At 49.8% G+C, this 70,850-nt stretch overlaps 2 protein-coding genes and 1 pseudogene across 3 annotated transcripts in view; all 3 read right to left on the reverse strand.

Annotated features, from left to right (window-relative positions):
• Positions 1 to 2,714: 2,714 nt before the first annotated feature.
• Dnmt1 (DNA methyltransferase 1) lies at positions 2,715 to 49,323 on the reverse strand. 2 transcript variants are annotated; one of them, NM_053354.3, is made up of 38 exons: positions 48,600 to 48,759; positions 38,438 to 38,474; positions 37,484 to 37,591; positions 37,152 to 37,362; positions 36,214 to 36,286; positions 33,567 to 33,642; positions 32,646 to 32,677; positions 32,209 to 32,296; positions 30,736 to 30,773; positions 28,343 to 28,427; positions 26,791 to 26,831; positions 25,597 to 25,675; positions 22,546 to 22,610; positions 22,252 to 22,297; positions 22,080 to 22,160; positions 21,896 to 22,005; positions 19,389 to 19,507; positions 19,088 to 19,180; positions 18,158 to 18,309; positions 17,679 to 17,866; positions 17,399 to 17,579; positions 15,523 to 15,620; positions 15,237 to 15,384; positions 14,550 to 14,665; positions 14,236 to 14,437; positions 14,023 to 14,159; positions 13,422 to 13,595; positions 11,631 to 11,852; positions 9,504 to 9,696; positions 8,390 to 8,474; positions 7,991 to 8,119; positions 7,572 to 7,854; positions 7,274 to 7,415; positions 5,784 to 5,950; positions 5,329 to 5,506; positions 4,444 to 4,920; positions 4,007 to 4,097; positions 2,715 to 3,726 (listed from the first exon to the last, which is right to left on the reverse strand). In NM_053354.3, exons 1-38 carry the CDS (start codon positions 48,677 to 48,679, stop codon positions 3,686 to 3,688), a joined length of 4,866 nt encoding a protein of 1,621 aa, NP_445806.3. In that variant the 5' UTR covers positions 48,680 to 48,759; the 3' UTR covers positions 2,715 to 3,685. The 2 variants fall into 2 exon arrangements, with proteins under 2 accessions (NP_445806.3, XP_063122293.1); XM_063266223.1 differs by having other exon boundaries at positions 3,386 to 4,097; positions 48,600 to 49,323.
• Positions 49,324 to 54,702: 5,379 nt separating this feature from the next.
• Sart1-ps1 (spliceosome associated factor 1, recruiter of U4/U6.U5 tri-snRNP, pseudogene 1) lies at positions 54,703 to 65,214 on the reverse strand (annotated as a pseudogene).
• Positions 65,215 to 65,369: 155 nt separating this feature from the next.
• Positions 65,370 to 70,850, reverse strand: part of S1pr2 (sphingosine-1-phosphate receptor 2) — a 10,893-nt gene continuing 5,412 nt past the window's right edge. Inside the window, exon 2 of the mRNA NM_017192.2 lies at positions 65,370 to 68,009. Coding sequence (NP_058888.1) covers positions 66,911 to 67,969 — 1,059 coding nt within the window. The 5' untranslated portion in view covers positions 67,970 to 68,009 and the 3' untranslated portion in view covers positions 65,370 to 66,910. The remainder of the gene's footprint in view (positions 68,010 to 70,850) is intronic.

The raw sequence follows: 70,850 nt of genomic DNA on the forward strand, positions 1-70,850 counted from the left end.
AAATATTGTGTGAGATTATGTGGGGATCAGAGAATAACTTCAGGTATTGGTTCTCGTCTCCCACCATTTGGGATCAAGGGATCTAAGTCACACCATTAGGCTCAGCTGCACTGTGTTAATCACAGAGCCATCTTCATGGTCCCTGTACCGTATCTGAACATCACGCCACCATTGATGCCTTTCCCTTCACTGTGGCTTAAACTCACCTTCATCTTGGCACCATGCATTACCCTCGAGGTAGCAGATTTGAGGCTTGAGTTTTTGCCTCCGTGCCTGGCTGCCTTTTGAACTCCTCTAGAGGCTGGGTGTGTATGTGTGGTGGGGGTGGAGAGGCATGGCTGTTACCTTGGTACTTGAGAAGTGGAGGCAAAAGGCCTAGGCTGGCCTCAGCTACATAAAGAGTCAGAGAATGGCCAGGGCTCTAGGAAACTCGATCTCAAAGACAGAATATAATTCTGCGGCATGCACAGGGATTTGATGGATCTCAGATCCTGTGGCATTCCACCCACTTCTAGGTATTTACCTTAAAGAGAAACAGCAGCTGCTGCAGACACTGTTTGGCCCAGCACTTTGCTGTATACTGGACGAATCCCTTGAAACAGACAGTATAGATGCAGCTGGGAACAGTGGTTCATACCTGCAACCTCAGCACTGGAAGAAAGTCTGAGACAGGAGGATCATTGCCAGTTTGAGGCCACCAGGCTGCTAGTTCCTGATCTGTAACCACACAGATGGCCTGGGCAGGAGTGGGTAGAAGTTCAAGGCCAGCCTGAGCTGTGAGACTATCTCAGAGTTGTTTGTTTTTAGAGATCAGACCTCCCTGAGTAGCCCTGGCTGTTCTAGAACTCAGTCTTCAGACAAGACTGACCTCAAACACAGAGATTCAGCTGCCCGAAAAGTTGAAAATGTTTGTTTTGCATCTGTGTGTGTATGACTGCAGTACCCACAGACGCCAGAAAGGGGTGCCAGATCCTGAGGACTAGAGTTGCAGGTGAGTCGTAAACCATTATGTGGGGTGCTGGGAACCAAACCCAGGTTCTTCATTCATAAGAGTAGCCATTACTCTTGATGGCTGAGCTGTCTCTCCCACTTCTGCTTCTATGCTTGGTCAACTCGACTAGTGGAAAATACAAGTTTCTTCACCGATAAGTTACACAGCCAGGCCCTGGTGGCACATACCTTTAGTCCCAGCACTTGGGAAGCAGGCAGATCACTGAGTTTCAGACCAGCCTGATCTGTACAGTGAGTTCCAGGCCAGACCCGGCTACATACACACACAGACACACACCCTCAAATGAATTTAAAAGCCTCAGGTGTAACAAAGGATACCTTTAGTCCTGTACTTGGAAGGCAGGGGCAGGCAGATCTTGTGTGGCCAACCTCTATCAACCTGAATTGTTGATATAGCAGCCAGGGTGTAGTGATTTGAATGAGAATGTGTAGGATGACGTCATTACACAACAAGGTGGGTCCAGGAAGAACGAAATGGGTTGTGTGCCAGGTATGGTAACTGCTGCCTAGGGGACTGTGTGGAGGGCGGCTAAACAGCCAGGAGAGGGTGGCTCGAGGACCGTGTGGTAGAGTAGCAGGAGTGAGCGGATCTGACTCGCGGAACTAATAAGATTAAAAAGGAACATTTTCTAACCGCAACAAGAATGGTCTCTTGTATTTGAATGTGGTCCTTACCTGGTGGAACTGTTTGGAAAGGATTAAAGGAGTGGCCTTATTGGAGGTGTCATGGGGGGTTGTGGGGTGCCTCCCACTTGTGGAGATCTCAGCTACTGCTCCAGCGTTGTGCTCAGACTGCTGCCCTGCCATGATTGTCAGACTCAACTCTGAAACTAAGCCCCCAAAATTGTTTTAAAGTTGCCTTGGTCATGGTGTCTTCACAGTAGTAGGGCGGACACCAGGGGACACAGTGAGACTAACTCAGTAGAGATAGCAAACCCCTACTCCTGGAGGAACAAGATGGCTTGGTGGTTGAGTGTCAGTTGTGTGAGCCCGGCAAACTCACACATAGGAGAAAGAACACACCTCAAAGTTGTCATGACTTCCACATGCGAGCTGTGTCATACGCCCACCTATCATCGTACTATAAAGTTTCAACGTGAAACTTTCAGAGCTGGGGGTTTGGATCAGCTGGTAGTGTGCTTGCCTGGCACTGGTTCCATCTGCAGCAGCCCAGAGGATAGGTGCGAGTGCAGGCAGGCAGATCAGAGCCAGGCAGATCAGAGCCAGACAGAGCTACATGTCTTTTTGTGGTGTGTGTGTGTGTGTGCGTGCGTGCGCACTCATGTGTGTGCTATGTGATGTCTTGTCTCAAAGCAAACTCAAACCATCTCGCACTTTATGATCAGGGTCTGACCTTCGACTTTCTGTTCCCTGAAAGAAAAGCCTGAACTTGAGCTCTGAAGAATGACCAGTGCTTCACCATTGCCTGTGTGCCCAACATCTGAGACAGGCCAGTGTGTGTGGAGGTGGAAGTTTGGCCTACATCCATCACAAGATGCCAGCATGGAGGCCACCCCTGCAACTTCACTCTTAGAGACTACGGCCTGATACCGCCTGGATGCCTGCTCCGCAGAGGCAAAGAGGCTTCCATTTACACAGAAGCACATCCTCCAAATGACCTGTGGGATGGTACAGTTGTAAATATAGGACTTGGGAAAGAGGAGGCAAGAAAAAGGAGTTCCAAGCTAGCCTGGGCAACAGAGGCCTTAAATTACTGCTCTAGTTTAGTACAGTGGCACTTGGAAGGACTGCCACAACTAGTGGTCCAGCCTGAGCTATACAGTGGATATAATGGTCAGACATGGTTACACAATATATCAAAAAGTTATGTGTGTTGAGTCAGATCCAAAGACCCAGGAGACTCTTGTAGGCTTGTGTCTTCTAAGTCTTTTTTTTTTTTTTTTTTAACAGAGCTGGGGACCGAACCCAGGGCCTTGCGCTTGCTAGGCAAGCGCTCTACCACTGAGCTAAATCCCCAACCCCAATGTCTTCTAAGTCTTAAACCAACTAGAGTTCTGCAGATAGGGCAGATAGACAGTACTGAGGGCGGTTTAGCCATGGTCTCTCTTCCTGCTCCATGATCCAGGTCTTACGACATCACGATCCCAGGACGGCTGCTTTGTTACCAGACACCACAAGAAAAGATCAACTCCAAGACAAAAAGGGCAAAGTGCCCATGAAGATTAGCCAAGAGGTTTTAAGGGGCTTTCTGGAAAGATCTACTAGAAAGTTCCGTTTGCTTTTCACTGGGCAGAAAGGAGTCACGGAAATGTAACCCACCGAGGTAGCTGCAGTGGAGGGTCCATGGACACGAGCCCCTTCCCCCATCCCCTGATAGTGGGGATGCTGCCAGAGACATCGATCACTAGCTGGGTGCTTTATAGAAGCGCTTTATTTTGAAGAAATATTACAACATATAAAACTACATCAAGTCTCACTTGCCACCCACACAGTGGCAGATCTGATAGAATACAGAATAAAAAAACAAAACAAAAAAACAAAAAAACAAAACCTTAAAATTCAGAATGCACAAAGTGCTACACGGCTTGGTCACAAAACAAACCTCCAACAGCTTAGTGTCAGCCATGGTCACAGACACTGAGCAGAACACTTCAAATGATGGGGCTCGACGGGTTAAAAAACATCAGTGCACGTGGGGCTCTGGGTGAGAGCACTAGTCCTCGGTAGTAGTCTCCTCCTTTCCTTTAACTGCAGCTGAGGAGAGAGGAAAAGGAAGTCGTCTGGGGAACACAGATGCTCAAGCTGCCTTGAGAACCCGTATGCGACTGGAAACATTCAGGGCTGAGACAGCTCCTCATTGTCCCTGCACCCAAGTGCTTGGGGCGGTCCTTGAGGCCAGTGCCTGCTGGCTTTGTCAGAATGCTCACACTGCCTTCAAAGGCCACTGTGCCATCTGCCCCGGCTCTACCACTCTCACCTTGTGTGTACACAGGCCCCAGTGACTGGAGTGGCCTTCCAGGAAGGTGGCACATACCTGAGGCACTCTCCTGAGCGCTGGCCAGCAGACAGAGCTTAATCTCCAGGCCGATGGCTTTGGCCAGTGGTGGTGGCACAGCGTTCCCCACCTGCAGGAAGGAAGGAGGTAACGTCAGCTTGACACCAGGCTCAGGGGCCTGACCATGACCTGAGTTTTGTGGACTTGGTCTACACTGAGATGTCCACACACCACAGGCACTGACAGTTTTTGCTTGCTCAGTCCGAGACAGGGTCTATGTAGTTCTTTAGACTGGGGTCAGAGATCCACGTACTTGCCTCCCCAGTGCTAGCATTAAAGCCTGGGAAGGGCATCTGTGCCATTGCATTGCTGCTGCTGACCCACAGTTACACACACAACCTGACTCACAAGCTGTGGCCCCCTACTCCCAATTCGAGGCTGAGGCTACTTGGTGACAAGCTCTGGGATGGACTGACCTGCCGGTGTCTGTCCAGGATGTTGCCGAATAACCGGTAGGTATCTGGAAAGCCTTGGGAGCGAGCACATTCCCGCACACTCACGACCCGGTGCTGCTCGGGATGGAGCACCCGGCCTTGCTTGCCCATGGGCTCAGGGTTGGTGACGGTGGTACTGAAGAAGCCATCCCACTCCAGACGCCCGTAGAGGCCAGCCCAGTGGTTGTGCCGGTTCCCAGTGTGCGGCAGGCACCAGGGGATGAGCGTGTTGAATTGTCTGGAAGCAGGGTCGCAGGTCTTGCCTTCCGCACAGGAGCAGACCCCACGCAGGGCCCCGGTGCTGCTGCAGCCGTTCTTCGTGTCGTGGAAAGTGTAGCGAAGTTTATTGGTTATGACGCCATCTCTCAGCCGCACTTGTATGTTGGGCAGGTCACGCCAATCCGATCCTGGGGACAGCGGGATGTGCCGCATACGGGCAGCCACCAGCGCGCTCATGTCCTAGAACACAGGGAATCCCAGCTGAAACCCAGTTCAGGGAGCACAAAAGGGGAGCCAGAGGCTCGGATTCCATCAGGATGAGACAACCACCCAACCCCAGCTGAGAGATGGCCGAGGACGCCTGGTGCATGTCCGGAGGGACATGTGAGGTGAGCGCATTGGACAAAGAGGTTCCGTGTGAAGTCAGCCGGGGAAGCACAAACACGAGGACTGATGTAGGAAAAGCCCATACAGAAACGCTGTTAAGAGGGCGCTGTGGGGACATTTGGATGTCAACCTGGACCATCTGAAAATGACACTGTGCGGGTAGGAGATCAGAGATGTTGAGCCTTGAGGCTACGGAGATGTAAGCGAGCCCAGGAGAGAAGCTGGGCCAGGCTCTCGCAAGACCGAAGGGAAGCTAGCTACCTTGCAGATATGGTCCCTGAGGATGGGCTGGTAGTGCGACCCTCGCAGCTGCCTCTGGAACCAGGACTGTGGCTCTCCATTGTAGGAGATCTCGGGGGCTGAGGCTCCATTCTGGATCTCAGGGAGGTCAGACATGGTATCTCGCACCGTGATGGTTCGGAAGGGACCCGAGCTTAGCCTGCAGCAGAAGGTGCTCTATTAGAGGTCAAGCGGGTGGTGGCCTCTGCTGGAACTCAGGATGTGAGGGGCAGCTGAGGTATGGGCCCCTCTCAAGTCTGCTGCCTGCACGTGAGGCAGGACCTAAGGTGGAGTGAGGCAAACCCAACCGGGCTTGAGATTCCAGCCAGAGTCCAACACAGATCTCCTCAGTAAGCCAGGGAACACGAGCAAAACATGGAGGGCTCGGCACTGTCACAGCCACTCTCCCACACGTGGGGGCCGAGCACAGCTCCTACCTTGTAATGTTGCTAACGAACTTCTTGTCGTCCACCACAACACTCAGCTGGCAGGCACGGGGGGCAAACACGTGTAGAGGTTCTGGGAACAGAGGCAGCTTCTCTCCAGGGGCTGCAGCCAAGATGATGGCCCTCCTTCGTGTCTGGGCCACACCATACTGTCCAGCCTGCAACAGGGGAAGAGAGATGGCATTAGGCAGTGTTTGCCCAGCTGGCTCTTCTCAGAGAGCCAGACTGGAAAGCAGCAACGCATATGCATACCTGCAACTCACCAAGTGGCATGGCGGCCACTGGCCAGCAGTAACAGTTTGCCCCAGTCAGCCAGGGCCATGCCATTTGCAAAACTCTCATTTTGGTTAAATGGGGACAACCCCCAAGATTACAGTAAGTTGAATTTATAGAAGCAAAGTCACTCGTCTGCATAGGCCCCTGCCATCCCGATTCTGTCAAGCTCAGTTAAGGCTGACCCCGGGGAATGCTAACCCATCACTATGTCTTCCGACTCTTCCCTGTCTCCTCACGGTAACTCCTGCATCTGTAAGTGGATGACAAGACCTCTGTGTGACCAGAAGGAAAGCTCCCATCCCGTGTTTGCTCTGGATAAATCCTATTCTGCTGGGCCGCTTCTCTTGTATTTTACTGACCTTACACCGGTCAATCCCAGCCCTCCCAGGGAACACTGCAAAGACGATTAAAAAGCACTGGGGAGGCCAAGAGCCCTCCCTCCACCCCTGACAGTCATGAAGATGATGAGCACAAGGCGGAGGCGAGGGTTGGGAACACCAAGCTCATCCCAGGTGGCCTCCCATGACTTGTTAGTTCAGCACCCACTGAACAGCTAATTTTGTTGTCCGATTGTGGAATCAAGGTCTCATTGTAGCCCAGGCTAGCCACAAACTTGCTATGTAGACAAAGAAGAAACCAAGTCCTGATCCTACCTACAATCCCCTCTTACTTGTGGGATGGTTAGTGTGCGTAACCACGTCTGTGTGGTGGCCAGAATGGAACCCAGGCTTCCTGATGGTGAAACGAGCTCTCTACCAACTGGGTCCCAGCTAACCACGATCACTCTGGGTGCTGGGGACAGGACCAAGGCAATGTACCACACTGAGCTGCGGCCTAGCTCTAAATCCTGAGATGCCGGCCTTCAATGCATGGAATCCCTCTTCTCCAGCCTCCCAGGACTAGAGAAGACTGGCTTTCTCTGTGTAGCTCTGGCCATCCTAGAGCTCTGTAGACCAGATGGCCTCAAACTCAGATGTGCCTACCTGTGCCCCTAGAGTTGGCATTAGAGGTGTGGGCCTCCATACCTGGCTAACCTATGCTTTTCCACCTGAGCTGAGCCACTATCTTCACAACCATACTGCTGGGCATGCAGACCTCCGCTACTCACAGCCCAACCGTCTCCTGGTTAGCGACGGGGAGCAGCAGCCCAGGGACTGAACTAGGGGAGGCCACTTCCGCCCCTCTGCCTGCTGTGAGGGGCCCACCTGGAGCACACCGAAGGTGCACTGGTAGCCCATGCGGACCAGGCAGCGCAGTGTGAGCTTCAGCACCATGGAGCGCCTGAAGGACACGAAGTTCCTGACATTCTCCAAGAGGAAGAACCGAGGCCGGTAGTAGTCACAGTAGCTGTAGGAGCAGGAGGGACATAATCACTGCAAACCCCTACAGGGAACTGGCAACAACAGGGTGGGGGATGCTCCCCCTGGGGGATACTCCCCCAAGCCTACATCCAGACTGGGAGTTACCCAACAGCAAGCTGACAGGGTGGTGGTCCATGCTTACCTGAGGAAGGAGACCACGAGGGAGTTTTTGAACTTGGAGTAAGTACGAGAGTTGAAACGGTTCATGCCACTGAAGCCCTGGCAGGGCGGCCCACCACACAGCATCTCCACATCGCCCTTCTGTGGCAGCCTCTGGCCCAGAGAGTTGGTCACCTCACCAGCCATGACCAGCTTGAGAAGCACGTTGCAGTCCTCTGTGAACACCGTGGTGCCAGGGTTGTTCAGCCGAAATGCCTGGGCTGCTGGTTCCCACATCTCGATGGCCCACAGCGTCTCCGAGATGCCTGGAAGGCACGAAGCCAGGTCTGTTTTAGATCTGTTTTAATTCTATTTGATCAGACGTGCATCATCCCACGTGACAGCGGACCTCATTAAAGCCTCCCTAAAGACAGGCCAGAGTCTGACCCAGTGTGTGCTTACCTGCTTGGTGGAATCCTTCTGTTAATCCTCCACAGCCAGAAAACACATCCAGGGTCCGCAGCTTAGGCAGTTTGATGGCTGCCTCGGGCTCTTTGGGCTCTGATACCTGAGGTTTTCCCTTCCCTTTCCCTGGAGGAGGAATAGTTATCAGCCATCCAAAGGGCCACCAGACTGCTCGCCTCAGGCCTTATTCAGAGATGAGACCTAGAGTGGCCTCTTGGGAGACCTTCCTGAATCAGCCCCCCAAGCACTGGCATCTAGGATCCCAGGATTTGGGAGGTGGAGGCAGGAATCTCTAGGCTCCAGTGCTGCCTGGCCAGCATGCGCCTTCTCACAGAACCGCACTGAGGAGGATGATGGGACAAGGACACCAAGGAGGACGACAGGACAAGCACACACCTTTCCCCTTTCCTTTGCCTTTGTTCCCAGGGCTGCGGGCATGGTTCGGAGGGTCTTCAAAGCTTTTAGTCTTTGAATTGTAGGCCTGCACAGGGAGAAGCCACGTTAGTACAGAAGAAACGCATGGATCCCCTCACAGTGGTTAAGAACTGACTGACAGTCTCTTAATCTCTGAGCAGAACCACGGCCAATTAATTAGCCACCAGTGGAATTTGATCTCACCATTGCAAACAAACCTACAGGCAGCTGGTAGAGGTGCTAAGGTGTAATACGAACTTGAGGGCAGAGAAGCCATCTACAAACTACGTGGGACTGAAGTGTACTCCAAGAAGGGGGACACTCAGCACATCAAAACCCTAGAAGCCTACAACAGTCTCAGATACATTTTAATGGTGGTAAGACAATACAATGTTTCTGCCCTAACACCTCACACAGTCAACAGTCAGCCTGCTAGCCATCAGCTCTCCTCATCAATGCCCCATCCTGCTTCCATAGCCAGAGTGATAGGCATCACGGCAGTTACACAGTGTGGAGGCCCAACCCAGGGCTCCATGTGTGCCAGGCAAGAACTCTACACATCCAGCCAGAGCCCCAGCTGCACTGTATTCAGTCTGAATTCCAGCACTTGGAGGAGGCAGGAGGTTTCCCATCAGTTCAAGGTCAGCCCAATCTGCATATCGAGTTCTAGGGCTACACAGTGAGACCCCAAGTCAAAGGAAACAGAACAGAAAGACAAACAGGACTGCAGAGAAGGAGCACTGACTTCTGAGGACCCAGGTTCAATTCCCAGCACCCATATGGTAGCTCACAACTGTCTGTAGCTCCAGTTTCAGGGGATCTGAGATATTCACACATACACACCCTACACACTCCCACCTCCAACCTCCACACAGGCAAAACGCCAATTCTCATCATGAAAATAAAAAATTTAAAAGTCACTAAGCCGAAACCAGAGGCCACACACGCATTAGTCGCTTCCTTAGCCCATCTTGTATCTCCTGTCCTGAGACACACTCAGGACCCAGCCTGTGTCTATCCCTGAGCCCTGCCCCACCCTGAGCCACTTTCTCGGGCACCCTGCTCTCGCACATTTGCCCCTGAAGCCTGGCTCCACCTCGAGAAAGTAGAAGCGGTCGGGGCCGCCCTGTGAGTAATCCTGGATGCTCTCAAGCAGGTCCTCTCCGTACTCCACGGTGCAGCGGCCTTGCACGTCGCTGAAGTCCACCACGGCTTCCTCATCGCTCCAGTAGAGCAGGTTGATGTCGGCGTGGTAGGTTGCCTGGATGGACTTGTGGGTGTTCTCAGGCCTGGGAGGAGGACGCCAAGGGTCAGGACGTTAACACAGATTTGTAATCACAGGCCAGAGCTCCCTCACTTGCAATGCCTAGATGGCACCTGGGTGCTGACAGGAACCTTATTAGTCTAAGCCTCACGCCGTAACTTAAAGGCATTTTATTTTTTGAGAGTGTCTCGCTCTGCTGCCCAGGCTGCCCTCCAGCTCGGTGCTCCTCACCGCCAACACCTCAAGGGCTAGGACTACACCCAGCCATCCCAGTCTACAGGTTACTTTAGGCAGCATTTAAAAAAGACTTATTCATTTTTGTTTAATGTGTATGGGTATTTGGCTCCATGTATGTCTGGCTATGGGAGTATACAGTGCCCATGGAAGCCAAAGATGGCATCCGGTCCTGTCAAACTTAACATGTCTGTAGCCACCATCTGGGTGCTGAAAACCATCAAATCTTAAGCTCCGAGCCACTTCCCCAGCCTCTGCGTAGCAGAAGTATACCTGTGCGCCTGTACGGGGTCAGCGGTAGCAGAAGTATACCTGTGTGCCTGTAAGGGGTCAGCTGTAGGACTTGAGTATTTTGGTTTGAGGAAGTTCAACCTATAAACTGCACCACAGAAAAGACAACACTGGGCTGGAGAGATGGCTCAGTGGTTAGAGCACTGACTGCTCTTCCTGAGGTCCTGAGTTCAATTCCCAGCAACCACATAGTGGCTCACAACCATCTGTAATGAGATCTGGTGCCCTCTTCTGGTGTGTCTGAAGACAGCTACAGTGTACTTACAAATAAATAAATAATTCTAAAAAAAAAAAAAAAAAAAAAAGAAAGAGAAGACAACATCCCAGTCCAGTCAGCTTGGTGACCACTACCCTTACTCGGCCCCAATGCCACAGCAGGAATGGATTCCAAATTAGGGACTGGTCTGCTCCCTGCTTTCATCTGCCATCACTGCTGGGTGCCCTGCCCGTCTGTGACCTTGCTGAGTATCACAAAGACCCCAGGAGAAGACTCAGGTGTACAGCAGGTTCCGGTATCCCGTCACCTGGGATGCCTGTCACCTGGGACGCCGAGACAGGGGTCTCAAGTTCAGCTGTGCTGGTGAAGCACCTACTGGTCCATCTGGGACAGTTTTCCTTCACAGTGGCCCCTCCTCACTTCCAGTTACAGGATTTTTATAAGAAAAAGACTGAGGGGGTTGGGGATTTAGCTCAGTGGTAGAGCGCTTGCCTAGGAAGCACAAGGCCCTGGGTTCGGTCACCAGCTCCGAAAAAAAAGAACCAAAAAAAAAAAAAAAAAAAAGAAAGAAAAAAAAAAGAAAAAAAGAAAAAGACTGAGAGCTGAGGCAGGAGGATCGATAGAGTCTCAAGGTAGGAGTGGACTACATAGAGAACCCGAACTCCAGAACGAAACCCAGTTTTGTTTTGTTTCAGAGACAGGGATTCTCTGTGTAGCTTTGATTGTCCTGAAACTCACTATGCAGACAAGGCTAGCCTCGAACCCTAGAGATCCATCTGCCTTTGTCAATCAGCTAAAACCCATTCTCAAAGAGGCCGAAAGCACACATACATGCACAGAGAGGTTTGGGGTGTGCACGTGTGTGAGTGTGCATGCGTGTGAGTGTGCGTGCATTTGCGAGTGTGTGCGTGCATGTTTTCTGAGTTAAGCCAAGGGCTGGAAAACAAACTCCAGAACCAGCAAGGACAGTGTGTGCAGAGCAGGACTGGGAGGGCAATGGGAGCAGAGAAAGGGACTGTAGTTTGGGAGGGAGAAGCCACATAAGTCAGGACACATTCCTTGATACCAGCTTTCGGTTTTTGTCAGACATCAGTTCCCCAGTGGCCCACAACTATGAAAGCCTGAGAGCTCCAAGTCTGCAGCACCCCTGTACCCGCAGGATAACCAGAAGCCACCTCCCACCCCCTAGAGCCACGCCCCCGCGGAGCCACGCCCACCTATAGAACTTGTAGAGCCTGATCTTGATGTCTGCCTCATTGACCTTGCCACCTTTCTTCTTGCCACAGTGGATCTCTTTTATCCGACCAATCCGATAGGGTTCAGGGGCGTCCAGGTTGCTTCCTTTGATGTAGTCGGAATACTTGCGGTAATGCTCGGGGTACAGGTTCTCATTCACAGGGTCCCTCTTAGAGCGTTTCATGGGGCTGGCCATTTTGATGCTGCAGAGGGGATAGGGAAGGGCGCAACTGAGCTGGGGCGAGAGTCTAGATGACTGGGAGCAAGTCGATTCCTCATCACAAGCTGGCACATCCAAGCACCGTTAAGGAAAAGGGACTCAAAAATCTCATGGAAAGTTTAAAATGCCACCCAATTCCCAGCGCTCAGGTGGGTGTGGACATTTTCACGTGGAATCCCAGGATTTGGGAGGCTGATGGAGGATCAGGAGTTCCAGGCTATCTTGGGATACCGGAGTTTTAGGCCCACCTGGACCTGCCCCCCAGCCATGTGGCATCTTGAACTTATTGGTATGGGACAAGATCCTGTCGGCAAACACAAATTGCAACGTCACAGGATGGGGGCTTCACTAAGAACAGCAGCTTCTGTGAGGGCACCATCCCCCCCAGGTGTCAGCAAAGTCAGTGTGCGCGCGTGTGTGCACTTGTATGCGTGTGCGTGTGTGTGCATGTGCAGCCTGCATGCTGTGCCTCTACTTGGTACATGACACCCCAGGGAGACCCGTGTAGAGGGCAACAAAGACAAGCACCGCTGACCGGTAAAACACAGCACCATTACACAGAGGCGCCCACCCAACTTCTCAGTTCCATGGGTCAAAACAGGAAGCTGAATTTGAGGATTGAGGCCCCCTTTCCCTAGTGCCCAGTGGGACCTTCAATCTAAGATACTGAGGTATGGTTTGCTACACACGAACTGCGATTCCAACTTGCTCTAGTGCAGAGGACACAGTGGACAGAAGGTGAAGGTGATGATGTCCCAATATCTGAGGAAATCCTGTTCACAGTAAAAGATCTCGTTCTCCAGACCACGGGTAAAGCACTGCACTTTCAACAGGTTCAGACCTTCGAGTTCTGGGAGGCGAGACCCCAATGAGCTTCAGGAAAAAGACTGCAGGGAGGAAACCTAGTCCGAGGCCTCACGGGTTCTGCGAGGCAGAGCTGAGGCAGGAGCAGACTGTCCAGCATCGCGGGTCTCACCCAGCCTCACGACATCACAGCTCAGATGCTGAAAGGCTCCCAAGGCAGTGTGAGGAAGGCCAGGTCCCCAGGGCTGCACTATTAGCAAGTGGTAGAGCGTTTACAAGGGAGGAATGTCCCTGGAGGGACGCCCTCAAGGGACAGAGGCGACAGAACCTCTCTCCCTCGCTTCCTAGTCCGATGACATGAGCTGTTACCACCAGGCCTAGGGTGATCTGCCCAGCCTTGTACGGGACCTTCCAAAATGAGCTGGAATATGGCTTCCAGTACTACAAAAGTCAGCTACATCAGGCATTTTGTTATGGTAATAAAGCTAACAGTTCTGAAGTTGAAATGTAGTCATTAGGAGGTTGGGGATTTAGCTCAGTGGTAGAGCGCTTGCCTAGGAAGCACAAGGCCCTGGGTTCGGTCCCCAGCTCCGGAAAAAAAAAAAAAAAAAAAGAAATGTAGTCATTAGGCTATCTGCGTCTCACTAGAAACCAGAGTGATGGTCTAACACTGGCTTAAGGGATCAGCTGAGGATATTGCAAAGCCAGCTGACTGGTGTGGAACTGGTGTGGAACGTGGGTCACTCACTTGAAAGTAAAGGCCTCAGGAGGCAGGTACACACTGTCACCCAGTCGGTAGACAACACCGTTCTTGGTGATAGAACTGCAGTAGACCCGGCCGTCCACCTCCTCAAGTTGTTCCAGGACTTTGGGCATTTCTTTTTGTCTCAGCTCAGCCAGCCGGATACAAGATAGGCAGAACCTGCAGAAGCCAAAGCCGGAGGAGAAACTCAAGGTTCTGAGGTGGCAACTACTGAGATCCAAGAACATATCTGCAGGTGTCTGGAGAAGTGTCCCCTTTTTTAGGTCCACATTTTGAAGACAGTTCTTGGGGACCACGGCTCAAAGGCAGAAATGAGCACTAGAAACAAGCCAGAGGCTGTGAACAGCAGCAGCAGTGTGCTTGGCCAGCACGCCCCAGGCCCAGGGTTACAACCCAGCACGCAATGAGTATGTTTAAAAGAAGGCCACACCTTGCTCAAGGTAATCTCCAAGTGGTCAACATATTTAAACATTTCCAAAACGTTAGGCCTCTTTGGTGAGCAAAACGCAATTGGGAAGTAAACCTTTCTTGATGCCCAAGAGCAGGGCGGGGCACAGGGAGGGCTTACACTGGCTCCCACACTCACTTGTGCTTATTGTCCTCCGTCGGCTGGGTCTTGGGTGGGGACTCAAACCTTGCGTAGTCCTGGCTGTACCAGAACTGGTAGAAGTAGGTCTTCCCATCCTCAGCCCCCGGCAACATGGCCTCAGGGTCCATGCCTCCCTATGGAAACAGACTTGTGTCGATCCGGGCTCTAACAGTGGGGCAGACAGAGTATGGGTCGAGAGAAGCCACTCACCTCCATGGCCCAGTTTGGGGAAGGCCCTCTGTAGATGACCTTGACCTTGCTGTGGATGTAGGAAAGTTGCATGTTTTCACACTCGCCTACAAGGAACAGCTCCAGAGGGTCAGAGGTGGCTCCGAGGACCGTGTCTGTCCCCGCGCAGAACCAGTGTGCATGGAACATCTGCCCGTTCTTGTCTTCCCACAGTGCTGTGACCCTGTAGCATAAGACGAGACAGGGAACAGACATCTCACGTAACCAGCACAACTTGGGTCTCATTCCGACACAGCTGGACATGAGGTGTTCAAGAGGAAGGTGGGCGCACACACCTGGCTAGATACAGTGGTTTGGAGGGATCATCCGGAATGACCGAGACGCAGTCGCCCACCTCCAGAGTCTCTTCGTCGATGCTCACCTTCCAATAGTAAGTTCTGTTCTCTTCGATCTGAAAGCAAGCAATGGAGCTCAGGTGACGGCCACATCCGATGGTCTCACTGGATTTAACCTGGGTGGCAGCTAACTTCCTATGAAAATCGCTTGGGACTAAGTATGTGGGTCAGCAGTGCAAATCTTACTTAACAGATACAGACTCTGGGTGCCATCCCTAGCAACCCTTAAAAAAAAACAAAAACAAAAAAAACTCCCACAAACATGACTTTTGATCTATTAAGTCATGAAGGATGGGATGGCTCAGTGGGTAAAGCTTGGCTCCAAGACAGATGACCCAAGGTTGATATCTGGGATGGAAGATGGAGAACAGTGACTTATGCAATCTGTGCTGACACACTTGTGCTGCAGCATCCTCAAGTAAATGTAATAATGATGCCAGGTGTAACACACGCAGCTCAGGGTTTACCATGAGGAATGAGGTACAGCTCAGGTACAGAGCTCTAGCCCAGCATGCCTGGGGCCCTGTGCTTCCCTCCCAGCGTCAGGAACAAGGGAGGGGAAGGGGACAGCAGCCGCCAGGCTCCTGGCTGCAGGGCACACCGGTATACAAGAGGAAGGAGTCACACCTTCACAGGCTCCCCGAGCCAGGAGATGCGATCCTTATTCTGTTTCTTCTTCTTCCCTTGGTGCAACTTTTTGGGTGACGGCAACTCTGGTATATCATCATCAGCTTCTTCGTCTTCATCTGCCTCCTTTACGGCCAAGTTAGGACACCTGCAGAACACACACTGCAGTCAACCCAGCGAAAAGCCAAGTCAGCTCCATACCACGTCCCTGCAGGACGCTACATGGCACACTTGCCTTAGCCACCCTGGCCCCTCTGTTATCTGAGCAGAGCATAGCACAGCCTACCTCCTCTTGAGGCAAGCCTGTTTACTCCGTCCGGTGCCACCAAACTTAACCATGTCTTTGCACGCCTTGCACTTCCCACACTCAGGCTGTTGACAGACCTGAAAATACCAAGAGTCGACCAATCAGCAGATTCTCAACTGGCAGCTTTCATTTTGTTTGGCTTTATTTGTTTTTGTTTTTGAGAAGAGTTCTTTACACAAAGCTCTGGCTGTCCTGGAACTCACTACGTAGACCAGGCTGGCCTTGAACTCAGATACTCCTGCTTCTGCAGCCGAATGCTTGAATTAAAGGTTTGTGCTACTATATCCAGGCCCAGGAACGTTTACTTATAACTTTCAAAGATATGCATGTTCAGGGCCAGTGGGGAAAGGCACTTGGTGCCGAGCCTTACAACCCAAGTTCAATACCCAAGACCCACAGAAAGGTGGGAAACCAACTCCGGGGTTTCTTCTGACCTTCATATGCACACTGTGGCCCCATGGAGACACTCTAATAAAAAATTATAATAAATAAATAATATATAATAAAAAAGTGTGAAACATACTGCATTTGTGCTGAACAGCTTTTTTTTTCCTTTTTTTTTTTTTTTTTTTTTCGGAGCTGGGGACCGAACCCAGGGCCTTGTGCTTGCTAGGCAAGCGCTCTACCACTGAGCTAAATCCCCAACCCCGCTGAACAGCTTCTTACCCTCCCCCCTGAGTGATACAGCATGGCAGCCACATGTGGCCTGAATCTGTGTCAGGTATCAAGTCAGCCAGCTGTTCACATACACATATGGCCTGAACCAGTACCAGTCAGTGGGGACAACCCCTAACAGACCGAGAGAACAAGGTAAACAAGGTAACCAAACAGGGCCACCAAGCACCCAGCTCCATTTAAACCACCACTGCCACCACAAAAACAAAAACAAAACAAAACAAAAAAGCTTTAAACAAATAATCAGATACAAGGACATTGAGAAAAGTCAAGGAATGGCAAGGACAGGGCATCATGAGAGAAAAGAACTTGCTACTGTGGGGTGTGGAATCCATCCAGGCTCCGTTGTACCCAGGGAAAGTCAGGACAGTACATTGTAAAAGATGACTTTCTCTGAAGAAAAAACCCCAGCAGCCCCCTGGATGCTAAGAGCAGCACATGTAGGAAGGCGTCTCCTCTCCCATTCGAAGGCCCAGGATACCCAAGTCCCTGTACAGTCTGAGACAAGATGAGCTGTAAGCAGCTGTCAGAACATGCTGACATCAGAGGTGCATGGCAGTGCACACCTGAGTGCCCAGTGCACACAAGGTAGGTAACACCAGCAGTTTCAGGTCAGCCTTGTACACATAGGTGCCTCAGAACATATGTGCATGTCTTAGGCTATGGTTCGGGATAAATTCATTCTCTAATTTTTCAAACATGACAGCCCAGGCTGACCTCAAACTCACTAGAACACTGAGAATGACCTTGAAATCCCGATCCTCCTGTCTCCACTTCTGAAGTGCCAGGATCACAGGCCTGTGCCTCCAGGTGTAGCTTAACCACATCTGAAGTTTGGGTTTGCTTGTTTAGTGTGATGTAGGTGGATTCCAGGCTACGTCTACAAAAAGGATTCACAATTCACAAGAGCCAGGCATGGTGGCACAGGTCTGGAAACCCAGCTCTTAGAAGTCACAGTGAGGCTTCCGTAGCCACAAGTCTAAGCTGAGAGAAAAGTGCTCATTCGGTTCTTCTCAGGGAACCCAGCTTCTGTAGTCACAGCGTCATCCAGACCAAAAGCCCCAGACACCGACTTCAACCCTCCCTCCATCTGCCTGTCTGGCCCTCAAGGCAGGCAGCTACCCCAGGGCATGAGCTGCTCTTCTTCACATCTAAGAGCAGCCAAGGACGGCCCACTCACCTCACAGACACCACACCGGCGGCGCTTCATGGTGTTCTCTTTGTCCTCCTTGTCATCCTTCTCGATCTGCTCCGAGAAGAAAGTGTCGAAGATCTGATAGACCAGCTTGGTGGTGGTGGCTTTTGTGGGCCCCTTGCGCTTCACTTTGGCAGAATTGATGACCGTGCGCCTTGTTGCTCGCCTGAGGGAGAGGACCACCATTTCAGGGACCCAGGCGCAGGGGACTGCCTCCTCTGGTCTCAAGCTCAAGCCTCCCACCCGAGTCTTGATACATCCTTACCTCTGTCCCAGCGAGACACCAGCCAAATGGATCAGGGACCTCATACAGGGAGACAAGAAGATGGGCGTCTCATCATCGTCCTTAGCGTCGTCGTAACTTTCTACCTGGCTCACCACAAACTGGGCATGGCGTAGGAGGGAGTCCTCGGTGAACCGGTTCACATTGATGGCAGAAGGAGGAACAGTGGTCTGTAGGGGAAGAAAAGATCATGTTTCTAGTATTTCGCGTCCTTGTAACACTAGGGGATGGAGAGCCTAGTACAGCATGCAGGCTAGGCAAGCAATGTACGACTGTACCATTAAGCCACAATGTGCCTCAGCCCCTCACTGAGGAACTCTAGGCAGGGGCTCTACAACCGAGCCACGCCCCCAAGCCTGCTTCATTCATCCGTCAATCAAAACCCTTCTAGTGGTAACAGAAGACTGTGCAGATTTTTATGTGGATCCAAACCTACCAGAGAAGGCAAAGTTCTCACCCACCTCGATCTTATTGATCAAGTCTTCATAGACAGCGTCAGGATTGCTCTGCAAGAACTCGACCACAATCTTGCTGATGTAAATTTTCTCCTGCATCAGCCCAAATATTGGTGCATACTCTGGGCTGGGCTCCATCAGAAAGTATTCAGCAAATGCTGGGAAGAAAACATATGACCTGGGTTTTTTAGAGAATATGGATGATCAGTCCAGTTAGGATGGTTAGCATTTTACCTGTTTATATAGACAGCTGCTTGGTTTAAATAATGGGGTCTTGCCATGTTGCCTAGGCTAGCCCTAAACTCCTCCGCCTCCTGAGTATCTAGGACAACAGGTATCAGCTTTGTCCAGCAGGTAAAACATTAAAAACAGCTGTTTCAGGGCCAATGAGATGGCTCACCAGACAAGGGTGCCAGTTTGCAAGTTTGACAACCTGAGTTTGATCCTAGGGACTCACAAGGTAGAGGAAGATCAACTACAAGTTGTCCTATATGACCCACATGCATGCTATGGTGCACATAGTAAGTGTAGAAAAAAATTTAAGGCCATCTCAAAACTGATGGCCTCCAAGATGAACACAGGGCAAGCATGAATCTACCAAGTTTCCAGAACAGAACAGTCTACAATTTATCCTACAACCAAAAAAAAAAAAAAACCAAAAAAACAAAGCAAACAAAAAACCCACAACCAAACCCCAAAAGCCCAACTTCTCCATTAGCTAGTACCACTCGGGCCAGAAAAGGGAACTTAGCTAGAGCTGGGACCCATTCAAGTTGTAAGCATTTGACTATTGTACAACCAGAGGATCCACTTCCAGGCCGGTTACGATGAACGCCAGTCACCAGATCCCGCCAATGCTAATGACCCCTCTGCACAAAGCCCATTGAGCCCAGGCAGCCAGGAGGCTCCAGGACACCTGTGACTGCAGACACTCACCGGTAGAAAAGCCAATGAGCGCCTTCTCGCCACCGTCAAAGCCACTGATCCACCACTGATTGATTGGCCCCAGGTTCTTGCCATTAACACCACCTGTGGGAAAGTCTTTCTATAAGAAACAGACTAAACATGGCGACTTGTACCTCCCATCCCTGCCAGGAAGACCCAGCCGGCATGCTGCCTCTCCAAGATCTTTCTGCAGAACTTTGAGCTCTCCCTTGAAGCAGTACCTCCCATGGGATATCTTGCCTCCAAATTTGCTTGCTTCTTGAAACAACCCTTGTTTGAACATTTCACCTACCTTCCACAGACGGATTTTCTTCATGAATTGCTTTGGCAACACCAGAAAAGTAGAGTTCAACGTTCTTCTCAATGAGACCAGTGTCGACAGGACACAAGTGACCGCGACTGCAATACACACTGAACAGACAACAGACATCACTTTACCACCCAACCCAACACTGAGGGCCATGTTGGTCTTTGCCAACACTGGTCTTCACCCAATGGTGACTCTCACTCCCCTCTCCTGTACTACAAGCACACACGGTAACGTCAGAGGGTTCCTTTGAAGCTGCAGCTGTAAGCGGTTAGCTGTGAGCTGCCCTATGTAGGGATCAGAAACTGGAGTTTACTCTCCAGACTAAAGAACACCGTAGTACCAGGCCTGTCACTCAGCCAATGCAGAGTCCCTTATGTCTCCCAGCTTCCAGCACAAAGGTTGCAAGCCCTCAGCATCTTCCCGCACCAGGGAGGTGGCCATAAAACTCAACTGAGGGAGAAAGCCTGGGCTCAGCTGTGAGGGTGCCACAGTGAGACTCACAGCTATCTACAGGGCAGGCTTCAAATGGCCCCTTGGAGGTTCTCCTGCCTGTGAGGGCCTAGCCCTCTAGATCACTGGCAGACAGAATCCTCTATGGGAACCAATCTCCTGCGGCAGAGAGAGAACAGTCACCATCCAACTGGTAGGGAGGACAGTCACAGCCACACTGGGGGATCTTGACTCAAATGGCTCTAGGTACTTCAGCCCATGATGTGTTCAACATCAGAGCACCCAGGAGTTTAATGCCTACTGCGATGCCAATGGGTGCTCCTTCCACCACATATAGCCCAGGACTTGTGTCCAGCCTGGTCACATCCTAGCCCTGATTCTCCACTAGCCACTATGGCCTCTACGTTTACTGCCTGCTCAGTTCAGGCCCAGGTGAACCTTCAGGCAAACTAAGCACACCCAAGGCGGCTGCCTCCTCCTCCTCCACGTCAGGCCTCCATTCTGACTGCAACTCTGCTTTTGCCATTTCTGTCTCTCCATTTCCCACTCCTTGATCCCCTCCCCCTGCGGCCCAGCCTCTCCTCACTACTGAGCTGTTAGGCGGAGTATTGTTAACCAAAACCCCACAGGAGTATTGTTAACCAAAACCCCACAATCCCAATATCGAGCATGAAAAATACATAGCACACAAGCACACAAGAACTGCCATTCTGCTCCTTTCAAACAAATAAGAGATGCTGTCTGAGCCAGAGATGGCGGGCACGCCTGTAATGCCAGCACTTGAAAGGCAGAGGTAGGAGGACAACCAAAAATTCAAAGTCAGTCTGGCTTGGACGGCTGTGTCGGAAGCAGGAGACTCTGAACTTGGTGAGCATCATTTCAAGATGAGGGTCCCATCTTGTGATAATACACACAAACACTGCAGAATCACCCAAGTCCAAGTGCCTTGGGGTTGCAAGTATTAAATCATCTGTGAGCATTCACTCGCTGTTTCTCTGTGACAAGGCAAGGCTCTGAGGAGCTACGTCTGTGGAGCTGGCCCTCTGCACAGAGCTGTTCTTGTGTGAGCACAAGGATGAGCTTCAGAAAGGCACAGACTAAAGATTTAGCTTACAGACTGCACCAACCACAAAGCAGCCAACAAACCTGGGGGCGTGGCTTAGGATGAGCTCGCTTGCCTAGGGCCCAGAAGACCCTAGGTTCCCGATCCAGCAGTGAAAAAGCATCAGAACAATAACGAAGCTTTGTAGCCAGGCACAGTGCTGCAAACCTTTAATGCTAGTATGAGCTGAGGCAGGCAGATCCAAGTTGAGTCTAGCCTGATCGATTTAAAGAATTCTAGCCAAGGCTACATAGTCTGAATCGTCTGAATCCTGGTTTCAAACAGAAAAAGGGGAAAGGGGAGAAAGAGAAAAACTAAGCTCAGTGGTGGCGCACCTGGAATTCAACACTAGGGATGAAAGGAGTTCACAGACAACCGGATGACACAGTTAAAGACCCTGTCTCAAAAACCAAAAGCAGGTCTGGAGGTTCAATCCCACCTTCAACCCCAGCACTCGGGAGGCAGAGACAGGCAGATCTCTGGGAGTTCAAAGCCAGCCTGGTCTACAAAATGAGTTTCTGGACAGCCAGGCTACACAGAGAAATGCTATCTGGAAAAACAAAACAAAAAAAGAACCAAAACAAAATCGGGCTGGAAATGTGGCTGAGCTGGTGAAGTGCTTGCCTAGCATAAGTGAGCTCCGGCTCCCCGGAACTGCACAGAAGAATCAGGAGACCAAGATCATCCCCGACTACCTATCAAGTTGGGAGGCGGGGCTGGGCTGCATAAGTGAAACCCTATCTCAAAAACAAAACCAGAAAACCCAAACAGCAGTAACAAAACGGACTCTTGTGGCTCATGTCTACCCAACCTTAACGAGCCTTTTGGCTATTTAAAGGACGAGCATCACGAGAAGGCCTGTGGTTAGGACCAAGGATTATACCTGGATGCCCCGAATATAGGCACCAGGACATCACCACAGGCAGCTGGTGATTACCTGAAGAAAGTGAACTTATGCATGGGAGAGGAATCATAGGTCTCAAACCAAGACGAGTTGGAGTCAAAGACGGACAGTGCCTCATTGGTCAGCATCTGGGGTTCATCCACCTGAAGGACAGGGGACAGTGAGACAGGGGCACCAGGCGGCAGGGGATGAAGGGTAAGGGCAGAAAGGGACTCACAGCATCCACAGGGTGCTGCTGGTACTTCAGGTCAGGGTCATCTAGGTACTGGCCACACTCAGGGCACTGTGGCGGGTTGAGCTGTGGAAGGAACAGGTACAGCCTGAGAGCAGCCCCCACCATCAGTGAACTGCTGCCCAGCTGCTGGCCCAGTTCCTGCAGATACCCTTACCTTTGGGATTGCACTTGCTTTGCCCTGAGAGGCTTTTCTCTCCACTCTGGAAGGAAGCGCAAGGTTATTGGTCACTTCATCAACTTGAAATACACACCACAGTCTTGCACGATCTCCCTAACTTCCCCCCCAACCCCCCACTTGCACGTCAGTGAGGCCTGAGGGACCCTCTGCCAACGTGCCCAGCAGAAGCAGAGACTCCTGCTGGTCTGCAGTCCCACAAGAAACTCAAGACACCACGGCAGTTCACTAACAGCCATCTCTCGCCCCTCTCTCTGTGACTAAGATCATCACCTGCTCTGTACGGGAATGCTGAGTGGTTCCGGCTTTTTACGTGTCGTTTTTCGTCTCTTCTCCTCCTAAGCAAAGGGAGCAAGAGGAACAGAGGGTCAGGACATCTGTTTGGATAGCACTTTAGGGTTAAGAACTTACGTGATTGTCACACAACTCAGGAAGAACAGTCAGGTAATGAGACCCAAATTATGCCAAGGTCCAAATCCCATGAGAAGTCTGCCCTAACCCCACCACTCAGGAGTCTAGGACTGCGAATTGAAGTCAGCCTGGGATACTTGGTGAGGCCCTATTTCAAAGAAAGAAGCTGGGCAGTGGTGGCACATACCTTTAAATCCCAGCACTTGGGAGGCAGAGACAGAGACAGAGGATCGGAGTCTGAGATCAGCCTGGTTCATAGAGTGAGTTCCAGGATAGAGAAACCCTGTCTCAAAAAACAGTGAAAGAACAGGCAAGCTCCCCTAGCATGGACACATTAGGAGCCAGGGCACTTAGGGAGGTAAGCAAGGTTTGACAAGGTGAAGCAGAGAGGCCCTGGTCCAAAAGCTATACCCTTTGGTTTGGTTTGGTTGAAATACAGTTTTCTTTGTGCAGCTCTGTCTGCCCTGAACTCACTCTGTAGACCAGGCTGGCCTCAAATTCAGAGACTGGCCTGCCTCTGCCTCCCAAATACTGGGATTAAAGGTGTGCACAATGACAGCTAAGATAAACCCACTTTTGTGGGAAGGACATCAGAGCCCAGTGTCTTCCTGTGCTAGGCAAGGCTACAGGAGACATGGCAACATGGGTGTGGTCTGGGAGCCAGAGCAGCCTCTCCAGTAGCTACCTGTGGGGTTCTCCTAAATGAGGGCCTCTTGAAATCATTAAGTTCAAAAGAATACCCGATTTCCTGGAGATGCCCATCAGAGGCACCACCAGAGCAAGGTGATGCAGAGAAATCAGTTCAATTCAGAATTCCTTTCATATGTAAAGAAGTCAGGTGGCTTCTTTGAGAGTCTCAAATTACACAGAGCAGGCCAGATCAAGAGATCTGCCTGCCTCTTGCCCTTTGGATGTGGGACTGTAGCTGCTTTCCCCTCAACTTTTCCCCCTTTGCAATGCTGGGTCTGGAATCCAGAGCCCTTGCATAGGCCAGATGACCAGAGTGGCCTCACGAGCAGTAACTATCCAGAGGTTTGCTGACCCCAGACACCCACCATCTCAAGCAGCAAGAAATAAATAGGATTCAAACTTCAAACACAGGCTACACACAAGGACAGAGGTGTAGAATAAATCCCCACAAATAAGAGAAGGGCAGAAAGATCTTCTTGCACTTTGCAGCTTGAGTGACAACACTGTCCACATCCAGTGGGGCCTGAGGTAAACCCAGACTACAGGGGAAACCGAAAGCAAAGAATGAAAACTCGAAGTCAGAACGGATGCTGCAGCTTGGTAGCAGAGAACCGGCTCTCACCCCTGTACTTAAAGACAAAGGACACCAGGGGTAACGATGGAGGAGCCACTGTGCCCGAGCCTGGGCTAAACCCTCAGCACTGGCTCACCGCTTCCAGAATCCCGAGAGCACCAACAGCAAGAGATAAGCCAGAGAAGCAACAATGCAGCTGGAAAACCACAGGACGTTCCACAGAATGATGCTCCGGTCAGCTGTGGACCATAGGTATGACAGCGGTACAGATCTGGTCATCCAGCAACTTTGTTTCTGTCAACTATATATGCCACCATTTTTACTTGTCAGAGACAAAAAAAAAAAAAATCACCTAAAGACTAATTTCCTGGAACATTCCTGGAAGCAGCACATAATTGGACATCGTCTAGAGATCTTGAGTTCATGCTGTGAAATGCAGCAGACAGGAAGCCAGCTGACATGGGACACACCTGTGTGCAACACTGGAAATGCCAGGCGTGTTCAAAGGAGACCTTGTCTTAACACAAATCCTGAGACCAGGAGTGTGGGAGCGGACCTGATGTGCTGGTGTTTTATGCATGTATTTTCAGAGCAAGTTCTCACTTAAAGAGATTTTAAAATTACATTTGTCTATTGTGCGTGCACGGGTATATGTGTGGGTGTCCATATACTGTGGCATGCATGCAGCAACTGAAGGATGACTGCTGGAGTTTGAGGTCAACCAGGCCGTGTCTCTAAAGAATAAAATAGCAGTGAGGCTGAGGACTTGGCTCAGTAGTTAAAAACACTGACAGTTCTCTTGGAGGACCCAGGTTCAAGTCCTAGCACCTACAGCCAGTTCCAGGTGAACTGACACCCTCTTCTGGCCTCTGTGTGTACTACACAAATGTATGTAGGCAAGACACACACACACTCACACACACACACTCACACACACACACTCACACACACACACACTCACACACACACACTCACACACACACACACTCACACACACACACACTCACACACACACACACTCACACACACACACACTCACACACACACACACTCACACACACACACACTCACACACACACACACTCACACACACACACACTCACACACACACACACTCACACACACACACACTCACACACACACACACTCACACACACTCACACTCACACACACTCACACACACACACTCACACACACACACTCACACACACACACTCACACACACACACTCACACACACACTCACACACACACACTCACACACACACTCACACACACACTCACACACACACTCACACACACACTCACACACACACTCACACACACACTCACACACACACTCACACACACACTCACACACACACTCACACACACACTCACACACACACTCACACACACACTCACACACACACTCACACACACACTCACACACACACTCACACACACACTCACACACACACTCACACACACACTCACACACACACTCACACACACTCACACACACACTCACACACACACTCACACACACACTCACACACACTCACACACACACTCACACTCACACACACACTCACACACACACTCACACACACACTCACACACACACTCACACACACACTCACACAAGAAGTTAAGAGCCCAAGCGCTTACCCTTTCGTCCTCATCTTTGCCCTCGGGAGGCTCTGGAGTGATCTGCTCTACTTCTTCCTTGGGTCTCCGTTTGGTGGCTCTACAAACAAGGAAGACACCAGAAGTTAGCTCTGAAAACCAACTCCGGCATGCCCATTCCTGAGAATGGCACGGGCAGGTGAGACGGCCTGGAGCCTAGGGTGCCTCACAAGCGTGAGGACCAGAGTTTGACTAACAGAATCCACAAAGGCTGGCACAACGGGCACATTGCCACAATCCCAGTGCTGGAGAGGGGGACAGGAGGACCCACAGATCTGCCAGCTAATATAAGCACATCCATGAGCTTCAGGTTGAGTGAGAGCCTGTGCCAACCCCTGGACTACATACACACACATGCACTGTCATATTATGGTAGTTCACACTTTCGACTTTTAATATTTAGCAGGCAAAGCAGGATCATGAGTTCCAGGGTAGTCTGGGCAACACATTGGGACCTCTTGGTAGCGTTAGATTCTCAGTACTAACAAGAAAAAACACAAATCAAGAGGTTGGAGAAATGGCTCGGCCATTGAGTACCTGCTGTCCTTCTAAAGGACCCAAGTTCAGTTCCCAGCACCCATGACAAGTCAGCCCATGCTAGCCTGTGACTCCAGCTCCAAGAAATCCAACAACTCTTGGGGCCTGAGAGCATTTCATACGCATATCAAATCCATCATGTACATACAAATAAAAACTTTTTTTTTTAAATCCAGAGGTCTGAAGAATGGCTATAAGCACAGGCTGCTCTTCTGAGGGCATGAGTTCTATTCCCAACACCTGCATGGGATCTCATCTAACTCCAGCTGTGGAAGAGCGGAGGGCACTGCACATACACAGTGCATAGACATATGCGGCTATAGTGTCCATATACATAGACTTAAGTTCACAGTGGTGCATGCCTGTAATCAACACCTCAGGGAAAGTAGAGGCTATGGATCAGGAACTCAAGGTCAGCATGGGCTCCATGAAACAGTTCAACACTCTCACCCCTAAACCAATGATCATAAGGACTCTGAAGGCAGGATTCCTTCTGAAAGGCTTGCAGGTGGCCCGGGGAACCCTCGCAGGCTGAGCTAGGCCCAGCTGCTCTGGTCTCCTTGTCTACTCAAGTACTCTCCCTAGCAGAGCCTTTTGGAGTTAACAGGACAGCAAGGCACAAGCACTTTTGACACTTACAGATCTCTGGGCTGGCTTCTGGGCCTGGAACTTCTTTTGTCCTGAGAGCAAACAGTGGAGGAAACAGAAAATGACATCGTTATTCAGAGGCCAAGCAGGGTGAACTTAAGAAGAGCGCAGGCTCAACACCAGAAACCGCTTTCTCTCCTGGGCCAAAATGGTGAGACCAGAGGCTGCAGGATTGTACTTCCTACTTCTCACAGATCGACAGGCACTAAAGAACTTTCTAGTCACCATGGTCATGCTGTGTCCTAGCACTTGGAGGATGAAGCCTGAGACCTTGCCTTAAAGACAAAACCACAGCCGAGCACGGTGACAGCATCTTTAATTTCCCTTGGGAGTTGTGAGTGGGTCTATGCACATCAGTAACTTAAGTGTCAGTCTCAATCCTCCCATCCTACCACAAGGCAGCTGTGAGGCACTGAGGGCTCCACAGTGAGCATCTATTCCAAACCGAGAGCCAGCCAACAAGAAGACCCAGCATCTGCAAACAAGCCTGACAACTGCAGGGATCCACACGGTGGACAAGAACCACACACACCATGAAAATAAGATGGGACACAACCAAAAGCTCTCTGCCCTGAGGCAGGCAACACTGACCATGCCCAGTGCCCATGGCATCTGGGCAGACAAACATCACTGCACCTGGGCAATTATCAGGGCTTCTCCCATTGCATTCGTAGACAAGCAGCGAGAACACTCACAAGCCTGCTCACCTGGGCTCAAGCTCCACTCTACAAATCTCCATGGGGAGGAAACCAGGCGGGCATTTCTCAGGCATCTAAGGTGGACAACCCGAGACATGAGTATGTGGCCTCGCCTACTGCCCTGGGGATCTAGGGAGCAGGAACCCAGACTGAGCACTGTGGGTGCCTATCAGAGGCCTTGGCATCTAGGGCAATCAGTCTTCCATGTCCCTGAAGATTCAGCCAAGCGCAGATGCAAGAGGCTCAGAAAACTGTCCTGGGCCCACACAGACAGTCCTTTCCCATCTCCTAAGCAGCACTGTAACAGAGTAAGCAGCATTTACTGGGTGCTGGGTAACACGTGCACTGGAGGGGTTTACGGAGGGTGTGAGGACCCAGGCAAACACTGGGTTGTTTGATCTCAGCACACGTTACTGAGAACCCTTGCACCACCATCTAACTGCAGGCTTTAGCGCTGCAGGGAGGATTTCGGTTGTTCTGAAACAGTTTACAGCTCGGCTGATCCTCATGATTAGAATCCTAAAGAAATGAAGTCTTGATCCTGCCCTACCGTTGCTGAGATTACAGTGCTCCATTTTGCCTGCCTTGTTTAGGTTGTGAGGATACTCGATTGAGCAAGTAGAGGGGAGAAAGACAGTCAGGAACTGAACTTAGGACTTCAAGGAGCAGGCAGGCTTACTGAACTGACAGGCTCAGACGTGCAGTGGACAACACCCGAAGGAGACCAGGCAAACCTGCCCGGGTAGTGAGAAGTAGATTCTGCACCCAGACCCCTGCCCAGCACCATCTCTGCCAATCCAATGGCGCGCGCACACAGCGAGGCCCACTTAAGATAAAGACTTTGCCTTTTCATCGTCATCGTCCACATCCAAGTGAGTTCCTGGCCTTGCTTCTCTGTCTGGGTCCTCCCTTGATTTCCGCCTTGATGCTCTGCCACATAAAAAAAAGCAAAATAAAGATCTCACATGAACACAGTCAAATGAGGGCTTAAATGTTTCCTCTCAGTTCAAGACCTGCCACCTTTCCTACCCTTCACCTGCTCATCTTTTATGATTTTATATTATTTGTGAACCAGGGCTCAGGCCCAGTGGATCATGAGCTGATGACAAGTATTCAAGCAGGCCCCACCAGATGTCTGAACAGATAAAAGCCCGATCTCAGTTCCATCCCCACAATCCACAATGGGAGGAGTGAACTGAATCCTGGGAGCTCACCTCTAACCTCTGCAGGCAAGACGTAGCATGTATATATACTCAGATAAACACTCCTGTACGTCCATGCACACCCTGAGTCTATCAACCACACCGCCTGGCTCTTCAAGTGAATGATGAGCGGAGGTGCCAGGGGTTTAAGACAAACCACTAGCAGGTCTTCATTGGCAATCTCGAGCCTGGCAGGACTGTCTGCACCTGCCCTGTGAACGTTGCTGAGACGGAATGAGTGGAGCGAGGCCAGCGTCAGCAACACAGAAGGCTGGCCTCAATCAGGAGCCCAGTGGTCCTTACTGTTCTGCACCCACCCATGGGGGGGGGGACGTCATCTTGTACTAGGCTATCCTCTAGATTTGCACAAGTCGGTGGGTATTAATAGAAGCTTTAAAACAGACAAACCCCACTATCTCTGAGGCTGGGAAATAGCTCAGAAGAGGACGAGTTCAGACTGCCCAGCATCTACACAAACACTGGCTGGGAAGGCCTGCATGGCATCCGCCCGTGACTCCAGTGTTTAGGAGCATGTGAGCCCAGCCCTGTAGTGACCTCCTGCCTGAATGAGCATAAGCATGCCAGTAAGAAAGGCACCTATGTCAGGCTCTGGCTACTGTACACGCACATGTTAAGGCACACATCAAAAAGATGGGGTTGGGGATTTGGCTCAGTGGCAGAGCGCTTGCCTAGGAAGCGCAAGGCCCTGGGTTCGGTCCCCAGCTCCGAAAAAAAAGAACCAAAAAAAAAAAAAAAAAAAGAGGATCACCTACGTGGATGCGAGAGGACAGGCCTGAGATTCCTGTATTCCAGATGCTGAGGCAGGAGATCAAGTCTGGGGCCAGCCTGGATTATATAGGAGAGCCTATCTATTACCCCCCCCCCCCCCAAACGAGCCAGGCGGTGGTGGTGCACACCTTTATTCCCAGCACTCGGGAGGCAGAAGCAAGCAGATCTCTATTAAGTTCTACAGAGTTCTAGGACAGCCAGGGCTACACACAGAGTCTCGAAAACAAAACAAACAGAATCAAAATTAGTATTAAAAGCCAGCACTAGTTGCTTGTGACGTCCTACAGCCACAAGATGTGCTCAGATGGACTAAGTCACAGGACAATTAAGTCAGCCCACCATCTGCCAGGATCAGCTACCAGTTTGTGAGCCTCTGTGAGCTCAACGGTTGCTGGGCTTTGGAAGTGTCAGTTAACTTATACAACCACTCAGTCACATGATGGACAGCAGTGTGACCACTGAGGCAAGGTCCGAGTAAGGAGAAGGTCACAGGCTAGTAATGGTGTCAGCCTTTGCTAGGGTAGGCAGACTACCTTTTGTTATTGAAGCACGTCTCTAGTCCCGGCTGGCCTGAAACTTGGCTGACTCAGAACTTAGAGATACACCTCTGTCTCCTGAGTGCTAGGATTAAAGGAGTGCACCACAATGCTCATACTTCTTACTGATTTTTCTTCTCTTTTCTTTTTGAAACAGTGGCTCACTGTAGCTCAGGCTGGCCCTGAACTCATGGAAACCTTTCTACCTTAGCCTCCAATACAAGATGAGGTTACAGATGTGCCCCATCATGGCCAGCTCGGTTTGACTATAGTTTAACTATGAGTCACGTATGAAGTCAGGAGACCACCTTCATCATGTGGGCTCCAGGGCTTGAGCTCAAACTGTCAGACTTGTGCAGCAAGCCCTTTCACCCAGTGAGCCACTGCACTGGCCCTTGGTCTGCTTTTCAGCTATTAGTAGCTTATGCATATGGGTGCTTAGTCACCATGTATCTGCACGAGTGTGCCGAGGACTGACTGTCTGACCCCCTGGGATCTGGAGTTAACCCCCCCCCGGGATGTTCTAGAAAAGCAGCTAGTGTTCTTAACTGCTGAGCCATCTCTCCAGCCCGGCTTGGTCTGGGTTTTCTCAGTAGAACTTCCCAGACTACACACTACACACTAGTAACTCAGTCCCAGCCCCTTATTGACAGCAGTGATGTTGCAACCAGGCACCACCGTAAGGCACAGAGGCATGACAGCTGCACTTACAGCTCTCTGGTTTGACGTCGAGGTCTCCTGTCATCTTCCTAAGAGAGGAAAATAAGAGTTGATAAAGAAGCCAGTCTGGTCTACATATGGAGTCAGAGTCAGCCACATATGCATACATACCGAGACCCTTGGCACCACCACCAAAAAAAAGTTAATCCCCCAATTTGTCCTGAATTCCTGCTATGGAATTGACAGACCCACAGTAGCCCTACTAGATTCTAGTCAGTAAGACTGGTAAGGTGAATGCTATCACCGAAGGGTGCCTCTTTCTGGGGTCCAGGCCGCACTTGGTTTTGTCTTGCTCTGATTCTTGGGGCTGTCTTTCTCAACTCACACATAAGCCTACATTAAAATACCTTTATTCAATCCCAACTCTGCTTCCTTAAAAATATTTAGGAAGCCCAGCGTGGGTGGCACAGGCCTTTAACCCCAGCACTCAGGAGGCCAGCCTGGTCTGCAGAGCCAGTTCGAGGACAGCCAAGTTCTTTTCTACACAAAAGAAACCCCATCTCCAACAAAACAAAACTGTGTTTGGTGGAGTCAGCAGACAGCAGAGGCATCCTTAGGAGACAAACCCCGGGGGACAGGAAAACCGAAAGCAAACCCCTGGCTGCTGCAGTTCACACACAAAAGTAAGGTTTCAAGGGTTAGGCAAATAGCTCAGCAGGCACAAAGGCTGCCATACAGGCCTAATGACCCAAGCTGGAGTTTCCTGAACACAGGAAGCCAAACCCAGAGCCACTGACATGCTCTGTGGCTGAAGGCACTTGCCATCTAGACTGATGACCTGAGTTTCTGGGTCCCATGATAAAAAAGAACCCCTAAAAGTTGTATTTCACATCCGCATGTGTAGACCCTAACAGACGCAATAAATGTAGTAACCCAGGTTTTTGTTTGTTTGGGTTTCTTTGGGTGCCTTTTAAGATAAGTTTCATGTAGCCCAGGCTGGTCTTGAACTTGCCACGTAGAAAACAGGAGGACCTCTATTTCCCAAGTACTAGGACTAAGTGCCTAGAAATCTTTGTTGTTCCTGAAGACGATGAGCCCCAAGGCTACATATGCACGGCAGGCAAGTACTCCACAACCAAGCTACGCTCTTAAAGGGCAACAGTAGCTGTGCAGCTCAGAGCCTTCACATCCTGGCAGTGCTGGCTCAACGGAAAGAACAGACCTCATTCCAGTCAAGGGGGCAACATTAGGTAGGCTTTCTTTGAGGACACCGGGGATGGAATCCAGAGCGTCAAGCACGCTATACAAATACTCTGCCACTGAGCTCAGCCCAGCCTAGAAGGCAGCCCTGTGTCTGGATGTTGCTATGGTACCACCAGCACCGCCTCTATGCTCACGAAGGAGACCTCCATAGAGGCTTTCAGTCAAGAAGACTTCCTAAGTCGGCCCTGTGCTCTCCCCACCCCTACCTCACTCCCAGAACCAGAGTGCCATGCTCAAGGAAAGAGCAGGGGAGGGCTTTACCTGTTCACCTTGCTCTTCCTGACACAGCTGGGTTCCTGGCCTTACTCGTTCAGGTTTCTCCACAGACTCTCCGGCACGACTGGCACGACTGCCAGGCAAAGGAGAATGTTACACACAGCAAGACCTGGCAAGACCCAGGCAGCTCAGGTTCCAGGGGCTTCATGAATCCAACTTCCTACACCAGCAGCAACCCCAGAATTCTGACAGTCAAGTGTTCTCTTACCATCAAGTATTGAATTGAGAGGCCTTTCAACCCAGGTCTCTAATATACCAGGAGACCTCGCCTCCTTTTGTGAAGAGGGAGGGATTGAAACACTAATAATTTGGTTCCAAATTCAGCACCCTGACGGGTTTACACTTACTACAGAGCCCCTTTCGACATTTCAGAAAGTAATTTATGTAACAGACAAACCCAAGACGAGACTATGGATTCTTACCTCTCTGTGCCTGCGACTCTGCGTTTCTTATCCTGGGCAGAGGGAGGAAGACAAGAAGACAATGTTGGTTCGAAAGGAAGATCAACAACACATGCAAATTAAACACGTGGGGAGAGCTAGGCGTGCTAGCCCACACCTGCAACCTGGTATCAAGCAACCGAGGCAGGAGGACCACCATAAGACTGTGCCCGCCCTGAGCTACCGTTTCAGGGCAGCCTGGATTACACAGTGGCATCCTGTCTCAAAGAGGGGCAGGGTGTGTGGAGAGATGGCTCAGCCACTAGAGTGCATATCGCTCTCCTAGAGAGCCAGACTTCAGTTCCCAGTTCCATCTCATGTGGCTCCTCTAACTTCTCTGGCTCCAGGTACCAGGCACCACTGGCTTCCTTGGGCACCTGCACACATGCACGCACACCCACACACAAACCCCAAAACATACATAGAAATCCCAGCTGGTGATGGTGGTCCACACCTGTCATCCTAGAACTTGGGAAGTGGAGATAGAAGATCAAGACTTCAAGCCCAGGCTCAACTAACATGCCCCTGGGCTACACGATACTGTCTCAATGTATTTGTATATCTCAAACACTGGGGCCCAGTGTGAGTTCAATGGTACAGTGCTTACCTAGGATGGGTGAGGCCCTGGGTTTGATCCCAACATTAATAAAACAGAACTGCCTCCCTATGCCGTCAGACAAGAACTACACGTCAGCAGTCCCAGGACTCCAGCCTGCTGGGCTACCATTTTCAAACCCATCAGGTTCCACCACCATGTAACACATTTTAACAGGTCGCTCCTCCCCCTCCTGTAACCCACACTGAAATGCCCCTACTATAAGGAAACTTTAGATAGATGACCTTTGTTCACTCTGTCAGCAAATAAATCAAAGTAAGTGTCCGGAGTCGACAGGGCTGGCCCACCTGGTCTCTCTCCTCTGCAGCAGATTCATTTGCGTTTCCCTTTTCAGAGTCTTCCTTGGGTTTCCGTTTAGCGGGACTGTCACACAGTGAGGAGAATGTTAGTTCTGAGATTCCCCAGCGGTCCAATGGCCCTCAAACTTCCCTTCTCTCACAAAAGACATTTTTTTTTCTTTTTTTCAGAGCTGGGGACCGAACCCAGGGCCTTGCGTTTGCTAGGCAAGCGCTCTACCACTGAGCTAAATCCCCAACCCCCACAAAAGACATCTTAAAGGTCCAGGTATCCTCCCTACCAGGAGAGGCCAATCCATCCAGGACTGAAGGTTTTTTTTTTTTGTTTTGTTTTGTTTTTTAAAAAGAACTCTGTATATGAACTCACTGTAGCTGTCTTCAGACACCAGAAGAGGGCATTAGATCCCATTACAGATGGTTGTGAGCCACCATGTGGTGGCTGGGAATTGAACTCAGGACCTCTGAAGAGCAATCAGTGCTCTTAACCACTGAGCCATCTCTCCAGCCTGTTCATGAAGGGTTTTAATGGTTACTTGTATTATTTTAATGTATGTGTGCATGTGCTCTTGGGAAACCAGGAGAGTTAGGTCTCCTGGAGCTGGAGTTACAGGCAGTTGTTAGGGCAATGATCACACATCCATATATTTGTTTTTAAACAAAAAAATTTAGATTTAATTTCATGCTTATGAGTGCTTTGCTTATATGTGCGTCTATGCTCCACACTGTACAGTGCCTGTGGAAGTCAGAGGTGTAGGATCCCCTGGAACTAGAGTTATCAGTTGGTTGTGGAGCACTGGGCCCTGAACCCAGGTCCTCTGCAAGAGCAGCAAGTGCTCTTAAGCACTGCCACCTGGAACTGGATGAAGCTGGTGGGGGTTTGTGTGTGTGTGTGTGTGTGTGTGTGTGTGTGTGTGTGTGTGTGTGTGTGTGTGTGTGTGTGTGTGTGTGTGTGTGTTTGGGTTTTTTTGGAGACAGGGTTTCTCTGTGTAGAGACCTGGCTATCCTGGAACTCTTGTAAACCAGGTTAGCCTTAAACTCCAGAGATCCACCTGCCTCTGCCTCTGCATGCTGGGATCAAAGATGTGCACCACCATGGCCCACCACTTTATTGAGACAATTGTCTCTCACGGATCCTAGAGCTCACTGGCTTGGTCACACTACCTAGCCAGCCAGCGCCACCTGTGTCCACCTGATCCATGCTACGACTGCAAACAAGCACTGGAATTCCTGGCTTTTAACACGAGTGTTGGGGATCTGAACACAGGTTCTGTGCAAACACTCTGCCTACCAGGTCGCCTTCTTGTTTCCAGCTTTAAGCGTCTGAGGTTTTATTTTGTATGTAATCTATGAACTGTGTGTGTTTGGTGCCAGAAGAGGACATGGATCCCCGAGTTGCAGGTGGTTGTGAACCACCATGTAGGTTCTGGGAATTAAAACCAGGTCTTCTTTAAAAGAGCCGCCCAGCTTCATACTTTGAGGCTGACTCAAAGAGCAGTTACCTCTGTCAAAAAAATCTGTTATTTTTGTAAGAAGCCATTGCTGTCTAGATTCATGTCTTTGAATTTGCGAAGTGGCGATGTCTAATGCTTCAGAGAAACACTGTGTGCTGGAGAGATGGCTCACTGATGAAGAGCGCCCAGTGCTCTTGAAGACCTGAGTTCCACCTAGGCTGGGTGGGTGAGCACGTTGCACAAGTGTACACGGATGACATATACACACCATATGTATAGGAACATGTGTGTGCAGCTGGAGAGACGGCCTGGTGGTGCCTGAGAGCAATTGCTCCTCTTGCAGAGAACCTGGGTTCAGGGCCCACCATTGGTAACTTCAATTCCAAGGGACCCAACACCCTCTTCTAATTTCCACAGGCACTGCAAGATGTGGTGCATAGACACACAAGCAGGCAAAACCCTGCGCGCATGGAATTAAATCTTTTTTAAAAACCCAGCGTATGTTTTGCGTGTTGATGTTGCTGTGAAGCTGGTGGACACGGCTTTATGGAGCCAGGTCCCGCTACAAAGTAGTTGCTAAAGGCAGGAGAGTAGCATTACGCTTTATTTTTCCGAGTGGTGGTGAGGAGGAGGGTCTTTGGCCTGCATGTATGACCACATGCATGCAGTGCCTAAGGAGGCTGGAAGAGGGCAGCAGATCCCAGGACTGGAGTTACAGAGGGTCGCTACCTCCCATGTCAGGGGAGAGAATCAAACCTGGGTCCTCTGCCAGAGCAGCAGTGCTCTGAGTGCCGAGACATCTCTCCAACTCAGCATAAGGGTTCTTGAGGGCTGTATCCTATAGCTTTGTGTATATGTATGCTTTAAGTTTTTTCACAAGGTGAAAAAAGCTCACAAGTAATGTTTGTCAATGTCTAGTGAACAAAAACCTGCAAAATGAATGTCTGTGAGGCCGAAGTGTGGCAGAGTGGGAAATCCTCTGCCTAGAATCCCCAAGGGGGAAGGCAGGAGCATGGCTCAGTGGTAGAGCTCCTAACATGAACCTGACTTTGAGTTCTGTCCTCACTACTAAAACAGAGGCAAGAAAGATACATGAGTTACGGAAGGCAGGGAAGTTCACTTGGACTCACTGTTTCCCCACGGTTACTAGGCCCAGAAATGCTAGCCAGCCACTCGTTACTACTAACCCCTTGAAGTGAGACGTGATGGTGGTCTGCCTGGTGGTTCTCCTCGTAGCCACCGAACTAGATGAAGCTTCAACTGTGTAAAAACAAGAGAAAAGGACACGGCTTCAGGAACACTTCAAGTCACTTCAGGAACAAGTAACTGCAGGCGCTGTAAGAACGCACATTTCTTGGCTCTCAGTCTGGATTATGAACTGCGTACCTGCTTACACAGGGCAACAGATACCCTCTAGAACTCCCACTGCTTAGCGGCTGGCAATAGCATCATACAGCCCAGAATCCAAGGAACGGTTTACAGCGACCACGTACCATGTCTACACCATTATAAAACTCAAAACCCTAAACTGAAACCTCACGTAGGAACCATCTGTGGCAGTCTAATCGAGGTAGACGTGCACAGAAAAGAAGCCAGAGGCCCAGCACAGCTCTCTGGCAGAGCATCTGTGCACCTGGGCTCCATTCTCCAGCACCACTATTCCTCCCTTGAGAAACAAACAGCCAAGGCTTGGCTTGACAGATGATGTGCCCTTCCCTAGCATACGCAGGTCTCGGGTTACACCCCTAGCACTCCAGAGGCAGGGACAAATGGACAAGGAAAGGGAAGTTAAGAAACCAGAGAATAAGGGTGCAGGGAAGTGTCAGTGTGGGCTTAGTGCTCACAAGGCCTTAGGCTTCCTTCTCAGCACCAGAAACAACCAGAATACATGTGGTGCATGCCATGGTTCAAGAGGACTGTCTCTTCAAATGAACCACAGCCTCCAAGATGCAAACCAGTCTATTGAGAGCAATCAGACAGCACAGCCTATCATGCCAGCACTCGGGGCAGAAGCAGGACAGACTAAGGTAGGCTGAGCTATACGAACAGGTAGAGGTGTCCGTCTCAAGAACGGCCAGAAAACCCAAAACAACCAACCGTAAGTCACTAGGTCTCGCGTCCTTACTCATGGTCTCACTGTCCGACTTGCTCCTCCTGGGTCCCCGAGGCTTGGGCCTGGATCTTGGGGATCGGTTTGAGTCTGCCATTTCTGCTTTCCAGGTTGGCCGACTCCCGTTGGCAGGACAACCGTTGGCTTTCTGAGTGAGAGAGAGTGTTCCGTTCTCCAGGCACAAATCCTTATTTAGAAGGGTCTTGACTTTAGCCAGGTAGCCTTCCTACAACAGGAAAGGAGAACTTAGGAGGAAGACATCATGGTAGGTAGGACACAGGGGCTGCTGCCCTTCCTCAGACCTGGAAGCAGACAGCTTTCCGGAAACTTGGAAAGAGCAGACTTACCTCAGACAATTCCTCTTTATGTAGTTTGGTTTCCAAGTCGCATAGCTGGCTTTTTATTTCTGTTTGCAGGAATTCATGCAGTAAGTTCAATTTCTCTTTCACACACTCCTGTGGGAAGGACATAGCTGAGGAACCCCAAGCTTCCAAGCTAGCAATTAAAATACAGGACAAAGACGCCTAACTGCCCCAATAGCTGGGGCGATAGGCAGCCCTGGCTCTGCTAAAAACTAAATACAAGCCAGGCATAGTGTAGGATGCCCAAGATCAACTCAGGAAGCCTAGGAGAGGGGGCTGCTGTAAATTTAAGGCCCGTCTGAACTACGTACTAAGTTCAGGTTCAACCCAAGATATGGATCAAAACCCTGCCTTTAAAAACAAAAACAAAGGGGTTGGGGATTTAGCTCAGTGGTAAGCACAAGGCCCTGGGTTCGGTCCCCAGCTCCGAAAAAAAGAACCCCCCAAAAAAAACAAAAAACAAAAAACAAACAAACAAACAAAAAAAAAAACCCTAAAACTAAAACTAAGGGGTTGGGGATTTAGCTCAGCGGTAGAGCGCTTGCCTAGCGAGCTCAAGGCCCTGGGTTCGGTCCCCAGCTCCGGAAAAAAAAAAACAAACCTAAAACTAAACTAGGGTCTAGGGAGATGGCTTGGACACTTGCTATGCAAGCATGAAGATGAGGGTTCAGATGCCCAGTGCTAGCATAAAAGCTTGGCAGACATAGTAGCCAGCCTACAATCTCAGCGCTCAGGCAGACAGGATTCTTAGACTAAGCTTTAAACACGGGTTTTAGAACCTGTGAGTTCTAGATTAGTAAATGAAGTGCACAGCGACTGCTGTCTGAGGTCAACCTCTGGCCTCTGCATGCATGCACATAGGTACTCACACATACGTGAACACATGCAAAAGCATACAAAGTACACACACATCTAAGAATATGAAGGAAGAGCAGTTACCTTTTCTGTTAAGCCATCTCTTTCCAAGTCTTTGAGCCTGCGTAAAGGAAATAAATGAGCAACTTCATTTATCTGAGAATCTTTAAAACAAAAATTAAGGGAGGGGGTTAGAATTGTGGTACAGTATTAGCCTCCTGCTAAGGCAGGAGATCATTCAAGCCTGTAACTTTGCAGCCAACTTGGGCAACGCAATGAGAATTGTATCCTCAAGAAAAAGAAAGGAGAGGGGGAATCAATGTAGTATTTGAGTACTGGGGAAACACAGCACCTCTTCGGCAGCATCAACTTTCCTTTTGGCTGTTTTCTAGAGAGAAGAGTCTCCCACAGCTGGGTGTCTGAGAATGCCTTGAACCCCTACTCCTGCATCCACCTCTCAAGTGCTAATACTACAACTATGCCCCACCCCGCCTGAATTTCTAGTATGTTTTACTATGGCTTCCCACGATGTCCTTAAAAACCTGCATCAGAGAGCCGCTCACACTGTCAGACCAGCACCCTACTGACAGCCTGGGTTACATAGTGCGACCATACCTCAGATAACAGGGCTGGAGATGTGGCTCAGCCAGCAGACTGCTTGCCTAGCATGCATGAGGCACTGGGTTCCTGGGTATTGTGGTACACGCCTGTAATTCCAGGACTCAGCATGAAGAGGAAGGAGGATCGAGACTTCAGAGTCACCGGGTTGTACAATGTGAGTTTGAGGCTAGCTTGGACTACAGGAGACCATTTCCAAGCAGAGGGAAAATATACAAGAAAAGTGGGGAGCTGTCAGTCAGGGTCCTTCTATAACCTGGATGACCTACAACTGTTTTCCCTAACTGGGTAAGCTCTTAAAAGGCCTTCCACAGCATGCATGATGTCAGCATGAGTCATGGCTGCATTGTCGGGATCAGCCAGCTGATGGCTCCTGAAGGCCATGTATGGCTGGCCGCCTTTCACTGACGAACTGAAGAAATGGGAGCAGTGACGGGTACAGGGGATCAGGCATGCCCACACAGCCTGAGGAGGAGGAGCTGGACATAAAGTGAGAGGTGAACTGGTGAGCCAAGAACGCAGCTCAGGAGTAGAGTTCCAGCCTGGAATGTGAAGGCCCTGAATCCCATGCACTACATGGGGAGTGACAACACTGCAGGCGGAAATCTCAACCTCCAGAATGTGTACCTAAGTTCAGAAGTACAGAATTCTATTGGAATTGTCTGAAAACTGGTCAGATTATTGAAGATGTCCTTACCTCTCTGGTCAGGGAGAGAGACTAGAAGGAAAAGACACAGAAGGGGCCACCTGTTACTCAGTGTGAGGGCCTGGGGGCAGTGGAGGGTGAACAGGTCTAACCAGCTAGGTAGGGGTCAGAAGCCAGGGCACTACGGGAGTCTGGCCCCTGCATCTTTGCCTCATCCCAGCAGCTCCCAAGTCTGGCTTCTCAGGTTTCAGTAACTAGAGGGTAGATCCCGTCTTCGTCTTCCCGGCAGCTGCAGGACTAGGGTCACCATGGTTACTCCAATTACTCTTACTGGCAGACCCTGTCTCCTCCTCCTAGCACTGCTCCTATACATGGGTGCCTACACGCACGTGCTAGAACCCTGAGAAAGGAGGCAAACACAGTGAGGAGCTAGACACTGTTGTCCCAGGGAACACGCTGGGTAAGGAGACTTAACGTTAGCAGACAAGGACCTGCCTACCAGCCTGGCAGTCAGCTCAGGGGCTTTTCGCTTAGGAAAGATGCCCCTACACACTGCAGATGTACTCACAGCTAACTACAGTACCACAGGGACTCAAGGTCTTGGCAGCTGGGGCCTTGAGAATGCTTACTGGGTATGCACATTCTGGGTTCCAACCCCAGCACCCAGGAACCCAGGTAATTACCACATAATGCACACCGTGAGCCCAGCACTTGGGAGTTAGGAGGTAAGAGATCCAAGAGTACAAGGCCAGCCTAGACTACATAACGAGTTTAAGGTTAGCCTGGCTCCATATAAACAACTAAAAATAAATACGGCTCTGGAATGGTGTTTTGTTTTTTTTTAAGCTCAGGCTGGAGTATGACAGAGCCTAACATACACAAAGCCCTGAGTCCTACCCCAGCACCCAAACAAAAAGAAAACTCTTCTAGGAGCTCAGAGGGCTATCCCAGCAACAGTCATCTCCCTACACTAAATTACCCTACAGTAACTTCGCCAAAGGCAAGACTCAAAGAAAGGCAGCTGCAGAAGTAGACATTTGTAGCCAGAGGCATAAACGCAGCTGCTACGACAGCCCACGTGACTGTCTTGTCCCTTTTGTGCCCCACCTGAGCACAGATGGAATCAGAAAGTCACCATGTGTTGAGCAAGAGGCCTACTACCGAGTTATACTCCCAAACCCAGCTATGTCCCTTAAAATCACGACGGGCCACAGCTACGGTGACCACCGCTCGACAGTCTCTAGATCCCGAGATTCCTCCAAGAAAGACTCAGTCAGGTGTGGTAGGACAGGCCTGGAATGCTAGCACTCAGAATGGAGAGTTCACAGGCTAGCCCATGCTACAAAAACCAACCGTCTCAAACAAAGTGAGCGAAACGACAAAGCCCAGGTCTCCAGTGAAGAACTGGAAACACCCTCAGCCCCATGCTAGCCCAATGGGCTACGATTCACTCGAAACTACTTCCACAGCTTAGCTTCCGTCTGAGGAAGATAAACTATGCACAAACCTTGAAAAAGTAGGCAAACTTAGCCAGGCACAGCAGCAGCGCTGTACTGGAATCCCCACACTCAAGAGGTAGAGGCAGGAGGATGGCAAGTCCCAGACCAGCCTGGATTTTATGGCTCAACTCTATTTCAAACAAGACAACGGAGGGCTCCAGTGAGAGGGCCAGTGGGTAAAGGCACCTCCCATCAAGCCTGACCAAAGCGCAACCAAGGGTGTGGGGAGGACCTGCAGTCCTGACCCTCCACATACACACCGTACACGCACACGACAGACCTAATCTTAACACATCTAACACAGATGAACAGTTAAAACTCGAGCTCTTCAGCGGGGCCACAGTGGCGCATGCCTTTGACCCCAGCACTCAGGAGCCAGAGGCAGGCAGATCTGGGCTCAAGGCCAGTATAGTCTACAGAGCGAGTTCTAGGACAACCAGGGATACACAGAGAAACCCTGTCTCAAGAGGAAAAAAAAAAAAACAAAACAAAAAACAAAACAAACTTGAGCTCTTCCCTGGAGAACAAGCCCAACAGCATGAAGGAGGACCTAGGCAGAGGGAGCCTTCCAGGGCGGAAGCTGCTTCTAAGACACCCCCCCCCCAAATAGCCCTAACAGTGCCAGAAAAGGTAAGTCCAGAGAGGGGCCAGCAACAGTGGGAGGTGCTCAGAAGCATTCGTGTTGTTCCAAGGCCATCAAAAGAACCATGGGAGAGGAAAGACCACGATATCAGAGCCATACTTTTAGGAAAAATTTGTCTGACATGAACTAGAGAGACTGCAAAGGTTAAGTTATTTCAACATCCTAAACCAGAAATGCTGGTCTGAAATATAACTTGGCAGCACACCAGGGCCTGTTCCAGAGCCCTGCCTTTTCTCTGCTGGGGATGGAACCAGGGCCATGCTGAAGGCACAACTCTCCCACCCAGCTGGACCCAGCTCCCTGCCTCTGACCAGGAAGACGGGGCGAGGTCATCCGATGAATCAAATGTCTTGGGTAGCACAATGATGTTGTTCCCTCCTCACAAGATGCTGTTGCTCTGACCCCAGGACCGTGACTAACTTGTTTGGCAACAGCAACTCTGCAGATCTGACTAAGATTCCAGCATTTTCGAGTGAAAGATGGGAAGAAGATTATCAGGGGCGATCGACAGGAGCGGATCACTTAACTCCCTCAGCACAGAGCCTTGGAGGGAAGGTCAGGGGCACAGGCTTGGCCCAGGAGGCTGACTTTAAAGTGGACATGGTGGCAGGGAAGACCGAGAGGGTAGGAGTCAACCCGTCAGACCATTCCAGACGCTAGAGACTACTCAGTCTGGCCTTAGCCAGACAGTGTGGGACCTGCAACTCCAACACTCAAGAGGCTGAGGCAGGAACATCACGAGTTTCAGGTCATCCCCCAGTTACATAACAAGTCTGAAGCCACCGTTCTGTTCTGTCCGGAGGGCTGCGAGATGAGTCAGCAAGGGTCCATGTGAGGATCCTGGGACCCATAGGAAAAGCTACAAGTGAAGCGAACAATCCCAGGCTTGCTAGCCAGCCGATCGGACCGAAGAGGAGTTCTAGGCTCCCTGAGAGAGTTTACAGATTTATTGATTTATTGTGTATACAGCAAAGAAAGATCTCAAAAAATAAAATGGAGATAATTTTGGAAGACAACCAACAATGACCTCTGGCCTGCCAGCGCACACGCATGCACTTGTGCACACAAATGTATTTAAAATATACACACACACGCATACACACACATACATATACATATATATACATACATATATATAGCCAGTGAGATGACTCAGTAGTTAAGAATTTACCATACATCGGGCTGGGGATTTAGCTCAGTGGTAGAGCGCTTACCTAGGAAGCGCAAGGCCCTGGGTTCGGTCCCCAGCTCCGAAAAATAGAAAAAAAGAACCAAAAAAAAAAAAAAAAAAAAAAAGAATTTACCATACATCTAGAAACCTAAATTTGATCCCCAGAATCCACCCCAAGGTGGAAAGAGTATCCAATGCCAACAATTTGACCTCTGCTGTCACACATAACCACTACAGAATAAAAATTAATCATTCCCAGAGGTCTGTATACATGTTGAGGAGTGCACCTGCATTCATACGAATACATATGTATGACAGGTATAATACACACCTATCAGAGTACTCAAGGTTGCAGAAGGGAAACTGAGCTCAAGATCACCCAGAAGTATACAACTGAAATTACAAAAAAGAATCAGGGCAGAGCTTGGTAGCGCATGCCTTTAATCCCAGCACTTGGAAGGCAGCGGCAAACAGGCAGGCAGTCTGAGTTCAAGGCCAGCCTGGTCTACATAGTCAGTCAGGTCTACACAGAGAAACACTGCCATGAACAAAAAATTTACACACACGACAGCAAGAAACTAAGTAGTTCCCCGGAGAGGACACTTTCCCTACCCATTTCAAGAAGAAACCTTGATTTCTTCTCTACCCATCCCATCCCTCATTCCTGACCTACAGAATTGTACAAGAGAATAGCAGTGTTTGTCCCAAGGTGGGGCTGAGAGACACAGCACTTGCCTGGCATGTCCAAGAGCCCCAGATCCATGGCCAGCCCTAAGAAGATACACAGAAGGTCACCTCAACCTGAGAAAGATCTAAAAGCTAAGCCAGGCTTGGCAGCTTATGCTGGCGATTCAGCAGCACTCAGAAGGCTGAGGCAGGAGGATAGAGAATTCAAAGCTAGCCTGGGTTACAAAGACTGTTTTAAAACAGAAGGGGGACTTGAGACCTGGCATACAAAACGCCTAGGCAAACTGCAGAGAGAACAACCCTAGATGATTCTACAAGCAAGCTTGAAATTAAAGCCCATTCCACAGAGTACCTGAGTATTTGGCACCCTGGATGGTAAAACCCCCACCCTCAACCCCCACCCCCTCAATGCCATGATGGCCCAGAGTAGAGACCACCAGAATGGAGCGCTAACCTACTCCTAACATGAGTACAGCCTACAGAACCCCAAGGAGCAGTCAGCCCCAGCCCCATTTTTCAGATAGCACATTGAGTGGTAAACTATCTGCCTTGAGTTCTATTCCCCCCAGAACAGATGGGGAGCCCTAGAGAGACGGCTTGGTGGTTATCAGCACACATTGCTCTTACAGAGGACTTTGTTCAGCACTGGGTCGGGCAGCTAACAAGACCCCTCTCCCCCCATGTAACTCCAGCTCTGTGGGGTCTGACACCTGTGGTCTCTACGGGCACATGCATGCACATGACACGCAAATAGACAAAGATAAGTTAGGTTGGGGATTTAGCTCAGTGGTAGAGCATTTGTCTAGCAAGCGCAAGGCCCTGGGTGTGGTCCTCAGCTCTGGAAAGACAAAAATAGCAAAAACTGGACATGGACTGGGTACTAAGATTAAGACGGCATTCACAGAGCTGTAAGAGACAGTGTACAACTTAACAAAACACCTGTCCTAAAAAGAGTGTGCTCCAGGTCAGCTGCAATGAGGGGTATCCCCCAGTTCCCTACCCATTCCAACATAGAGCAAACGGACACAGGCCTGGGTTCAACTTCGGCACAGCAAAAATAAAGTTTAAATCACAGAGCTCAGCACACTTCCTATTTGAGTTAAGCCAGGCTGTGTCATCTTTCTGAGGAGTGATCTTAAGTGCACAGAAGAGAGAAAGTCAGCAACTAGAGGGCTTGCCTCGTTCACCTAAGGCTCCCAGCTCCATCGCTAGTGCCACAGTAATCAGTGTGAACACATGGATGTCAGCACCTGGAAGTGGAGGCAGGAGGATTGGGAGTCCATGTCATCTTAAAGCTACACAGGGTATGTGAGGCCGGCCCTGGCTACCCAACCGCCTAAGAAAACAAAAACAAAAACAAAAAAGGTCGGAGGAAGTCAGTAAAACGATTGTCACAGAAGCACAAGGGCCAGAGTTTGGATCTCAAAGACGTAGAAAAGGACTTCCACGCCTGCTGGCCAGGCAGACTAATAAATCAGCGAGTTACAAGGTTATAAGCAAGTGGTCTCAAAGAAAAGGTTACTAGTCTCCTACTCAGAGGCTCAGGTAGGAGGAACGGTTGTTAGCTCCAGGCCAGCCTAGTTTACATATCAAATGCTAGAGTAGCAGGGGGCTGAGGAGTGAAAACCGGTCTCAAACAAAAAAGCAATTAAGGTTGAAAGTGAAAATCCAGCTCCAGGGATCCAATGCCCTCTTCTGGCCTCCTAGGGCATCAGGCACAGATGTGGGCACAGAGGCACTCACCAGCACCTATACCTGCCTCTCCCTCTCCCTCAGCATAAGGGGGAAGGCAAGAAACCAATTCCAAAAAGTTCAAATGGAATTAAAAAGGCAGCAGCAGCTTTCTAAACTGGCCATGGTGGCAGCTTAGTATCCAAGAGGCAAAGGCAGGTGGATATCAGAGTTCGAGGGCAGCCTGGTCCCCAGAGTTCCAGGCTAGCTGAGGCTACATAGTAAGACCCTGTCTCAAAATGAAATAAAACTTATAGGGTCAGATGAAATGGCTCCATTTCTTGTTACCACGACTGATGGTCTGAGCTCCATCTCCAGTACTGCCCAAGAACTGACTCGGGAAAAGTATTCTGACCGCCATAATACACTGCTAAATATGCACATGCAGACGCAGACAGATAAATGTAGTTAACTATGGCTTGGGGAGACGGGCACGTGTCCCACATCCTTGACCACCTACCTCAGTATGACCCCAAATCCACATGGTGAAAGTGTAACAAACACCATGAAAACGTCTAACTGCCACACGTACGCTGTGGTACACATGCACATAAAGTTAAAAAGTCTCCCCTTAACACATACCAGAGTGCATACATGTGTGTATACATATATGTGTATATATGTGTATATACGTATATATGTATCACACACCATTTATATGTAAGTTTAACAAAAATGAGTCAGCCAGGCACGTAACACGCATCACTTGAGAGGAACAATAGCAAGACCGAGACCAGACAAACTACATAGAGACCAGACCATGCCTTGAAAATAAGTTTCAATTGTAAAAAATGGAAAGAAGTTAGACACCCGTGTCAAAGGAACCTCCCTAGGGAAGAGGATGCCACCTGTTCAGGAAAAGAAATCCCTCACCTGCAAGGTGTGAATGTCTGAAATGAGGCCTTAGTTGAATTCTAACTCACGACCTTCCTGCCTCCCAAAGGCTGGGGTTATAGGCCATGGCCGCCACATCTCACTAAAAAGCATGATTTGAATTCCTCAAAGATGCAGGGTTTACTGTATTTCAAAGAAACGGTCAGTCTGGGGCTGGCAAGAGAATTCAGCCGATGAGGGGAAGCTACCAAGCCTGATGACATGAGTTCCATAACCAGGACCTTGTGGAAAGGTCAGTTCCTGCAAGGGGTCCTGACCTCCACTCAAGCTGTAGCACATACCCTCCCCTCATACACACTAAGACTTAAAATCCACATGTTGAAAAATCCTGTATTTTATACAGCTAGCAGAACTATGCACATTTCTATTTAAACTGCCATTTAAATACAAAACAGGGTGGACGGAAGCTGCAACAAGGCCTAAGTCAGCTTCTGGACTATCCCACCAAATGTCAGTACCTCTCTATCTCACACTGTAGATACTTTGCAACTAAGTTTTTCTAAATCAAAAGTTAACCCGGGTCATATTCCTGTAATCCCAGCACTTGAGTAGATACAAGAGATCAAGGCTAGCCTGGGTTATACAGTCAGCCTAAGGCTAGCCTTCTTGGGCTACAGGAATCCTTTCCTGGAAATGAAAACAACACACACACACACACACACACACACACACACACACACACACCCCAAAGAACAGGAAAAAAACAAGACAGAAAGGCAGGTTACAGCACTGTCTAACTTTAAAGAACGAAATACTTTAATAGGTATGTATTTTTTGGTAGTAAATTGTAAAGGTAAAAAAATCTGTTGAGGTGTGTCAAAGGCTGTGAATGTTTGTGTCTATATAATCAAAAAGCCAGCATTCAATAACCAAACCATCATGGTGGTACATGTCAGTAACCCCCAGCACTGAGGAGTCACAGGCAGGGAGATGGGGAATTCTAGGCCAGTCTGAGAAAACTCACCAAGAATCCATCTCCAAGAAAAGAAAAAGTGAAAGGGCTGGAGATGTATAGCTCAGTGGTAGAAACCGTTCACAGAGTTTCAGGTCCAATCCCGGGGGCAAACTGGGGGTGGGGAGTGTTTGACAAGGGGGAATTCAGGCTCTCCTCCCACTTCATCCCCCTAAACCTCAAAAGGCAACCGGCCTGGCAACACCCCACCAAACTAACCCATGGAAATACCAAAAGTAAACTCATTATCGGGTTGGAATATGTGCAGCAAAAGTCAGGGAACCTATGACTAAGTAGCGCACAGTGACACGTGGGACAAGCTTTCAGGATTGAACGGATGGACGATGCCCTTCTGGAACAGGAAGCAGGATCCGGTGTTCCCGCCAATCCCTGAACACAGACCTCCCCGTGGAGGTATGGAAGGTACTAGTGGTAGGATCCCTCATTTCCAGTGACACAACATTGAAAGTTGAAGAGCTTCCTTGACTGCTCGGGCGGGAGTGTGGGGGAATTCATATGTTCTGAAATGGGAGTTTTATCTGCCATCTCACTCCTCGGAATAAACACTAGACAATGTAAAAAGCTTCCTCGATGGCGGCAGAATCGAAGGAACTGGTTCACAGGGGTTAAAATAACGGGGCGGGGGCGGAGACATCTTACTATCATCCATTTTTCCCTCCCTCTGATACACATTTTGGACAGTGTTAAAAGGTTTCCTCGATTGCTCTGGGATCTCGGGACAGTTTATGTTACTGCCAAAGTGGAGGGCCCACTCTGCACCACCTCTCTCCAGGCATAGTCTCTGATAGCTCCAGGATCGCAGGAGCTCCTTTGGGATAAAAACAAAACAAAAACCCACGAGGGCTGTAAGCTGCTCAGGCCCAGCACCGCACCATGAGAGAAAAAGCTCCTAGGACTTGACAGCGGGACTCGAACGGAGAAATGCAGAGCCCTTCTGCACGAGGGCCTTCGGGGTCCCAGCGGAGGAACCCTCGGGTGGGCGCGGCGGGATCTGCAGGGCACCGGAAGTGAAGGCTGGAGAGGGGTGGGGGCTTCAGGGTGTCCACAGGCCCTGAGAGGGGCACTTCCTGCAACCCAGGAGCCGGGCTGGCCGAAGAGGGGAAACCCTGAAGGTGTCCCCAAGCTTGTTCTATTCCAGAAGGCTAGAAGGGACCATCCCCTTCCTCCCTCAAGTTCCCAGTCAATGGGCTTGCCAGCAACCAGGCCCCCACCCATTTTGGCGCCAACAGCCAGAGGCGCGCGCGACCGGAAGCACAGCCCGCGCCAAACGCTGCCCCGCGCATGCGCGCCCTGGCTGTCAGCGGCCGCAGGGCCACCCCGAGATACCCCAATAAATGCCTCCGCATCGGTCCCGCCCCTCGCCCCCACTTTGTGTGGTACCTACCGCCTGCGGACATGGTCGGGGAGCGAGCCTGCCGGGGAGGCAAGTGCAGGCACTCGGGCTGGAGCTGTTCGTGCTGGCATCTTGCAGGTTGCAGACGACAGGACAGCTCTGAACGAGACCCCGGCTTTTTCGCGCGCGCGGAAACCAATTGGGAGGGGGCGGCGCAAGCGGAAGCAGCATGTACCACACAGGGCAAGAGAGTGGGGGAAGACAATGCTATGCCCGAACGGAGTGCGCATGCGCAGGACGGAGGCACCCACACCTCCTGGCTGGAGTGGGCTCGTCCGCACTGTGACTGGAGCCACTCACCTCCCCCTTGCCTGAAGAGGTGGATCAGCCCTTGAGAGCAGGTAGTACTCCCCTTTCACAGGGCACCCACATCCAGGCACTCCAAGCCCTTGTAGTTCCACTTCCAGGGGATCCTACGCCCTCTTCTGGTCTCTATGGGCACCGCACTCACATGCACAAACACAATTTTTTTTAAAAAAAGTGATCTTTTGAGTCGGGCAGAGGTGGTGGAGTCTGTGGCGCCATGTTTTTAATCCCAGCACTCTGGGGGCAGAAGTGGGAGGATCTGTGTGTTCAGCCTGGTCTAAAAACAGTCTTTTTAAAAAAGAAAAAAAGGGTTGGGGATTTAGCTCAGTGGTAGAGCGCTTACCTAGGAAGCGCAAGGCCCTGGGTTCGGTCCCCAGCTCCAAAAAAAAGAACCAAAAAAAAAAAAAAAAAAAAAAAAACCCAGGCAGCAGTGGCGCATGCCTTTAATCCCTTGCACTGAGGCAGAGGCAGACAGATCACTATTTGAGGCTAGCCAAGTCTATACAGTGAATTCTAGGACAGCCAGGGCTATACAGAGAAACCCTGTCTCAAAACAAAAGGGTGGGCTTCAAGGGTGGGCTTGTCTGTGAAAGAGACCCAAAGAGTGAGCAGCACCAACGAGAAAGAAAATACCAGAGAGAAACGGAGACGAACAGGTTCCAGGGCCCAAAATGTAGATCTCTACGGCAGTGCCACCTCGTGTATAATGGGTAATTGGATTGCAGGTTGGACAAGATGCTCCTCAGCCTATCACAGGCCACAGGGACACCTCTGGGGAAAGCAGGAAAGATAGAAGGACAGGAACAGGGCAGTCAGCCATCTCAGAGGGAAACCATCAACCAGCCAGAACCTAGCCCTGCCACCGGTGAGTCGCATTGGAAAGAAGCAAAGAGCACAGATGACAGACAGGCAGATTCCCTGTTGAGTTGCCTCAAGTCAAGGAACAGGGTCCTGGGAATGAGGCTCCATGCATGCTAGAGAATGGTAATACTAAGCTTTGCCCCCCAGTCCCTCACCAGCCATATTCTAAGCCAGACTTCAGGGACATCTGCTTTATTAGCAACTGCTGCCGAGATGAGAGAGAAGTGTGGAATCCAGGCTGGCAGGACAGCCCCATCGGTAAACGTGCTGCCAAGCCTATCCTGATGTCCTGGAACTCCATGGCAGAGGGAGAGGACGGTCTCCATCCAAGCTGTTCTGACTTCCACACATGCACCATAGCATGTGTTATGAGCCCTCCCACAACAGATTTAAATACATATAATAAAGGGGAATCAGACAAGCACTTGTTCCGTCTGCAGAGCGAGCGCTATCTGGATGAACACATCCTCCACCAAGCACGGCTCCACTGACCACTTCTCTCGAGCCTGTGTGCCCCAGGACTTCCATTGTTTCTACAGAACATTCTCTGGGAAGATTTGTACAGCCCCAAACACTTCCACCAAAACTCCCCCGGACCACATGGAAACCACCTGTTACTCCTACCAGATGCCATTCTTGGTAGTCATGGCCAGAGACTCTTTCTTACCATCTATCTCACTGGAGTGGAGGTCAAACTTTCATAGAGAAGGGGATATTGAAGGTTTTGTGAACCACATAGTAAAGAGCTGTCCCAATAAAACTTTATTAGTGCAAACGCATGGTGGGCCAATTACAGCTATCTGCCGAATCAGCACAAAGACCACCAGAAGTGCCCGATACTTAGATAAGGCACTGCTGTGGTCAGTGATAAAAGTGCTTTTCCAAAATAAAGATATTTTTGTTTCACCATAGTGTCACTACATTTTACAAAGAAAGATGGGGGGCCCAAACTGGATCAAGATGCAAAAGTAGGGGGTTGGGGATTTAGCTCAGTGGTAGAGCACTTGCCTAGCAAGCACAAGGCCCTGGGTTCTGTCCCCAGCTCCGGAAAAAAAAAAGAAAAAAAAAATGCAAAAGTAGGTTTACAGTCTACAGTCCATAGCATACACAACTTGATCAATTGATGGGATATTTAAAATCGCACAAAGGACTGTGTGTGGCTCAGTGGTAAGACCCTTGCCTCTTCTGATTCTGTGTCCAGCATACCAAAGAACACAAATACAACAGCATACACTCCCAAATAAATGGGTTTTGTTTGGTTGGTTGGTTTTGGTTTTTTTGGTTTTTTGTTTTTTTTTGTTTTTTTTTGGTTCTTTTTTTTGGAGCTGGGGACCGAACCCAGGGCCTTGCGCTTCCTAGGTAAGCGTCTACCACTGAGCTAAATCCCCAGCCCCTTTTTTGGGTTTTCAAGACAAGATCTCCCTGTGTAGCCTTGGCTATCCTGGAGCTTCCCTCTGTAAGCCAGGCTGGCCTTGAACTCAGAACTCCTGGCCTCTGCCTCCCCAGTGCTGGAGTCAACGGCATGCCAGGACCACCAGGCTAACAAGTGTAATTTTAAAAGATACTTTTAAGCTGGCTGTGATGTCATTTGCACCTGCACCTTTCTCCAGGCTCAAATAACTTGTCCAAGTCAGGAACCCAAATACAGCCAAGTACCTTGGAGTATGCTAGATAGAGCCACCTTCTTGACAACACCATCTGAGCAAAGCCCAGAACTCTCCCTGGAATCACCAGGACTGGCTCCTGTACCTGCCAATTTTAATCAAAGCCCTTGAGGCAGCTGGCAAACTGCCCCTCTGGGTGCTCTCCCTATCCCTAGGTTCCTGACTTTCCCTTGATGCCAGCCTGGCCTCATCTCTAGGCACAGAGAGAAAGCTGTGAAAAGCCAGACGCTTCAGAACACCTGGATGGCTTCTCAGAGCTCATGGGGTCCCTTAGCTTCCATGGGGGCCAACTGGCCCAATAAAAAGCTAACTACAGCCTCAGTCAGAACTCCAAACTCAAAGATATGGGCCTGTGGGGACGGTCAGGGATAAAGAGACCTTCACTCACAAGGATGGCAAAAGAAACTAGCCAAGCTCAGCCATCTCAGAGATACAAACTAAAACCTCCATATTGTTTCTCTCTCACAGTCTCTTAACATATACACACCACAGGATGGGTCAGATTTTAAAAAGAAATTTCAATGTTAGCAACATCAGAACACTTAGCACAAGTCAAAAACTGGTACCGCTGGTCTAGTGGGTAAGAGCACTTGCCACAGGAGCCTGACAGCCTGCGTCTGAACCCTGGAACACAATTTCAGGTGGAAAAGAACTCTTAAAGTTGTCCTGACCTCCACAAGTGTGTGCCATGGTACCCACAACATATACATATTAACTGAAAAGTGAGGACCAGCACCTGGCTCAGCAGGTAAAGGGGCTTGCTGCCAAGCCCAGAGACCTGAGTTCAATCCCTGGGACCCACAAGGTGGAAGAAGAGACTTGACTCCCTCCTAGTGTCCTGTGACCAAGACACACACACACCATATGTATTTACCCACGCACTTGCGTGTACACTCAAAAAAAGTGATCAGTTTTTTTTCCTAATTGAAAATGTTAATAAACCATTTTGGAAGTTGGTTTGGCAACACTTATTAACATGCAGTAGACTCTCACCCTAGAACCCAGCAATTACATAGAGCACTTGCATAGTAACAGAATGAAATATGCAAAAATGTTCGAAGCAGTTTCCCTACAGCAGCCCCAAACCCAAGCCAATTACTTTGCTCAATGGAATGTGGTATCTCAGGGTGGAGATAGTTCTTCCGGTAGCACAGGGAAACCTGGAGCTCACTATGTAAAATGCTACACAGCCAAAGAGGATCTTTTTTTTTTTTTTTTTTTTTTGGTTCTTTTTTTTCGGAGCTGGGGACTGAACCCAGGGCCTTGCGCTTCCTAGGTAAGCGCTCTACCACTGAGCTAAATCCCCAGCCCCCAAAGAGGATCTTAAACTCCTGATCCTCCTGCCTCCACCTCCCAGGGCGTCAGTGACTGGCATGCACCACCATGCCTGGTGGATACAGTTCTGGGATGGAACTTCAAGTTTTGTGCATGCTGGGCAAGCACCTACTGAGCTCCAGCCCCACGGAACTTTTCACAAAGGGGTTGAGCAACAAGTATTTTACAATGTGTGGGAGCCACAGCTACTGTTATAATTCAAATACCAACCCTGTCCATGAGGATACCAAAGCCCCGAGACAACCAGAGCGCGCTATATGCCAACAAACTTTGTAAGCACTTAGACCTGCCTCTCATGCTGCTCCCAGGGATCACAAAGACTGTGGGATAGTGGTTGTTTTTCCACAACTTAAAAATGGAATAACCGAAGCGCAAGGCCCTGGGTTCGGTCCCCAGCTCCGAAAAAAAGAACAACAAAAAAAAAATGGAATAACCATTCCTAGTTAAGTTTACTGTCTCTGTGACAATAAGCTAAAAGGGGTGGGGACGCGGCTCAGTGAAGAGAATGCTGGCCTAGCATGCAGCAAGCCCCAGAGTCCATCCCAGCACCACATAAACCACAAGTGTAGAATCTCACTGAAGTGGGTGTTGGAGACAGGAGAACCAGGAGGTAAAAGTCATTCTTGACTACACCAGGAGTTCTAGGCCAGCCTAGGCTGTGAAAACAAACCAATCAACCAAAGCTACAGAGTGGATCTGACCCACGGACGGCAGCATGACAAAGGACTATGTTACAGCTTCAGTCAGAAATACAGACAGTACTGGGGACATAGCTCTGTGACAGAGTGCTTACCTAGCACGTAGGAAACCCCAGTAGCAGAAATCAAAGATAAAGTTACAATGCGCGGTGCCCAGAGGAGAAACTAGGGCAGAGAGCACACTCCAGAACTGTGTTGCTCTAAATCTCCAGTACTGACCCCAATGTTTCCTCACTTTAGGTGTGACCTTCCTTTCTACTTACACAGGGCTGTTCTCCCATCACCTGGGCCCACAGCCATGCCCCTTCCCCCACTTATAGCCCTGGAGAGGAGTAGCCATGGGTGCTCCGAGAGTGGAGAGTGGAGAGTGGCTCACCTTTTGGAAAACGTGAAGACGCAGCAGCCGCAACTGTCTGGTCCCGAGCAGCAAAGAGTGGCTCAGTCTGAGAGCAGCAGCGAGTAGATATAAGGGATGGCTCCACCCTGGCCATCAAATGAGAGGGCTCCCACCTGATGGTTCCTTTCTCCAACGATCCTCAATCAACCCCAGCAGATGAGCCCAGGGCAGTCACCAATCATTGAGAATGAGGGCCATACTTTGCAATCAGGGCATTGGAGATGTTTCTAGAAGTTTCCTCCTCTGTTCCAGTCTTAGATTGGGAACCCTGAATCTCAGGAGCAAACAGAAAGAGGATGGGAACTGGGGATGTAGGTCCTTTGATAGAGGACTTGCCTAGGATACCCAAGCCCATGTGTTCTGTCCTAAGCCCTGTTTAGTGGTGTGTGTCACCCCAGCTCTGAGGAGCTGGAGACAGGCAGGTACAGTGGGAGGGCATTCTCCCTTACATAGTGAGTTTAAGGTCAACCTGGGCTACATGAGACCCTTGGTTTGGGGTGGGGTCAAGGGGTTGATGAACTGGGAACAGGGAATAAAACAAGCCAAGCTAAGTGTAGCAGTCCTCCTAGCACTTAGGGGCTAAGCAGGAGGATTACAGGTTCAAGGCCCGCCAGCCTTAACAACACAACAAAGCTAGGTTTTTGTTGTTGTTGTTTTCATTTTTTTTTAAAGGGAAAACAGCTGTCCATTGTCAGGTAGCCTGCCTAACACTACTGGGCTTCGAAAGGCTGTAGGCAATTTTACACCACAAATGGCTGTAGGGATGAATCACATGAGACAAACTTCCTAACCCTCCCGCTGCCATCTTCTGTGGGATGTCTAGGGTACACGCCTCTACAGGTTTATCTAGTCAACTTTCTAAAAAGAAAGACTTATTTTTAGTGTGTGTGTGTGTGTGTGTGTGTGTGTGTGTGTGTGTGTGTGTTTACCTACCTGCATACAAGCCTGGGGCCCCCAGAAGCCAGAAGGCAGCACCGGATGCCCTAGAACTGAAGTTACGAGTGGCTGTTCGCCACCATGTAGGTGCTGGGAACCGAAGCTGATTTGTCCAGAAGTGCAGCCAGTACTCAAACCATCAAACCATCTCTCCGGCCCCTAAACTTTAAAAAGGAAGCATTTACTTCTCACTTGTGAGAGGTGGGAGTTCCATGAGCCCAGAGCACATGGGAAGGTCAGAGGACAACTTTTGGGAGCTGGTTCTCTCCTTCCACCATGAAGAATGAAACCTAAGTCCTCCTTGGTGGCCAGCTACTTTACCACCCAGCCTGCCGCATGCTAGGTTCATTCAGTGCTGGGGACTGACACCAGAGACCTGTACATTCAAGGCAAACTCTCTACCAGTTGAGCCTTCTGACCCTCCTGCCTTTATCTGCCAAGAACTGGAATTACAGATATGTGACCACCATGCCCAGCTCCATTTCCCCTTCACAAGAAGTCCCCACAGGGGCAGGGGTGAGGTGGGGGAGGGAGCTTTCAATTCCGATGCTTTTTATTTATTTATTTTTTATTTAATGGTGAGAATTTTTATTTTAAACTTTAAAGGTTTATTTATTGTGTATATAGTGTTCTGCCTGAATATACTCCAGAAGTGGGCGCCAAGATCACATTACAGACGGTTGTGAGCCACCATGTGGTTGCTGGGAATTGAACTCAGGACCTCTGGAAGAGCAGTCAGTGCTCTTAACCGCTGAGCCATCTCTCCAGCCCGAGAATTTTTTATTTATTTATTTATTTATTTATTTTGGAGCTGGGGACCGAACTCAGGGCATTGCGCTTGCTAGGCAAGCGCTCTACCACTGAGCTAAATCCCCAACCCCGAGAACTTTTTTTTAACATTACATCTGGGACACAGAGAAGGCGGTGATAGTGTTCGCATTCATGCTCTTGCCACTGCCACTGAGCGCAATATACGGTGTCCTTTGGGCCTTCTGCTTTTCCTGGAGCAGTGTCACGGTACCCAAGGGCGTGTCACTGGAACTCATTTTCCTCAGGAGCGCCTCATCCAGCTTCTTCATCTGCTGCTCAGTCTCCATCTTGCCTGAACCCTTTGCATGAAAGTGGTGGGACCGCTGCCGGAATGCCTCCTTGGGAGTCAGTTTCCTGCCCATCTCATCCACATATTCAATCTTAACATCGGGCTCGTAGCAGCCATCTTTCTCCTTGAAGTCCTGGGTGAAGCCCCTGTACTCCTCCCATAGGCTGTATTTGTCATCAATGGCCATCTTATCCTCTGTGCAGTACACTGCTGAGGGCAGTGACTTGTTGGGAGCCTTTACCCGGGCACCTTCTGTATGGTGGTCTCCAGCAGTCCTTTGTTCTAACACAGGAGCAGGGCAGCAGCCAGCCCTCTGTGCTCCAGCCAACGTTCTCTCTGCCCTCTGACTCAGAGCCACCACTGGCCGAGCGCTCTTCACCCCTTCCGAAGTCCATGAGCTCCTCCTGCTCCTCTCGGTTGCCAACCAACCCATAGGTGGGGATTCCCCCAGAGTGCGACAGAACTCAGAAGTGGCATTGAACACGATTGATCCGCTCAGGATTCTCTTCCTCCTCCCAGCCACGTTGTCGAGACTCCAGTTTCTTCACAATCACCTTCTCACCGCTGCCTCACAGCTGCTGCAATACTGCAGCTGCCGCAGCCCGCGCCCCTTCTCAGCTGCTTCTGCAGCTCCAGCCCTGCTTCATCTCCCTCCAGCACCTCTGGGGACCCTGATAGAAGAGCTCCCCCATCCTCCTCATCCCTGATATCCATGTTCTCTACTCGAGTGTCATCTGATGGTGGCGACTGGGCCACAGGGTCCTTCTCTTCATCCTCAAGAGCCTCCTCCTCCACCCCAGGAACTCAGCACCGACCCCGGCCCCGAAGCCTGGATCCAAAGTCCCCCGCTGATCTTCACCAAGCGTCAGCAAATCGTCTGCCCGTATTATTATCTCCTTTTCCTTCTTTCGGATTTTCTTCACTCTCCGTTTGGTCTTTTTGGAAGTCACCATCTCTTCAGGACTGAGATACTCAGAGGCAAGCCCGGGCCCTACAGTGTTCAGAGACTGAGCCTACAGCCATAGCTTGGTCTGGATTTCTTCTAGTTCTCGTTCCTTCAGGCCATCGGCCATCCCACCCTGCTCTAAACGGGAGGAATGGGGCCGCTCGCCCTCCAGTTCTTCATCATATTTGGCCAGGATAGAGCGAGGTTTTTGCTGTGCCAAGTCTTCCACACTCTCATCTTCCGCATAGGGCAGGTAGTCAGTCTTCTTTTTCCGAAGCTCAGCGTTCTTGTCTGCTCGCTCCTTGTCCACAATGCTCACACTCACTAGCACATCCTCCCCCTCCTGCAGTACCCCTTTGTCCTTGAGGGAGGACCACAGTCTCCCCTTCCCGAAAAGAATCGACGGCATGTTCCATGGTGAACCCTTGCAAGTCCCGCCCGGGCACTGTACAGGTCCTGTTGCCTCTGCTCAAACTCCTCCTCCACTAAAGTGCTCACACCAAACTCCTGGTCCACCTCTTCTAGTAACTTGGCCCGCTTCTCCGCCAGGTCCTTCTCTCTCTCTCTCTCTCTCTCTCTCTCTCTCTCTCTCTCTCTCTCTCTCTCTCTCTTTTATTGTAGCACACGCATCTTTTTTTTTTTAATCTTTTTTTTTTTTTTCAGAGCTGAGGACCAAACCACCCAGGGCCTTGCGCTAAATCCCCAACCCCCCCCCCTTTTTTTTTAATCTTTATTAACTTGGGTATTTCTTATTTACATTTCGATTGTTATTCCCCTTCCGGGTTTCCGGGCCAACATCCCCCTAACCCCTCCCCTCCCCTTCTACATGGGCTTCTCCTCCCCATTCTCCCCTCCATTACCACCCTCCCCGCAACAATCACGTTCACTGGGGGTTCAGTCTTGGCAGGACCCAGGGCTTCCCCTTCCACTGGTGCTCTTACTAGGATATTCATTGCTACCTATGAGGTTGGAGCCCAGGGTCAGTCCATGTATAGTCTTTAGGTAGTGGCTTAGTCCCTGGAAGCTCTGGTTGCTTGGCATTGTTGTTCATACAGGGTCTCGAGCCCCTTCAAGCTCTTCCAGTCCTTTCTCTGATTCCTTCAATGGGGGTCCCATTCTCAGTTCAGTGGTTTGCTGCTGGCATTCGCCTATGTATTTGCTGTATTCTGGCTATGTCTCTCAGGAGAGATCTACATCCGGTTCCTGTCAGCCTGCACTTCTTTGCTTCATCCATCTTGTCTAATTGGATGGCTGTATATGTATGGGCCACATGTGGGGCAGGCTCTGAATGGGTATTCCTTCTGTGTCTGTTTTAATCTTTGCCTCTCTATTCCCTGCCAAGGGTATTCTTGTTCCCCTTTTAAAGAAAGAGTGACGCATTCGCATTTTGGTCATCCTTCTTGAGTTTCATGTGTTCTGGGCATCTAGGGTAATCCAAGCATTTGGGCTAATAGCCACTTATCAATGAGTGCATACCATGTGTGTTTTTCTGTGATTGGGTTACCTCACTCAGGATGATATTTTCCAGTTCCATCCATTTGCCTATGAATTTCATAAAGTTATTGTTTTTGATAGCTGAGTAATATTCCATTGTGTAGATGTACCACATTTTTTGTATCCATTCCTCTGTTGAAGGGCATCTGGGTTCTTTCCAGCTTCTGGCTATTATAAATAAGGCTGCTATGAACATAGTGGAGCACGTGTCTTTTTTATATGTTGGGACATCTTTTGGGTATATGCCCAAGAGAGGTATAGCTGGGTCCTCAGGTAGTTCAATGTCCAATTTTCTGAGGAACCTCCACACTGATTTCCAGAATGGTTGTACCATTCTGCAAACCCACCGACAATGGATGAGTGTTTCTCTTTCTCCACATCCTCGCCAGCATTTGCTGTCACCTGAGTTTTTGATCTTAACCATTCTCACTGGTGTGAGGTGAAATCTCAGGGTTGTTTTGATTTGCATTTCCCTTATGACTAAAGATGCTGAACATTTCTTTTTTTTTTTTTTTTTTTTTTTTTTTTTTTTTTTTTGTTCTTTTTTTTTTTTCGGAGCTGGGGACCGAACCCAGAGCCTTGCGCTTCCTAGGTAAGCGCTTTACCACTGAGCTAAATCCCCAGCCCCTGAACATTTCTTTAGGTGTTTCTTAGCCATTCGGCATTCCTCAGCTGTGAATTCTTTGTTTAGCTCTGAACCCCATTTTTACTCATCGGTATTTTTTTTTTCCTTTTCTTTTTTTCGGAGCTGGGGACCGAACCCAGGGCTTTGCCCTTGCTAGGCAAGCGCTCTACCACTGAGCTAAATCCCCAACCCCTGAACCCCATTTTTAATAGGGTTATTTGTCTCCCTGCAGTCTAACTTCTTGAGTTCTTTGTATATTTTGGATATGAGCCCTCTATCTGTTGTAGGATTGGTAAAGATCTTTTCCCAATCTGTTGGTTGCCATTTTGTCCTAACAACAGTGTCCTTTGCCTTACAGAAGCTTTGCAGTTTTGTGAGATCCCATTTGTCGATTCTTGATCTTAGAGCATAAGCCATTTGGTGTTTTGTTTAGGAAATTTTCTCCAGTGCCCATGTGTTCAAGTTGCTTCCCCACTTTTTCTTCTATTAGTTTGAGTGTATCTGGTTTGATGTGGAGGTCCTTGATCCACTTGGACTTAAGCTTTGTACAGGGTGATAAGCATGGATCGATCTGCATTCTTCTACATGTTGACCTCCAGTTGAACCGGCACCATTTGCTGAAAATGCTATCTTTTTTCCATTGGATAGTTTTGGCTTCTTTGTCAAAAATCAAGTGACGATAGGTGTGTGGGTTTATTTCTGGGTCTTCAATTCTATTCCATTGGTCTATCTGTCTGTCTCTGTACCAATACCATGCAGTTTTTATCACTACTGCTCTGTAATACTGCTTGAGTAGTCCTGTAGCTGCTGGCTCCTCTCTATCCAGGTTGCAGTGTCATCGAGTCAGGGGTCATCCTCCTCCAGTGTCTTTTTTCCCCCCATTTTTGGTGATCTCCAATGGCTTCCACCCCCAACTTTGCTCAGAGTTTATTGGTCTCCTCGATGCTAAGAGATGAGGCATCTCCAGAGCTGTTTTTGGAGCTGGCAGTGGCCTCACAGCCTTCATCGAGTTTCTCCCACTTCACATGCCGCTCGGAGGGCTCCGCTTGGCTTGGTTCACGACCATGCGTGCCGCTGCAGGCCTCAGCTTCGGTCCCGCGCCTCCCGCTCCCGCGCTCCGCCCCACGCTAGCGGCTCCGCTTCTTATGCTCTGGATGCCGTGGTGGCTGCTCTGCTTGGTAATGCCCCGGGTGCCGGCCGCAGCCATGGTCCTGGCTGCCTCCTCTTCTCCACGGTGCTTCTTTGACAACCCCATGATTAGTGCCACCACCCGAACCCAGACGACGCAAAAAACTCTGATGCTTTTTGAAAAGACATTTTAATTAGGACCAGAGTGGTGACACACGCCTTTAATCCCAGCACTGCAGAGGCAGGAAGATCTCTGTGAGTTCAGCATTACAGAGAGGCCCTGTTTCATAGAATAAACAAACACTATTTTAATTAAGTTGTCTATTGTGTGGGGGGTATGGGGATCAGAGGACACCCCACCATAGTCAATTCTTCCTTTCTGGCATGTGGGTTCTAAGAACAGAAAAAGGTCATCAGCCTTGGTGGCAAGTGCCTCTACCTAGAGATCCCCTCAGTCACTTCCGATCATACTAACCATGATGCTGGTATTGAGGTTAAGTTTCTTTTCTCCCAGGGTTGGCTATCTTCTAGAGATATTTTAAAAATGTTGGGGGCTGGAGAGATGGCTCAGAGGTTAAGAGCACCGACTGCTCTTCCTGAGGTCCTGAGTTCAATTCCCAACAACCATCTGTAATGGGATCCAATGCTCAGTGACAGTGTACTCATAAACACAAAATAAAAAAATTAAAAAAAAATTGACAAATTATTTCATTTCTCATGTTTTGTTTTGTTGCTGATTTTTTTTTCCTAGTGAGTGAGAAGACGCCAAAGCTGGTGAGAAAGGGCTGAATCATACAGGAAGTTGCACCGTCAGGAGATCTCACCGCAGGAGCCTTCACAATTATGAATCAGGAAATAGCAGCCTCCAAAGGAGAGGGGACAGACAGACAACTGACACACGGACAGACAGACAGACACCGGCTTAGCTGAGTGAGCGGAAGGAATCGTTTTTTCTGGCGTAGAGAATGACAAACAGTGCACACAGGCTAGTGAGTTCTACACAGAATAAGTGTCTCAAGCATGAGACTTAAAAAGTTAATTAATTAGTTAAAATTTAAAACCCAGCCTTTGCTTTGCGCTAAAAGCGCTTTAAGCCTCGATGAATCACACTCAGGACTAAAGGACTCTTACATTTATTATTTTGTGTGCAGAGGGCTTTGCCAGGACGTGTGCCCGGTGCACCAGGGATCCACAGAGGTCTGAAGTTGCCAGTCTCTCTGGAGTTACAGATATTTGCCAACCACATGTGGGTGCTAGGAACCAGCACTAGGTTCTCTGAAGCCTTTGTAGATATGTCCACCCCCACCGTAGTGATGGACCCTGAGGCTATGTGTGCTCAGAGCTGCCATGGAATCACATCCTAGCCCAAGATCACTTACAGGTGTGCTATTATGGCTAAAGGCACTTTTAGAGACCATGGAATTTATTAACTTCAGAAAGGTATGACATTCTGACTTATCCACTCTGCGTGTGCACATGAGCACGTGTCACAATACACAATGAAGTCACAGGACTGGTGGAAGTAGGTTCTCTTTTTCCTCCATGTGAGTCATGGCTTTGATGCCATCCACCTTTACCTAAGGAGTCACCCCCACACCAGGAATTATTTATGTATTTATTTATGTATTTATGTATTTATGTATTTATTTATTTATTTGATGTATACGAGTACACTGTAGCTGCCTTCAGACACACCAGATCTCATTACAGATGATTGTGAGCCACCATGTGGTTGCTGGGAATTGAACTGAGGACCTTTGGAAGAGCAGTTGGAGCTCTTAACCGCTGAGCCATTTCTCCAGCCCGGAAATTATTATTCATTAATTACTTAGCTTACTTGTTTTTTTTTTTTCCAAAACAGGGGTTCTTCATGTCTGTCCGGAACATTCTGGGTAGACCAGGCAGCCTTGAACTTGATGATCTGCCTGCCTCTGACTCCCAAGTCCTCAGTTTAAAGGCATGAGCTATTTTAAAATATTTATTTATTTATTTTTATGTGTTTGGGTGCTTTGCCTGCATGTTATGTCTGTGCACTATGTGGGTGATTGGTACCTGTGGAGCCCAAAAGAGGGTTTTGAATTTCTTGGGACTGGAGCGGCTGGCAGTTGTGAGCTATCATATGGGTACTAAGAATCATACCCAGGTCCTCTGAAAGAGCAGCCTGTGCTTTTTTTTTTTTTTTTTTTTAAGATTTATTCATTTATTATATACAAGTACACTGTAGCTGTCTTCAGATACACCAGAAGAGGGCATTGGATCTCTTTACAGATGGTTGTGAGTCACCGTGTGGTTGCTGGAAATTGAACTCAGGACCTCTGGAAGAGCAGTCGGGTGCTCTTGACTGCTGAGCCATCTCTCCAGCCCTTGGTCTTTTTAATTATTGGGAATGTTTGGTGAAAACATGTTCCTGGGTCAACTCAGACCCTCTTGATCTAAAATTTTTACAGCAAGAGCTTAGCCATATACATTTGTTTTGAGACATGGTCTCACGTAGCTCATGCTAGCCTTGAACTCACTGAGTAGCAGAGGCTGCCCTTGACCGTCTGATCCTCCTGCCTCCACCTCCTAAGTTCAGAGATTAGAGGTGTGGGCCAACAAGGCTGTTATTTGCAGTGCTGGGATGGAGTACAGGACTTTAAGTGTGCTTGCCCAGTAAGCACTCCACCATCTGAGCCGGGTCTGAGACTGAATTTCAGCTGATGATCTAGACTCAGGTCCCTCTGCTTGGACAACAAGCACCTTTTTCAACCACTGAACCACCGCCCAGCCCCAGCTGCTCATATTGTAATGGGCGAGACAGGCGATGAGCCGAGTAGCCATCTTGAAGAGGATGTGTAGTCAGGGCAGGCTTCTCAGAGGAGGTGGCACTTAACCAGGGCCTAAATAGAGGAAACGTGGGTATTTGGGAAAAAATTCGTTTGAGGTCAGTATGTTAAACTTGCTGTGTGTGTGTTTAGCTAGTATGTGCAAACGCCCTGGGCTTGACTCCAAGCACTAGACAGAGAGAGACCTTTGGTGAAGATTCTCGCTGGGGGCTAAAGGCCCAACCCACACACCAAGGCAGCCAGTGGAAGGCAAGATGGCAGGTCCCAGGCATATGTGACCTGAAGGCTGCATGCATTTCAAGTTAGCTATGGATGTGGACCCACGCAAAATCAGAAACATGCCTCGGGAGATGACTCAGGGGTTAAGAGAACTTACTGCTCCTACAGTGGACACGGGTTTGGTTCCCAACACCCACATCTGGCGGCTTATAACAACCACCTACACCTCCAGCTCCCACAAGAGTGGATACTTCTGACTTCCTGGACACCTACACTCACATGCACACACGCGCGCACGCACACACACACACACACACAGACACACACACACACACACACACACACACACACACACACTCTTAAAAGAAAACTTTAGGGGGCTGGGGATTTAGCTCAGTGGTAGAGCGCTTACCTAGGAAGCGCGAGGCCCTGGGTTCGGTTCCCAGCTCCGGAAAAAAAAAAAAAAAAGAAAAGAAAACTTTAAATAATTTTTTTTTCAAAAATCAAACTTAATTAAAACATTTTGTTTTAGGCTTTCATTGTTTGTTTAGTTATTTATGGGTTTTAATCTGCTGGCTTGATTCTAGTGCATGAACTCCGTCAATGGTCTGTTGCAGCATCCAAAGGTTAGAGACATCAGCACGAGGACACAAGCCACAGGCCTTCACCCTACTGGAATTTCCCTTCTCTGGACAGTTCAGAAATGACCACTATTGGGTAACTTGAACCCAGTCTGCCAGTCTGGGACCAGGATTGTGTTGGAGGCCAGGCTGGAAAGACCGTGTGTGTGTGTGTGTGTGTGTGTGTGTGTGTGTGTGTGTGTGTGTGTGAGATAGCTGAGTTCACAGATGCAGATGCTTGTGTAGAGACCAGAGGTTGACTTCAGTTATCTCACTCTATCCCTCTTTATTGAAGCAGGGTCTTTCTTGGTCTGCACGTGCTAGACTCCCCACCCCCACACCAAAATTGTTTGTCTCTACTCCTCCCCCAACCCCAGTGATTCCAGGCCTACCCAGCTTTTACAACATCAAGTGATTCCTGCAGATGCAAACTCTGGTCCGCATACTTTCCCAGCAGGAGTTTCAGCCACTGAGCCGTAACCTCAGCCCTAGAACAGGCTCTTAGAGACCCTTGCCTCTGGGCAGCAGCGGCGGCGGCGGCGGCGGCAGCAGCGGCGGCGGTGGCGGCGGCGGCAGCAGCAGCAGCAGCAGCAGCAGCAGCAGCAGCATCGAGGAAAGAACACACCTGGAGCCCAATTAGGGAAAACACAAAGAACTGGACAATTGAGACTGGGGCGGGGCTCAGCAGATGGGGCAATGGCATAGCATGCAGGGAGCCCTGGGTTCCACCCTTAGGAGAACATAAACCTTGCTTGGCGGCAAAAGCCCAGCACTTGGGAGGTGAAGGCAGGTGGAAGCAAGAGGATCATAGGTTCAAGGTCATCCTCAGCTGCTACACAGTGAATTTGAGGCCACTTTGATCTGGATAAAACCGTGGTGTGTGCACACGTGTGGTATGTGTGTGTGTGTGTGTGTGTGTGTGTGTGTGTGTGTATTGATTGACATCCTAGGTTGAATCCCTGAGGGCTGGAGAGGTGGCTCCATGGTTAAGAGCACGGGCTGCTCTTTCGAAGACCTGTGTTCTGTTCCCAGCATCCACAACCGGATGCAGTTACAACCACCTGCAACATCAACGCCGTGGAATCCGATGCCCCCGGCCTACTCAGGCACTGCACGTGCGCATGCGTGTACACACATACAGAGCGAGAGAGTGAGAGAGAGAGCGCACACACAAATCTAAAATAAATCTTATAAAAGAAAGTATTGATGGTGGTCCCATAAGTTTGGGAAATGGTGACCCTGTAGGGGTGGCTGGGGCTGCTTATCCCCTTAAGACCACCTCTCCAATTCCCCAGACTGTGCACAGTCTTGGAATGGAGAAAAGTCGAAAGTCACCTGCTAAGGTATACCTTTGAAGGAAAACAAGGTGGCCCTGGGCCTAATGAGTCACTGTGAGAAACCAGACAGCCTCCCAACAGGCCCAGGGAAAAGGTCAAGGTTGACCCATTTTTCCCAGAAGCCACAGCATACAATTCCAGCTCAGACAGAGCTAAGAGTGGGGGATGGATAGAGAAATGGAAAAGGCTGGGGTGCCTTGGCAGGACACTAACGGGGTAAAGTCTGCTTACACCCCTTTCACACATACACAAAACCCATAACCACCAGAAGCAAGAGAAATTGAACTGTTTATTGGCCCAGTTCTGGGTTTCCAGCACAAGGGGGACATCTGGGAAGCTGTATGAGGGGAGACACACTCCCGACTGGCTCCTTGCCTCCCAAATCTCCCCTTCCTCAGCCTTTTCTTTCACACATTTCTTTAAGGCGGAGGTGTGTGTCTGTGTGTGGGAGAGATGATTCAGCAATTCCCAGGAGGCCTGATCATGGCTAGACCCCCACAAGCACACACACCCCCGTCCATCTCTCTAGCAGTCTTGACACGGATGTGCACATAAGAGGTCAGACAGCACCCACACTGGGATAGGAGGTCACAGACCCCACACTGATACACAGACACACATAAATACCGTTTGTACCGTATTGGATTTTCTACTTCTCCACAGGATTTAGCAAAGTCCTTCAAGGGAAGATGCCATAAGAGTATCCGGGATGTCCTTGGCCACCCAAGGCTATGTGAACCATGTCATTCATGATAGTTTTCAAGACAGGTGTTGTTGTTGTTGTTGTTGTTGGTGGTGGTGGTGGTGGTGGTACACCCTTGTAATACCTGCACTCCAGAAGCGGAGGCAGGAGGGTCAGAAGTCCAAAGCCAGCCTTGGCTACATAGTGAGTCGGAGGCCAGCCTGGGGTACGTGAGATCCTGTCCCAATTTAAAAAAACAAAACAAAACAAAACAAAACTACAAAGACAAATTGAAAGCAGCCTTTGCATCCAGCTCAAGGCTGCGGGTGTGAAGAGTTCGTGGGGAGAGAGGCTGGGTTCCAGGAATAACCAACGCCTCCCCTAGAGTTTTCTCACCAGGAAGCCCAAATTCTCCTCAACATCTGCCCCACACTGCCTCAGCTGATTCCTCTCTGCTCCCCAATAAAGCAAGTGCTCAGTGAGATCTGAGCATAAAAACTGGGATCCCAGGACCCCTCCCTGCCCCCACAGTGGTTTCCCCTGAACACAGAAGGAAAGGGAAGAAGCAGCAGTTGATAAAATGGGGAAGCTGTGGATTCAGGCCTCAGAGAGACAGGGAAGAAGGCTTGGGTCCTCTGGGGAGAGTGTTTCCTCAACAAGTGGCCTAAGATTGCTTCTGGAAGGTGGCAGGAGCCGGGTGTGGGGGCACACGGCTTTAAAATCCCAGCACTCAGGACACAGTTAGTTGATCTATCTCTGGGAGGTCCAGGTCAGCCTGGTCTGCACAGCAAGCTCTAGCCAGCCGGGGCTATGTAGAGAGGCCCTTAAAAGGAGGAGGCAGGAAGGGAACCGGGAAGCTGGAAGATAGGACAGACAGGATGCCGACACCCTATGTACCAAGTGGCAAATGTCTAGCCCTAAACTCGAGCCTGCTGTCCCCCTAGACCCTTAATGGTCCCCACAGTCACAGTACTACAATCTGATTAGTCAGTGCCTCCGTTGGCCACCTGACCTATGAGCCGTGGTCAGTTCCTCCAGACCTGTGGCACTGAGGGACATGATGAGGTCACCTGGTCTCTCCCCACAGAGCTCTCTCTGTGGCTTGGTTACAGATCAGTTCACATTTCCCCTCAGACCACTGTGTTGCCCTCCAGAAATGTTGGCGATGTAGGCATATGCAAGCCTCTCTCCAGGGAGCTGGAGCTGCGGAGGGGCAGGAGTCGGTGACCAGGGTTCCCACCTCTGCGCCCTGTTGCTCCCTTCCCCTGCCGCCAGCACAGCAGGGGCCTCAGTACCTCCCTCCGAAGGTCCCGGCTACGCCATGTATAGATGACAGGGTTGAGCAGAGAGTTGAGGGTGGCGAAGGCAAAGAAATAATGGGCTTTGTAGAGGACAGGACAGGCCCGGACGGGACAGGTAGAGTCTAAGAGAAGGATGCTAAAAGCCGGCAGCCAGCAGATGATGAAAACACCCAGTACGATGGTGACTGTCTTGAGCAGGGCCAGCGTCTGAGGACCAGCAACGTCCGCATGGCTTGAGCGGACTACGAAGTAGATTCGGACGTACAAGGCCACGATAGCCAGTAAGATGACAGAGAAGATGGTGACCACGCAGAGCACATAGTGCTTAGCATAGAGGGGCAGCACAGTGGAGCAAGCCTCCAGATGGTCCAGACAATTCCAGCCCAGGATGGGCAAGCCACCCAGAATCAGCGATATCAGCCAAGAGGCCCCAATGAGCATCAACATTCGACAGCTTTTGTCACTGCCGTAGAGCTTGACCTTGGCGATGGCCACTTGTCTCTCGATGGCAATGGCCAGGAGGCTGAAGACCGAGGCAGAGAGCGTGATGAAGGCTGAACCCTCTCGGGCAAACCACTGCAAGGGAGTTAAGGACAGGGTGACAGGTCCGGAGAGCAAGGTGTTGGCCACGAAGGCCACGCCTGCCAGCAGGTCGGAGGCTGCCAGGTTGCCGAGGAACAGGTACATGGCTGAGTGGAACTTGCTGTTCCTGGCCACTGCGATTAGCACCAGAAGGTTCTCCACCACGATGGCACAGCATAAAATGATGATGAAGGCGGAGGCCACCTTGCGGGAGGGCGTCTCCTGCATGTCCAGCGTCTCCTTGGTGTAATTGTAGTGTTCCTGAACCTTCTCAGGATTGAGGTACTCTGAGTATAAACCGCCCATGGTGGGGCTCAGTGGCCGGCCGGGGCCATGGGACTGAGCACTGCAGAGGAGAGAGGGACAGAAAAGGGACAGTAGGTCACAGCTGTGGCTTTTGCAGGGACTGTGAACTTGGACTACAGAGCTTCAGGGTCTAACTCCAAGTTCTCAGGGAGTGACCCTGGGGAAGCTGCAGTCATCACCATTCCTCCATGTGACAGCAGAAGCTTAGAGAAGTCAGCTCAGCTTTTCAAGGTCACCAAGCTACCAAGTGGCAGGGTATGCAGCCAGTAAGCCCCGAGCAACAGTCTGTCTTTGTGGTTATCTTTTGATGCTTCATTTGGTTGTAAAACAGAATCTCCCTGGGTAGCTCCAGATGGCCCGGAACTAGCAGTGTTCTACCTGCCGCTGCCTCCCAAAGTGTTGGGATCAAAGCGGGGTTAAACCCGTGAGGTCTCCATAGTGAGATTCTGTCTCAGAAACAAAAAACGGAGTGCTAGGCCTGTAACTCACTTGGTAGAGAGCATACATAAGCCATGGTAGTTCGTATCTTAGGAAGTGGGGCAGGAGGATTGAGGTCATGGTCATCTTGGCTATAGAATGAAGGAAGCTGGGGAAGATAGCCTGGGCTACACAAAATGTGCCTTTAAGCTCAGCAGTAGGAAGGCAGAGGCCAGTAGGCCAGTAGGTCTCTATGAGTCTGAGGTCAGGCGTCTGCCAAAAAAAAAAAAAAAAAAAAAAAAAGGACTGGAGAGACGGCTCAGCGGTTAAGAGCACTGACTGCTCTTCCAAAGGACCTGAGTTCAATTCCCAGCAACCACATGGTGGCTCACAACCATCTGTAATGGGATCCAATGCCCTCTTCTGGTCTGTCCAAAGACAGTTACAGTGTACTCACATACATGGAATAAATAAATAAATCTTAAAAAAAAAAGAAATAAAGAAAAAGAAAAAAATAAATCCAATACCAAGTGGTTAGCCCTGAAATCATACTCATACAAGAAACATTGTATAAACCGAACAGGTTGTATTTATATATTTAGTAATATATATAGAGAAAGAAATGGTGGCCATCAAGTTCAGAGAGAACAGGGGGTTGCAGCGGAAGGGTTGGAGGTAGGAATGGGAAGGGGGTAAATGATATAATTTTTTATTTAAAGAAGTAAAAATTTATTTAAATTTTTTTTTAAAAAAAGCTAGGCACAAGGCTGGAGAGATGGCTCAGTGGTTAAGAGCACTGACTGTTCTTTCAGAGGTCCTGAGTTCAATTCCCAGCAACCACAGGGTGGCTCACAACCATCTGTAATGAGATCTGATGCCCTCTTCCGGTGTGTCTGAAGACAACTAACGTGTACTCATATACATAAGATAAATAAATCTTAAAAAAAAAAAAATTAAGACAAAAACCAAACAAAATAGCCCGGCATCGTGGTGGCCTCGGGAGGCAGAGGCAGGAGAGTTGCTATACATTCCAGGCAGCCTAAGCTGCATAGCTAGATCCTGTCTCAGAAAAAAAGGAACAAGTAGAAGATTCTCTGGACTTCTAGAAATCTACCTGCCTTCCCATAGAACAAGCCTCGGGTAGGGTTTGGACAGCCCGTCACTTCTGTCCTACGCACAGGAGCCTCAGGCTTCATGCTGTCTGCTGACCTGGGTCAGCAAGATTCTTATTACCACCAGCACCAAACCCTGGTCATTACCACCCACTGCCCTGATTCCAGGCTGGGTCTAAGGCTTGAGGCCATGGGCACACCCAAAGATAAGGACTTGGGGAGACACCAGGACGGCCCTAAGGTCCAAGTCTCCCAGAGCTGTACTGTCCTGAAGGGCAGAGACCTTGGCAGCACGGCATCGTTCATCTGTTCCCACTCCATCTCCGACACTCAGAGAGTGAGCTACTGAAGGCTCAGCCTCTTTTTTTTTTTTTTTTTTTTTTTTTTTAGTTCTTTTTTTTTTCTGGAGCTGGGGACCGAACCCAGGGCCTTGCGCTTCCTAGGTAAGCGCTTTACCACTGAGCTAAATCCCCAACCAAGGCTCAGCCTCTTTATCCCCAACATACCCACCTGTACAATGGGTGCCACAAAGATATCTCCAGAAAGGATGAGAAAATCTTTCTCAAGGGTGTGTGAAACCTGCTGTGTACCTGCAATCACAGCACCCCCCTCCCCAAAGCGTTGTGAGCTTTTGCCCAGGAGTTCGTGACTGGACAAGAGTGAGAGCAGAAAAAGACGATGGAAGGGGTGTGAGAGATGGCTGGATGGGTAAATGTACCAAGCCTGACACCATGAGTTAGTCCCCAAAGCTAGAGGGCTGACTCTCTGGAACTGTCCTCTGACCTCCACAGTGGGTGCCAGTGGCAAGGGTGTGCCCACACTCACATACACATCATGCCTCCCCCCATAATAATAAACACAATAAACTTTAAAAAGGGAAGGAGGGAGGCCCAGGAGAAAGGAAGGGAACAGCTGCACAGGAGCTGGGGAGACAACTCAGTGAGTAAGGCACTGGCCTGAGTTGGATCCCCATGTGTAATAAGGGTAACAGTGGTAACAGGGGAGTTTGAGACAGGCGGGGCTCCCTAGAAACTCAGTGGAAAGAAATTTAAAAAGAAAAGAAAAAGAGGGAGGCTGGAGGGGTGGCTCAGTGGTTAGGAGCACTGACTGCTTTTCCAGAGGTCCTGAGTTCAAATCCCAGCAACCACACGGTGGCTCACAACCATCTCTAATGGGATCTGATGCCCTCTTCTGGTGTGTCTGAAGACAGCAGCAGTGTACTTACATAATAAATAAATAATTTTTTTAAAAAAGGGAAGAAAGAAAGAAAAGAAAAAGTAGGGCCAGTAGGTGGAATGTTTTCCTTGTAAATACTGAACCTGAGTCTAGTCCCCAGCACTTACACAAAAAGG

Source organism: Rattus norvegicus, chromosome 8, assembly GCF_036323735.1.
Source record: "Rattus norvegicus strain BN/NHsdMcwi chromosome 8, GRCr8, whole genome shotgun sequence".
Taxonomy (NCBI): Eukaryota; Metazoa; Chordata; class Mammalia; order Rodentia; family Muridae; genus Rattus; species Rattus norvegicus.

Excerpts from the sequence above, each read along its gene's own strand:
- Dnmt1 (XM_063266223.1), bottom strand. The coding sequence starts at position 48,838 with ATGCGCACTCCGTTCGGGCATAGCATTGTCTTCCCCCACTCTCTTGCC. Across the intron at positions 8,120-8,389 it reads AGGCAAAGGAAAGGGGAAAG|GGAAAGGGAAGGGAAAACCT; the intron begins GTGTGTGCTTGT and ends TTCCTCCTCCAG. Across the intron at positions 7,855-7,990 it reads AGAAGGATTCCACCAAGCAG|GCATCTCGGAGACGCTGTGG; the intron begins GTAAGCACACAC and ends CGTGCCTTCCAG.